The sequence below is a fragment of the Gobio gobio genome, assembly GCF_949357685.1.
Source record: "Gobio gobio genome assembly, chromosome: 1".
Classification (NCBI taxonomy): Eukaryota; Metazoa; Chordata; class Actinopteri; order Cypriniformes; family Gobionidae; genus Gobio; species Gobio gobio.
The window spans coordinates 9,030,255-9,102,343 of NC_137097.1; the positions used below are offsets into that span (position 1 = coordinate 9,030,255).

General features: G+C 38.7%; 2 protein-coding genes across 2 annotated transcripts; both read right to left on the bottom strand.

Moving 5' to 3' along the window:
* Window positions 1-34,841: 34,841 nt before the first annotated feature.
* LOC307137752 (uncharacterized protein) lies at window positions 34,842-35,739 on the bottom strand. The gene is made up of 4 exons (XM_079835639.1): window positions 35,611-35,739; window positions 35,207-35,326; window positions 35,081-35,128; window positions 34,842-34,996 (listed from the first exon to the last, which is right to left on the bottom strand). The coding sequence occupies exons 1-4, from the start codon at window positions 35,719-35,721 to the stop codon at window positions 34,886-34,888; spliced, it is 390 nt and encodes a 129-aa protein (XP_079691765.1). The 5' UTR covers window positions 35,722-35,739; the 3' UTR covers window positions 34,842-34,885.
* A 221-nt stretch (window positions 35,740-35,960) lies between these two features.
* Window positions 35,961-39,653, bottom strand: LOC307135536 (HMG domain-containing protein 3-like; the record flags this gene model as incomplete). The annotated part of the gene is made up of 7 exons (XM_079832072.1): window positions 38,539-39,653; window positions 38,211-38,350; window positions 37,738-37,942; window positions 37,556-37,660; window positions 37,144-37,337; window positions 36,782-36,923; window positions 35,961-36,631 (listed from the first exon to the last, which is right to left on the bottom strand). Exons 1-7 carry the CDS (start codon window positions 39,572-39,574, stop codon window positions 35,961-35,963), a joined length of 2,493 nt encoding a protein of 830 aa, XP_079688198.1. The 5' UTR covers window positions 39,575-39,653.
* Between the last annotated feature and the right edge of the window lie 32,436 nt (window positions 39,654-72,089).

Consider the following 72,089-nt stretch of genomic DNA (forward strand, 5'->3'; position numbering starts at 1 on the left):
CCGAGGAACTTGAAGCTGTAAACTGAATGTAGGCTACGAGGCAAGCTGGCTGTTTAAATAACAGCACTGAAATAAAAATGCGCTGTTTATCTTTTAATCGGTTTAGGGCCATTCACACATAATGCGTTTGTGCGGTTAAAAACGCGATGCTGGTATAGAGTTTTTTAAAAATGTTTTTTAAAAATGTTTTCTTTCTTTCTTTCTATCTTTTTAAAATGAGTGCTGCGTTTATAAAGCTGCGTCATGCACGAACTCTGCAAAAGTATGGAAGAGATGCGAGCGCAACGGTCTTGTGCGGGTCGCCAGGATGATTTTAAAAAAGGAGTTACATTAGAATTAGGGCCTAGCCTACATTAAAAATAAAAAAGAATCATTTTGTTTTCATTAAATCAGTCTAGGCATATAAAAGGAATAAATTCGCGAAATATATTTGACTTAAATAATTAACAGATTAACAAAAAGAAAGAAAAACTGCAACAGTGCTGTTGAGTTTGGTTCATTATCGTGAGGCGCGGCGCGGCGTGGCGCTCCTCAAACAAGTTCACGGAAAGGAAACGACAAGCAAAGCACATCTTGCTTTCTTTATTTTACAATAGCACAATGTAAATAAACACTTTGCAGTTTTGAACGATGTTCTACTCTTATTATCTGTATGACCAAAATGACGGAGTAGGCTATTTTATGTTTTCACATTTTTGCGCATGTGAAGAGGATGATTTTTCCATCAGTATTGGGACACAAGTGAACAAAGCCTATAATAAATAATCGTGAGCGCTGGTTACTTTCAGGCCTAGTCCACACGTACACGGGTATTTTTATAACCAGAGTTTTTCCTCCTCCGTTTTAAAAAACAATCGCGTCCACACAAGCACAGTTTTAAAAAAATCTCCGTCCACATGAAAACGCAAAACCGCGCTATGATTGGCTGCTTGATTTCCACATGGGTGCCATCCACGGCACCGATGCACTGAGGGATGCCATAGGCTCAGTGAAACCCTTCTACAAGTTTACTTTGGAATCAGTGACACTGACAGGTAACTGTAGGGGCAGGGCTCAAGTGGACTGAAGCTTCACACACTTGCCTTACTATGTTGTATTTTTGTATTCTGGCGCCTCTGTTCTGCAATACAATGAGATAACTGCGCATGTATCTGTATGTAATAAGCGCTGTTAGCAGAGTTATTAAAAGTTACGTCCGCCATTGCATAGACTCCACTCATGTATAAACAAAAGCGATAACGCCGCACAATCTGATGTCAAACAAAGGAGAGAACGGCGCACATTTCGACTTAACAAGCCGAAATCTCCGGTTTCACCGTCTACACGACAACGCTGTAACCGGAGTTTCTAAAAAACTTCACCCTGGCCGGAGTTTTCAAAAAAGTCCGGTTTCAGTAACCGGATACTGCTTTTGCGTGTGGACGAACAGCCAAACCGCGTAGAAAAAGCTGCGGTTTTGAAAATACCCGTGTTAGTGTGGACAGGGCCTCAGATTCTCATTAATTTCGTTTTGGTTTTATATATATACTTATATTTTTTAATTATTGATCTGTTCTGAATACAGTTAAATTTAAAGGATGTTGTAACGCATTGTGTCCAGAGGAAAATCGGGATAGCTCACTTAATTATTGTATTGTATTATAGTTATTGTAGACATGAAGGCGATGGACATTTTACAGCTCCACTTTATTCCCCGTGAAACTCGCGTAACAGTCCGTCACAAACGCTAGCATTACTTAATCAACAAAACAACTTGATTTGAGCAACAGAAAATAACCCGCATACATGGGAGTGCTGGAGGCGCAGTGCGCACACACAGCGCAGGCAGTTCAACAGGGAGCGTGCAGCTCTTAAAGGGGCCACACCATATTCCTACTCGTTACAATTTGTTGTGGAATGAGGGGAAATAAAATAACCTATAGCAATGTTTGTAGTGTTTATAATGTTTGTAGTACATTATAACATTCCGCTTTATTTACCGGTATTATTTCTGAATGCAATCAAATGTGACTTATACATGACTTACCAGTTTTTTGTTGTTGTTGTTGTTGTTGTTTTTTTCAACCAAACGATTATTTGGTTAAAATTCTTGTTGGTTGGTTAACCAGTTAATTAGCCTCCCATATATAGGTCTAGCTATCAAATTAGTGCAGAATGTTGCGAATATGCATCAATAATCAAAAGCGTTTGTGTGGAAAAGTGCTGAGATGATTTTTTTGTGCCATCTAGAGAATAGAGTCAAATTACCAATTGTATACAAGTAGGCTTTTCTTATGCTTGGCTTGACTTGTTTGAATGTAAATGGCTGTAGGCCTATAGTATATGGGTCGCGGAAAAAAAATGCCCACCCGGGATATCTGCCAGCCCACCCTTCTATAGGTGCTTAGAACCGGGCCTGATTTAGAATATGTTGTGGGGCTTTTAGAACATCTCCCATATCAGCATTACAGGTGGAGGTAGGAGAGATGACAATTAATATACGTAAATTAAAATTAATAATGAATTATTGGATTAATATTAAAGGGCAATCAGAGAACCATCCAGTCAAGGAAATTCTAAAAGAGTGCTGGGAATATGGAAATGATAATATCAATAGTTTTGGCTGGATAGCAAATAAAGAGGCTATTAATATGGGTATTAATGAAATACTAGTTAGTCCCTCTATTGTAATGTCAAATATTCCCCCTTGGCTGCTACCTATACCTCAAGTCGATTTTTATATTCAACATAAAATTAAAAATTAAAAGTCTATACCGAAGGAAGTTGTTGTTCAGCAGTATTTGGATCAAGCATACTCCTCAATGCTCCATATATACACAGATGGGTCAAAGGATCCTACATCAGGACATACAGCTGCAGCGGTATCTATTCAGAAATTCAAAGTTGAAATTCAGAAAAGAACAAATAACTTTGCTTCTGTTTTTGCTACAGAACTTATAGCAATTTTATTGGCAATTCATTGGGTGGAGGAAGTTAAGCCGATAAGGGCAGTTATCAGGATCCACCTGCTCCACATCCATCACACTCAACACTGGTGTACCACAGGGCTGTGTGCTAAGTCCGTTTCTCTACTCCCTCTTCACCGCCGACTGCAAGCCTGTGTATGGAACTAATTCCATCGTCAAGTTTGCGGACGACACTACGGTGATTGGTCTCATCAGCAACAACGATGAGACTGCCTACAGGGAGGAGATCCAGCACCTGGCCACATGGTGCGCTGATAATAACCTGCTCCTCAACACCACCAAAACGAAGGAGCTCATCGTGGACTTCAGGAAGGAGTCAAGAGGCACACACGACACCATCCACATCAATGGAATGGCTGTTGAACGTGTCTCCAGTTTCAAGTTCCTGGGGATCCACATCTCGGCGGACATGTCGTGGACGACCAACACCTCCAGCCTGGTCAAGAAGGCTCACCAGCGCCTCTTCTTCCTGAGGACACTGAGGAAGAATCAGCTCTCCTCGGCCATCCTGGTGAACTTCTACCGCTGCGCAATAGAAAGCATCCTGACCAACTGTGTGGCAGTGTGGTATGGGAGCTGCTCTGTTGCGGAGCGCAAGGCACTGCAGCGGGTGGTGAAAACTGCCCAGCGCATCACAGGGACTCCACTGCCTGCCATCGAACACATCCAGAGGAAACGCTGCCTGCATCGAGCTCGCAGCATCCTCAAGGACTCCTCTCACCCAGCCCACAGACTGTTTTCTCTCCTGCCCTCCGGCAGGCGTTTCAGGATCCTCCGGACCAGGACCAGCAGACTAAAGAACAGTTTTTTCCCCAGAGCTGTCTCTTTATTGAACTCAAACCCCCGTTGATCCACTTCCCTCATAAACTGATAACTCTCCTACCTCACATCTGCCTTCACTTTGTTATTTGCACTACTGACTGTTTATTACAGTAACAACTGTTTACTTATGCATTCTGCACCACCATACCGTAACTGGATAATGCTCATCTGCACTGCCGACTGTATTTACAGTAACAATGTTTACATTTGCATTTTGCACCGTACTTCTAACTGGAATATGCAACCACTTTCCACTGCACTTTTACACTTTCTTTCGGATAGCTCTGTCCATAATTTATTGTACTAACTTAATCCACTGCTATATTCCTCATATTAGCCTAACATATTATTGTATACCTCTAACTGTAAATTCTGTTCAAGTAATAACCGTCTGTATATTTATTCATAGTACATAGTCACCTGTAAATTCTGTTTATAGTAATAGCCATCTGTATATTTATTCATAGTACATACTCACCTGTAAATTCTGTTTATAGTAATAGCCATCTGTATATTTATTCACTGTATATATTCATCTGTAAATTCAGTTCTACTTATAGTAATAACCATCTCTCTACTTATACATATTTATATATATTCAGAACATTTTTATGTCCTGCACTTACGCAACCATTGTATATATCCTGCACTTGCTGCTATTGCACTTCTGGTTAGACCTAAACTGCATTTCGTTGCCTTGTACTTGTACTTGTGTAATGACAATAAAGTTGAATCTAATCTAATCTAATCTAATTTGTTCAGACTCTCTGTCAACTTTAAATAGTTTAGTAAGTGGACAGTCAACAACAAGACAAGAATTAACATATGAGATACTTATAAATCTATCTAGAATACAGAAAACGGGTATAGTCTTAGTGTTCATATGGGTACCTGCACATGTGGGAGTACAAGGTAATGAAATGGTTGACAAATTGGCCAAACAGGCATTACAGCATGGGAATGTTGATTTGCAAATCCCACTTGGTAAAGTAGAAATAAAAGGAATAATTAAAGAACACATTCATAAAAAGTGGCAAGTAATGTGGGACAGGGAAAAGAAGGGTAGACATCTATATAAAATTCAAAAACAAGTTGGTAAAGGGAGAGAAAGTTTTAATAGCAGGAAAGAAGACATAATTATTTCAAGTCTCCGTATAGGACATTCTGGGTTAAATCATTCATTGTTTACAATAGGGAAACATCAAACTGGATTATGTACATCATGTAGTGAAGCAGAGACAATTGAGCATGTACTTTTACATTGTGTAGGATTTGTAAGGGAAAGAGAAGTGTTTTTTAAGAAATTAAAAGATACAGGTTTAGTCAATTTCAATTTATCAAATATTTTAAGTTGTGCCTCAGGACAATCAAATATACAGAGAGAAATGCTTAGGTATCTAAGGATAACAGGATTGGATAGGAGAATTTAAATCACATTTTTGATTTAATCTTTTTTTTTCTTTTTTTTCTCCGCATTGATGCTTCACACTCCAGTCCAGTTGGTGGCGGTAATACACCATAGGTTGGCTTGTCAACCGCCATTAAACCCTACAAGAATAAGAAGTATTTTCCCTTTCTTTATTTTTATATCTGCATTTCTGTGTTTTTGTTTGACTGTTTTTATTAATTTGTAAAACTGCAAAAAGTTAAGAAAGCACTATGTAAGTGATGTCATATATATATATATATATATATATATATATATATATATATATATATATATATATATATATATATATATATATATATATATAAATAAATATAATATATATAGATGTTATTACTATAAACAGAATTTACAGGTGAATAAAATATACAGATGGCTATTTCTATAAACAGAATTTACAGGTGAATATGTACTATGAATATAATATACAGATGGCTATTACTATAAACAGAATTTTACAGATATAGGTATACAATAATATGTTAGGCTGAGGTGAGGAATATAGAAGTGGATTAAGGTAGTGCAATAAATTATGGACAGAGTTATCCGAAAAAAAAAGTGTAAAGTGCAGTGGAAGTGATTGCATATTGCAGTTAGAAGTACGGTGCAAAATGCAAATGTAAACAGTTGGTACTGTGAATATAGTCGGCAGTGCAAATGAGCATAATCCAGTTAAGGTATGGTAGTGCAAGATGCATAAGTAAACAGTTTTTCCAGTAGTGCAAATAACAAGTGAAGGCAGATGTGAGGTAGGAGAGTTGGCAGTATATGAGGGGAGTGGATCAAAGGGGGTTTGAGTTCAGCAAAGAGACAGCTCTGGGGGAAAAACTGTTCTTTAGTCTGCTGGTCCGGAGGATCCTGAAACGCCTGCCGGAGGGCAGGAGAGAAAACAGTCTGTGGGCTGGGTGAGAGGAGTCCTTGAGGATGCTGCGAGCTCGATGCAGGCAGCGTTTCATCTGGATGTGCTCGATGGCAGGTAGTGGAGTCCCTGTGATGCGCTGGGCAGTTTTCACCACCCGCTGCAGTGCCTTGCGCTCCGCAACAGAGCAGCTCCCATACCACACTGCCACACAGTTGGTCAGGATGCTTTCTATTGCGCAGCGGTAGAAGTTCACCAGGATAGCCGAGGAGAGCTGATTCTTCCTCAGTGTCCTCAGGAAGAAGAGGCGCTGGTGAGCCTTCTTGACCAGGCTGGAGGTGTTGGTTGTAGTGTTAATTTCGTCACCTATTTTTAATTTAGTCTTAGTCTTAGTATTGTGCTAAATGTCTTTGTTAGTTTTAGTCATATTTAGTCATTCACATATCTTTTTTTGTTAGTCAAGTTTTAGTCGACTAAAAGTCTCGTCATTTTAGTCTAGTTTTAGTCAAAAGAAAATTCAAGGTATCTTAGTCCAGTTTTAGTCAAAAAAATTGTAGTCTTTTTTTTTTTTAATAACACATTACTGATGAACATTTCAGTAAAAAAAAGTTTCACACACCTCAAACATTGGTTAAATGTCATAATTACCTGACAAAATACACTTGTTGAATGATTTTTGTTGAATGCAAATGTTAAACGCGTCTGGTTTTCAATTTCTGATTTAGGAGACACATTCACAAATTAGATTAACCTGTTCTGAAGAGTATTTTATTTTACCAACACAATTCAAAAACTGGGGCCCAACAGACTCCGACTGACAACTTAAGTTACAAAGGTTTTTAAAACGTTTTGGTTGCCTTGTGCCTCATGTTTCTGTTCAAACCAGAAATAAAATAAATATACTCAGAAAAACTGAAAAGAATAGGCCTACTTTACTGTGGGCCTAAAATACAACCTATTTATAGTCTAGGTTAATCTTGGGAAATGACAAATAAGCTTTAACAAGGCTCAACAATGAACAGTTCTGTTGTTACTACAGCTGCTGAAACTTCCACTTTAGGAATGAATTAAACAATCAAGTTTAAAGATTTGGAACAGAAAGCAAAAAACCATTGAAGGTTATTTAAAGTAAATATATATATATATATATATATATATATATATATATATATATATATATATATATATATATATATATATATATATATATATATAACCAAACTTTAACCAGAGCAGTATGCAGTTATCACTAGACTTTGTTAAGTTTTAGAAAAGCACTTCTTTCTAATGTAAGTCTTGCTCTGTTGCGGCGGCCACCTGAAAGGTCTCCAGTTAAACTAAAGACCCGCTCTGCAAACGCTTTGGAAGCTGGCATTGCCAGAAGGTCTAATGCCAGGGGTTTCAGCAGTGGATACATTGTGGAGCTTTGAGAAGACCAGAAATCAATGCCGGATTCTTCTGGGTTTGCATGGGACAGGGATTCTTTGAATTTTTGGACCTCTTGTCTGATGGAGGACTTGGAGGTCTTTGGCTTTGATGATGGCCGATGGGCACTAAAAAACCTGAATCTAGGCCGCTTTTGCAGAGGCGCCTCTGAGACCTCTGCATTTCCAATGTCCTCATCCTCTGTCCCCTCTTCCTGGTGTGGTACACTGCGAGTGATGTACTCTTCAGCTTTACTGAGGAGATTCTGTATGTCAGCATTATCATTGTCGATCAGGGTCTCTGCTGACACACTAGCGTCAACAAAACGAGCAGCTGCAGCAAGAGGAGAAAAGTTGCTTGCCGACACATCCAGAAAACATCTGAAGCGTAAATCCATGTTTGCAGACATCTTCTGTGCCAGTGTAGCTACATCCCTGTAGCTTCTGGCATGAGTAAGGGAGAAGTCTGAAAGGTGGTTCCTCAAATCCAGTATGGCAGGGACAACCAGGGAGAAACAACACGTGTCACTTTCAAGCACCTTTGTGTGTTCTGCAAAAGGAAGGAGCAAAGCTTTGAGGATGGCAACCTTCTGCCATTCACTGGGCAGCAGGCAGTCCCAGCCCATGGTGTCAGACACCGATGTCACGTGGTCCTTTACTTCGAGTAAACGAGACAACATCAAAAAAGAACTGGACCATCTGGTCCACATTGTTCCAGCAACCGTTCTGTGGCAACAGATGATTTGCGAAACTGTCTCACCAGATGCCGGACCTTGTCCAGTAGACGTTTGATTGCTTGTTCCTTCTTGACCATGTTTTCGACAAGCTGAAGGGTATGGACCACACACGGGGTCCTCTCCAAGGTTCCATATCTGATAGAAAGTTTAACACAAAACAACAATTATTTTCATTAAATCCTACAATAAATATTAATCTATACAATAGCATTTTATCACTACATAAAATCAATTAAACATTTATTTCAGATTCTTTTTAGATTAAAAAAAAAAATCTATTACAGTGAACAAGCTCTCTATAATAATAAACACCATTCACAGACAGACCTTTTGTCTCCCTCTTCCTCTTCCTCTTCATCACCATCCTTGGAATCGTTCTCATCAGAACTGGTGTCCTCTTCTTCAACGCGAAATGCAGAAACCATGTTGCTTCCATTATCAGTTATTATCATGATAATTTTTTCCTTTGGGATCCCCCAATCTTCTGTGCATTCCTCCACAAGTGTGACAATAGAATTAGCAGTGTGTGGGTGAACCATTTGCTTTAGGTTTAGTAGTATGTGTTCAGCTTTACTGTCCTGAACATTTAAATAGCAAGCACTGACAGCCAGGAAGGAGGCTGTGAGCCCCTTTTTAGTCCATATGTCAATGCCAAGGGTTACTTTGAGGGCCATAGCCAGTCTGTTTTTGAATTTGACCTTTTCAGCTAGGTACAGTTGGTCCACTAGATTTGTAATTTTGGTCTTTTTTGGCACAGTCAGTCTTTTATCTAATTTCTCCATCATGTTGATGAATTCCTCATCTTCTACTGTCCGTGGAGGGTGGGCTGTCCGAGCTACCCATTTAGCTATAGCCTCCTGTTTAATGCGTTGTTCCTGGGAGTCTGGCTTGTACTTGATGTGAGAAAAGAATGCACCTGACATAGATGGCTTCTCCTCTTTCCTGGCTGGTTGCTTGACCACATCTGGAATCTATTTTAAGAATAAATACAATGAGGCCTCATTAAATGCAATAATATCAGGAACACAAGTGTTATAGTGGAAATAAATAACTTATTGAAAAGCCTAAGATCAAAACTGTAGATGTGTGTGTGTGTGTGTGTGTGTGTGTGTGTGTGTGTGTGTGTGTGTGTGTGTGTATATATATATATATATATATATATATATATATATATATATAAATATATAATATATACACACACACACATATATATACATATATTATAAAGTAAATTACCAACTGAATGCAAGTTATACACGGTATTTCACACACCATTATTGATGATATTTGGAGCAATATTACATGTAATTGTTTAATTTGATTCCCTTACATATACATGCGCCTAGTGCTAGACGGTGGACTTGCGCTCAGGATTTATTTTTATTATTATAATTTTTTTTGAACGGCGTGTGGACAAATTCTTTCTACGCACACACAATTTTATTTCTTGATAACAGATAACAGTGTGCTAACACAGTTGCCATGAAAAACAGAGCGTTACCATGGACACCGGACTAACTGTAGAGACGGAGCGCACTATTTTCTTTAGTGGAAACAATACAATCTTTTTAAATCAATAAACTCCTTTTTAAATCAATATTTTTTTGTCAAATTATTGATTTATTTGGTAGGTAGCAATGTAATAAGCGGGATCCGCTTCGCGTCGGGGTCTTAAATCAGCCTATCGGGTTGTATTAGCTACAACCGCCATCTCTATGGCTCTGGCTACAACCGCCTCGCTTTACATTATCCCTTAAAACATAATATAACATTAAAAATAAAACTTTTTAAATAGCCAACTCAAAGTGTTTATTACAAATAAATGTTAATGAACAAACATGCATTCACAGCACCCCCACTTTCCACACCCATGTGATGTGAAGACCCACACATGCATGTGGCAAAATAAGTTAAAATATAGCTATATAACCTGCTTAATGTGCCAAAACACCACAGCTAACTGAATAATTTACAGCATAGATGCCTAAAATCAGCATTAGCTTATGATACGTTAATTTAGGTTAACTTACCTGAATGTGTGGGTGGTTAGCCTTTAGATGTCGTTTAAGGTTGGTGGTGTTTTTCCCCGAAATTCTTTGTCCGCAGAGTTTCCCGTCAGTTATGATGACACATTCTGACTTTTTGTCAGTATCATTGTACTTAAAATGCGACCAAATATCGAGCCTCTTCCTTCGACCTAACATGTCGTCGTCGCTCGTCACTCATGTTCACTGTGGGTGTTGTGTGTTCAGCAGTTTCGTGTTGCAGCCACAGGCTGGCAGCAACAGGAGTAGGACGCCTGTAACTTGAGCAACAGAGCGAAGCCGCGAACTCATTTGTAATATTTTAAAGGCATAACAGCTGATGAAAAAGCAGAGACGATTGTAGACGAAAATGAAGAGAGATTTTATCTTAGTATTTATTTTATGCAAAACATTTTCGTCTCGTCTTTTTTCGTAAACAATAATACATGTTAATTTAGTCTTAGTCAGCGTTTTTGGACAGTCCTGCAGTCTCGTCATCGTCTCGTCTTAGTCATGAAAAAAAGGTCGTTGACGAACATATTTCGTCTAGTCTCGTCTGACGAAATTAACACTAGTTGGTTGTCCACGTCATGTCCGCCGAGATGTGGATCCCCAGGAACTTGAAACCGGAGACATGCTCAACAGCCATTCCATTGATGTGGATGTGTCGTGTGTGCCTCTTAACTCTTTCCTGAAGTCCACGATGAACTCCTTCGTTTTGGTGGTGTTGAGGAGCAGGTTATTATCAGCGCACCATGTGGCCAGGTGCTGGATCTCCTCCCTATAGGCAGTCTCATCGTTGTTGCTGATGAGCCCAATCACCGTAGTGTCGTCCGCAAACTTGACGATGGAATTAGATCCATACACAGGCTTGCAGTCGGTGGTGAAGAGGGAGTAGAGAAACGGACTTAGCACACAGCCCTGTGGTACACCAGTGTTGAGTGTGATGGACGTGGAGCAGGTGGATCCTGATCGAACATTCTGGGGTCTGTCAGTTAGGAAGTCCAAAATCCAGTTACACATTGAGGTGTTGATGCCCAGGTCTCCAAGCTTGGCTATTAACTTGATTGGGATGACAGTGTTGAATGCTGAGCTGAAGTCAACAAACAGCATGCGTGCATAAGTGTTATTGTCCAGATGGGTGAGCACAGAGTACAGTGCCATGGAAACTGCATCCTCTGTGCTCCTATTGCTGCGAAGAGTCCAATGTGGATGGTAGAGAGTCTTTTAGGTGTTCCAGGACCAGCTGCTCAAAGCACCTTATAACGATGGGTGTGAGTGCTACAGGGCGGTAGTCATTAGGGCACCTCGGGCTAGAGTGTTTCGGCACTGGCACAATGGAAGTGCGTTTAAATCAAGTTGGTACAGGTGCTTGGGCAAGAGACAGGTTGAAAATGTCTGTAAAAACCCCAGCAAGTTGCTCCGCACATGCCCTGAGAACACGTCCAGGGATGTTGTCTGGTCCAGCAGCCTTGTGTGCGCTGATCCGGCTCAGTGCCTTGCAGACATCTGTGGAGGAGAGTGTGATTGGTGGGTCAGCTGAGGGTTTGAGCTTGGTGGAAGTTTCTCTGTTGTCTCTTTCAAAGCGAGCATAAAAGTAGTTTAGCTCGTTTAGGAAGTTGACATCAGTGGCTGCGGGGTCGGAGTGGGTGGGTTTGTAGTCACTGATGGCCTGAATGCCCTGCCACATGCGTCGAGGGTCAGAGTTGGAAAAGTGTCCCTCTATCTTTAGCTTGTAGCAGTGCTTGGCCTTTTTGATGCCCCTCTTCAGGTTTGCTCTGGATGTGCTGTAGGCTTGTGCATCTCCTGATCTGAAGGCAGTGTTGCGTGACTTCAACAGGAGTTGCACTTTCTTGTTCATCCAAGGCTTCTGATTTGGGTATGTGGTGATCTGTTTCTGGGTTGTAACACTGTCATTTGTGGTATTGATATGATCCAATACAGAGGAGGTGTAGGAGTCAATGTCCGTGTGAGCGCCACTGGTGGCTTGAGAAGCAAACATACTCCAGTCTGTGTGTAGAAACCTTTCCTGGAGTGTGGAATCTGCCCCCACAGGCCACACCTTGATGGTCTTCACTGATGGCTTCACACGGTTGATGACGGGTGCATATTTCGGGGTGAGAAACAAAGAGAGGTGATCTGACTGTCCCAGGTGGGAGAGGGGTGTTGCAATGTAAGCTCCAGCCATGTTTGTGTAAACATGGTCTAAGGTTTTGTTTCCTCTGGTGTGGCAGGAAACATGCTGGTGAAACTTGGGTAGCACTGACTTTAAGTTTGAGTGATTAAAGTCACCTGCAACAATAAACGCAGCTTCCGGGTGATCAGTCTGTTGTTTACTGATGGCTGCATGAAGTTCTTTCATAGCAAGCTTGGCATCAGCATCCGGGGGAATATAGGGTGCAGTGATAATGGTGGAAGTGAACTCCCACGGTAGATAAAACGGTCTACATTTAACCATCAGAAACTCAAGGTTAGCTGAACAATGACTCCCAACAATAGCAGAGTTTGTGCACCAAGCTTTGTTAATGTAAATGCACAATCCACCACCTCTGGTCTTACCGGAGCCATGTAACGTTCTATCCGCCCGGAGTGTATGACGTCCCGCTAGCTCAATAGCGGTGTCTGGTATTCCGCTGTTTAACCAGGTTTCCGTGAAGATTAGTACGTTACAGTTCAAAAGTTTCTTGCTGTGTGTGATGCTGAGTCGAATCTCCTCCATTTTGTTCACTAGTGACCGTACATTGGCAAGGAAAATGCTGGGTAAAGAGAGCCGGTGTGGTGTTAGCCTTAGCTTAGCTCTTAGTCCTCCACGCTTCCCCCGCCTTTGTTTATGATCTCGACGCCGCCTGCGAGCACTTCCGCCTGGCCGGGTAGAGTGCATAGCCTCGGGTGTCCTAGCGATCTCAGGAAGTCGAAGATTGTCCATTAAACTGTCGGAAATTCGCAAACCAATATCCAAAATCTCACTACGGGTGTACGATGTAAAGGCACAACTGTTCTGCATGAACAGACCTGAGATGAGCAAGAAAATTACCACAAAATTGCAGAATCTGGAGAGACCCCGAGCCTCGCGATGTACTCGTGCCGCCATCTTGGATGTTTAGACATTTACTGTAAATACAAAATCTTATCCACAGCAACTTTTTTTTTTTTGCAGATACTGCCATAAAACAGCATGAGAAGGCAGAAGTCCAGGTCTGAAGGCCAGGCCATGAATTCTAATCTGACAGAACTGAGGTCCCAAAATAAAAAGGGTATGCACATGATGTCACAGTTGGCAGAGTCACTGCAGTTTCACCCACTATATTAACCAGAGTTGGGCACGTTACTTTAAAAAAAGTAATTAGTTATAGTTACTTCTTACAAATAGTAACTGAGTTAGTAACTGAGTTAAATCATTAAAAAAATAACTAATTACCAGGGAAAGTAATTACTGCGTTACTTTTTTTTTTTTTTCAAATGTTCAAATATGTCAAATAACTTGGATGCCCCCAATATTAAATATGTTAATTGAAGGAATTGGACACTAAATAGAATAAATTATTATTATAAAACATTGCACATTAATGTAGGCTACACTATTGCTGTGGGACAATGGGAGAGACACGTATCAAATTCAATACATTATTGTAAATATTATCTGTAGACCTACTATAGTGTAAATATTGTGTAAATATTATCAGTACTTTACTATTCCTTTGGTTGTGGAGCTCACGTTATCACATGGTAGCCACTAATGTTGTGGCTGTGATGATGTGAGGCTTCATTAGATTAGAATTACTGACCACCGATGTGGAGAGACTCTTTCTTCCTGGGCATAAGTTGCACATTACATAAACATTCTTACCTTTCACATTCACATTTATGCATTTAGCAGACGCTTTTATCCAAAGCGACTTACAACTTGGGGGTACATGAAGCGATTAGTCATGAAGAGTCGAGAAGCGCAATAAGAGCCTGAAATACTGAGACCGTGTACATTTCACCTCAACGAGGGTAGAGTAGCGCTTATACTTCCAGTTTGTGAAAGCTACCTTTGAAGTCGTTGGACTTGCCATCGCTCTGACTCCTCCTGGTCGTGTGTGACTTTGCATATATGCGTGTGTGTGTGTGAGAACTCAACCTATCAACCTCAACCTTATCTCCCACCCATCAATCATCATCAGTTATGTGTACCACCCCACCCACCCCCCAACACTCATGGCATGGCATGCACACACGCCCGCCCGTACACACACACACACACACACACGTTGCAGGTCCGACTGACAGAGAGCCTGTTCAGGTTTAAAACGCTTCGGTGAGCTCAATTATAGTAACGCCGCATTTTTTTCTCAGTAACACTAACGGCGTTGTAACAGAAGAAACAGTCATTCGTTTGATTACTCATTACTGAAAAAAATAATTCCGTTAGTAACGCCGTTTATCTAAAACGCCGTTATTCCCATCACTGATATTAACAAATGTTAAATATTAATATAAGCATATATATTGCACATTAATGTGAAAAATATTAAAAAGGGGCCAACATCAATTATATTTAAATATATTTTTAATTTGAATTTCAAAATATATTTACATACATGTAAAACATATATTTTATTCTAATTAGAGACATTTAAATATATGAAAATCTTTTTATTAATAATATATTTAAATCTATGTGACTTCTGTATGGGTCGGGAAGATCTCAGGATCTTTGCTCTCTGGCCTCGCTCTGCATGTGACCTTCTCCACTGACCGTTCAGATCAGCTATTATTGGTCAAATAAGCACAGACATAAAAAGATACAGGAGAACTGAGAGCTCTTTAATTATATTAATGATGGAACTGAGAGAATACAGGACAGTCTCGGACTCGGTAAGCGACCTATACGAAACACTTCTATAAAGACACAACAATATTACACATAACTCCTGGATAATACTTTATATAAACTTAGCACACTTCTAATATACTTCATGCCCTTTAAATCAAGTCTTTTTAGGGACAGTACACCCAAAACTGTTCACTGACTTCCAATATAAGGACAAAAAAATCCACAGAAGAAAGTTATTCAGCTTTTGATTGACATGAATGTCAACTATCTTAATTTTTGAGTGAATTATCTTTTTAATAGTGTGAATAGTGATTATTTGATCAAAAGAGTATGAAAAATGTACATGCATTATGAACCGCAGCTGACTAGCAGGAATATGACATTAAATTATTGAAAGCGGTCGTTTCCAGAGAATCCTGCAGACGGTTTGGCCTGTTTTACTGCGGGGGAACTTTGTTCCTACAGCATTTCCCCATGACTGCAATGCAGACGCTCTTTATGAAGGCAAAAGTTTGCTCTGGATTATAACCCTCCTCTCCATCGTATGATGAATTACTGCTGCCACAGAAAGCCAGCAGAAGCATCAGCGCTAAGTGTGCTAAGGAATGACATTGAGTTGATTTATTCAGCGCAGCTCTATTTCAGCTGTTTAAACTGAACTGCAGGCGGTCTGTGAATGAGACGCAGGCTTCTGCACTGAAACACAGCAGGCAAACGTGCCACTACTGTCTCGTGAGTGTTCGTCCCGGCTGTGTGTCGAATTCTGACGTCTGTCAGTTCTACAACAGCAGTGAACAGACTTCATTAAACCACCAACATCAGGCCTCATGAACAAGTACAAGATACAGTCAGCCAGAGGGTTCAGAAACATGAGGCATGCAGAAAAATAGAAAACTTTAACAGATGAGAAACTGTGGAGGAACTCAGGAAAAATCGCTACAATAACATTCAGGACTACAAAGGGGAGAATGAGAAACGTGTAAGTCAGCAGCACCAGGAACAAACTGCCCAAAATTAATTTGCGCTTTAGAGGAGTAAGAGATATTGCGCGTGAAAGACCGCGACAAGTGCCAACAAAACACAGAATGATTATCGGGTAGGGGATCAAACAGGCGATCGATCGGTACAGACAGCTGAACAGCCAATCAGAGTCTATGAATGCAAAGATCAGAGGAACAAACCAGATGATCACAGAAATAACACAGCAGACTTTCAGTGAATGATGAGATTTGTACCAGATAGGATGAGAAACCAGAAGATATCGTTCAACAGCAACACATGCCATAAAATACAGACCCACAATCAAACTATACCAATATGCTTTAGCCAGTTCATCTAACCATCCAAACCATGTCATCATTAATGTACAAATGATCTGAATGAGATCTGAAAGAATCAAATGAATAACAAAAACTGGAGCAGAGCGATGAGATTTGATGAGAAAACACAACGCAAACAGAGTTAAGATCATGATTGGAATCTCAACGACTGAAATGATCCAGACAAATATTGATCGTGCAAACACAAGTTTCCTGAAAAGTTCTAATTGCTCAGGTGTCCATCCACTTTGATTATTTCCTCCAGTTGATCCGTTGATGCTGGCGTCTTGTTCTGCCATTGTCTCACGGGATCTTGAATGGCAACACTAAATAACAAACCAGTCATTAGTTAAAAACTAAAACATTCCTATTGTAAAAAGATATTTGTCTTTAATAAACACTACAGGGAAAATATGTATGGCATAATGTGTTTGCTGTGTGAGTGTTGAAATGTGGTTTCCTCAGTTTGCTTTATATTTTCTTTAGAGGAGATCTGTGTAATGTTAAAAAGGATTCAAATACATTACATGTGTAACCCAAGGGAACAATTGCTGCAACTGTGTTAGCATCATGCTAGTGTAATGGAGGTCAGCTAGTAGTCGCTGTGCGAGTAAAACTCACTCGCTCAGACGCTCTAGTGACTGATGCTAGTGGTTGCATCCTTTAGCCTCCTTGTTAGAGCGTCCGAATCTCATGTCGGTGGACCCGGATTTGAGTCCTACTTGGAGTAGGCGATTCAAAAAGGGAATCTTGATAACATGCTAATCAAGTTAACATTTGCTAAAAACATGCTAGCAACATGGTAATCATGTTAGCATTATATTAGCAACATGCTAATTGTGTTAGCATCATGTAGCAAAATGCTTATCATGTTAGCATCTTGTTAAAAACATACTAGCAAAATGCTAATCGTGTTACCATGCAGACAGTGTAGGGGGCAGTGGAGTTGTGCCCTGCAAGCACCACACGTTTTCTTCAGGAAATGTCCATTCTAGTTAGTTGTGCTTGCCTGTGAAGTAGCCCTGAGTCGCACTGCAGTGATGCCAACTCCCCTCTTCGATTGATTGGCTAGAGGTGGAGCTGTCAATCCAGAACTTTTGGACCAATGATGACGCTTGAGCCCGCCTTAATTTACATAAAACTCGAACTGTAAGATTTGGATAAACAAGAGCAGAACATGGGAAGAAGAGAGAAGAGAAAAACAGCACAAGCATACAAAAAAATGTAGTAATAAAAGTAATAAGAGTAATAAAACCAAGGAAAACATATTTTTAAGAACACGTTACATAAGTTTAAGTTTATAATTTTATATTTCTGCATTTTATGATTTGTGCTTATAATAATTATATTTGTATTATTATTATTTTTACAATTTTGTGCAATATATTTTACTTGTGTTTTTACATTTTGAAATCACGTTTATTGTTTTTTGACCCGTGACCACATTACTTTTGGTGGAAATTTGACCCCATAGGGGGCGCTACACATGTAAAAGATTAGCTTGAAGTTTGAAAATCCTGCATTTGAACAATATCACACAAGAAAGAATGCTGTTATCCTGAAAATTCAGCATAACTGCAAGCGTACAGTGGTTTATTAAACAAGGAATAAATACTGAAGAACTTACGTTACTGACGGTAGTTTGTGTGTTTCGTCTGCAGGTCAAAGCAGAAGGTTTGTGGAGCGGCTCACAGACTGACAGATGTTTCACACATTTACACAGATGTGTTGGAAGAGCTCTTCATTCACTGCATACACTGTAAAAACACATTTTAAAGCTTCTGGATCTGATGTAGGTTTACAGACAAAAACTATTTTGATCCACTAACTATTTAATCGTGTGAAACTGTGATGACCTGGAAAGAACACAATTAACTAACAATGGTAGTCTGAGTGAAAAACCAGTCTAACTTTCAAAACTGGTTCAGCTCAACTACGACGACTGTAAATGGAAAAAAGCTTTCATTTTAAAGTTCACTCAACGTTTGTTCAAACCCAAACCCACGAATGATTGACGAGAGAAAGCACAAATGCTTTGATCTTCCTAAAATATTGATTCTCTGCTGTTTCTCAAGTCTGTTTTCTGTAAGAAATGGAAATCTGTGGTTTTTCCATTGGCTGCCGCTGAACTGAAATCACACACAATGTTAATTAAAGGAAACTAGTTTAAGTACAAATGATCACATGACACCAGAGGCTGAAATACAAAGATAGTTGCCAATATAAACTCACGGATGAGATGATCTCATGATCTTACCTGGAATCATAATAATCATCAAACTATAAGACAGATGATGATGTTTATGAGCCGATCATATCATTATCAAATGAATCTCAAGAACATAAAATCAACTCCTTTTTCATTTCTTCTACACTGTCCCTCATAAACAAGCGAGTCAACAAGCTGAACAACATGTGCTGAGGTTTGCCTGAAGGCTGAACACAATGACACAATAATTCACAGCAGAGACGACATGATCTTACCGGGAATCAGACTGAAGACGCTGCTCCTCAGAAGATGATGGTGTTTATGAGCTGCTCAGCGCTCTTTTATAGCCTGAATTAACTCCAGAAACATCGAGCAAAGATGCATTAAACATCATTTAGACTTAATGCAACCGCATCAGCAATTAGCAAACAAAACCAAACATCCAAACAGAAAACACTTAAAGAGCCTCAAGTTTCATAGAAAGGAAAATATGAACAGCCAGAAATACAGTGATATGATACTGAGATCATACTGTATGTTTGTCAGTTTATGATTATGATTATGAAGTGAGAGCAAAATAAAGACAAAATGGCTACATGTTTATTTGGAGGGGAAACAGGGTGGACAGGACATAACAGGGTGGACATCACGGCAATGAACAACAGGATATCACACCACAAATCAACTAATTTACCCTGCCACCCCCTGAAGAAGAAAGAAACATGATGGTCTAATCTCACATTAAACAGTAAAAGTAACAGCAATTTACTGTTACTACTTACTACAACTCATTACTGAATAGACCAGCAACCCATGAGTTTTTCTAGGAAACTCCACACTGTCTTCTCTAGCTGGACGGACCTATTGTTTAAAGGTTGTGGCTGTTTTATCAGGCACAGAATCTGCTCATCCCTGTACCAGCTAATGTCCTCTCGTGCCAGAAGAACTTGTTGGTCCCATTCTGATGCATGCATTTCACCCTCACATCTTCTTCATCCTCCTGGATGATTCCTAGGTAGGGTTCACCATCGTAGTTGACAATGCACCACTGCCCAATATTGTCTTTCCTGATGACCTCAGGCCGTGATGGTTGCATTTTTTTATGCATTTGGCAGACGCTTTTATCCAAAAAAAATCCAAAAGCAACTTACAGTGTCCTTATTACAGGGACAATCCCCCTGGAGCAACATGGAGTAAAGTGCCTTGCTCAAGGACACACTGGTGGTGACCGCTGGAATCGAATCAGCAACCTTCTGCATATCAGTTCCATGGTTTAACCCACTGGACCACCATCTCACTTTCTGTGTGCATTCAGCAGGTAATCTACTGCACTTCTTTCTTGTAAATGTCAACAGCCCACCATCAGATTTTTGACCTCGCTTCTTTGAAAAGCCCAGTGTTGCCTGTGCAGCCCTCTGCAGCCTGTATTTCTTTATAATTTTTCCAATTGTTGTTTTTGCAATAATATGCTTCTCTCTTTCCTTCTTGGTATGTTTGTATTTATTTCTGATGTCTTCAATTATTGACTCCTGCAACAACAATCTTCTCCTTATGGTGTTGTTAATTGTTTGATGGCACAGCAGGGCATGCACTGTAGAATGAGGTGATTTTTTCTCTCCTCCCAACCGCTGGTACCTCTTCTTGCATCTTTCTTTTTTTTCTCTTTTCCTTCTCCAGCAAGGCCTTTAGTTGTTCAATCTCCTTCTGAAGCCTCCTCCTTCCCTGTCTGACATTTCTCCGTCCAACAACATATTGCCTAATACACAAGAAGCATATTGTCACAATTTACAATCACTACAACAGATAAATGGTTCTGTATACAACAATTAATAGGATAGAAGGCTAATTATCACATAAAAGTTGACCCTTATACCCATTATTGTAAGATCTCATTTGTTATACTATCCCTTTTTAGGCTCCAAAATGTTTGTCATTGTATTTTATTATTTTAAGTCTCTAGTTTTAGAGAGCATATTTCTTTCTCTGGGGGACTGTCTGGACTTTGAGGAGGAGTGGTCATTGAAATCAGATGTTATCCTGGCTCTGGTACAATCCCTCTGCTTTCTCTTCCTTTCTCGCCATTTTTTTCTCTGTGCTCTCTTCTCTCTTTCACTGAGTTCTAACACTTTCTTTTTTATTCCTTCCTCTCTGTCCTTTCTGGGTCTGCATCACGACGTTCCCTGTAGTGTCGCTGATTTTCTGCAGCAGACAGATACATGCATACTATTTAAGCTACTACTTCTTGAGAAATTCCTTACAAATTGATTATAAATACAAATAAATGCTATAGAACACTTATTTATCTAGGTATTATGTCCACTCTGGTACAATATGTTCACCCTGTTACTGTGCAAAACAGTAACAATGAACAGTAACTAATGAATCTAATCTAATCTAATCTAATCTAATCTAACAGGAGGGACATTTTATGCTAAAGTTAGCCATTGCTACTTATGTGATGAACAACAAGCAGTGATCGCTGAGGAAGATTTTTAACATGTTTATTAACCATATTTTCAAAATTACAATCAATTATCTGTTTCCACTATAAATATGCATAACAGGGTGGACATGTTATGCTTTACCACATCAATGAATCATTGTAATACATTGAAAAAAGAGTAAATTAAGGAGAGAGACTTACTTTGATTCTTGTGGATAGTTTGCCGGCAAAAGGTATTCTACTTCCTGAGAGTCATGTGATTAGAGGAGCAGTCAAGGGGTGTGTTCAGATGGATTTTCCATCAGAGTAACAGGGGGGGCATTCAGTTCAGGGACACAACATATCTTACAGACTTTAAGCATTAAATGTTTTAATAACAAAAAATATATATTGGTGAGGAATATTATAAATAAGAATATATTATAAATAAGAATATATAACAATATTGAAAAATTTGGAATTGGTTTGCTTTTTATTACTTATATTTTTATTACTTATATACAGTTAAGTGGTTTAACCCACTGGACCACCATCTCTACATGTACAAAACTGACGCGAGAGGCAACGCGGCAACACAAATTCCCAACGTTAAACTGATCACGCCTTATATTTCTGACGCACTTCAAGTAGCTCGGTGGGGGGAGATTGATGAGGCGGACCGGGAAGATGCAAGGGACTTGGTTACGCTTTATTTGGTAATATTTCGAATGAACAATAATCAGTAATACATTTTGGCGCCCATATGGATGAGTGGCGCCCCTAGCATTTGCCTATTCCGCCTATGCCACGAGCCGGCCCTGATCGTGAAGCTGTTGTGTATCCGCGGCTTAAGCCAATCCAAATGTATTGACACAGTGCTAGAAGTATTGAGCGCTCCATGAACCATGTGACCGCAACGCAGCCATGAGATGAAAGCATGTCGCCTCTGTTATGCCACATTAGCGCCAAAACGCTATTTATTGTTTGAATTTCGCATTAAAACTTAAAAAAATGTAAAAGCAGGTTTGGCAATTTGGCGTGAGATTAAGTTGGGCAGAGTGAGACCGTGAGACTGAGCCTGAAAGTGTGTGTCTCAGAGTTGGCAACCCTGTGTTTGTATAATAACTATGAATATTCAAATGAATACGTAAACTACTCCATCGCAGAGCTGTTTAAAAACTCTTCCAACGGCGAGAACATGTTCGCTCCCTTTGGATTGGAATCACACTTAAGATGGCGGAATACCCTCTGAAGTTCAGGTTCAGATGATGCGACGCGCAAAGACAGTTGGGTGATTTTCACTCTCCCCTTCCTGTGAAGTGATGTATCGATGTTCCCTTCTTCCCTACGCTGTTCGCAGTGAACATGTTCGCTCCCTTTGGATTGGAATCACACATAAGATGGCGGAATACTCACTGAAGTCCACTTCGCAGTCCACTTACGGTCGAATGGAACGCACCCCTAGTGTTTGTTCATGCTGCTCCTTGTCTGATCATTTTCTTCTTGTCTGATTAGTTTAGGAAGTACTCCCCTTGTCTTGTTTGTCCGGTTCAGCCTTGCGCCTAAGTTTGGTCAGTGTCCTGCATTTGCTGCAAGAGAACCTTCACGGTCCTCTTTTTCTGGCTGTGAAACCCTCCTAAGCTCTGCCTCCACCTCAACGGGTGTTCAGATCTCTCACCTCTTCAAGACAGGATTTTCTCTGCTTACTACTGAGTTTGCTTCTCCAGTTCTGTGTGCCTTGACGACAGACTGCCTTGTTTATTTTCTCATTAAAGACTGTAGTATCCTGTCAACCTCTGCTCTTGGATCCATTCTTTATATGCATGACACAGACACTGATGTTTGTGAAGCACCACATCGATCCATCTGTAAACTTGAGTTAGTTTGATTCTGCACTGGCTTTAATAATGTTCTGCCTCTGATTATAATTATTGACACTTGATGTAGTGATGAATGTAAGGTATACTGACTGTATCCACACAAGAAATGGGAGATTTACAGATCATTACAACAATGTTAAATGATGTGTGTTAATATTGGTGGAAACCTAATTCATGTTCAAACACTAGACCTGACTTTCACAGTACGGCACACTTGACGAATAATCAAACAGCATCTTAGCATAATGACAGTAAATCATGACAGGAATGGACACTTTCATTATCATGTTGATAGTGAACACAAAAGCCATGAAGGATTGAACTTGCAGCACTTCTCTCTCAAAATGGCTTTGGTTTCTGCCATTAGATTATTTTCCTAAATTTTCAAAAGCTTGATACCAAGAGATTCAGTAGCGATTGCACATTTCCTAATTTCCCATCAGCATTCATTCATTATGCATGTCACACACCACCTCTAATATAACACAAATGTTTACCGTTTCCTACTGAAAGCATCTGCACAATATCTGTGACTGCCTGTGAGCATGAACGTAATCGTTGTTTGATTTTGGTCATATGAATATAGAATGTTTCCAGTAACATGCTAAGCAGGTGTAGTGATTAGCTCCATATAAAATGCTAAATATAACATTTGAACATCATTGAACATCACTGAAATCCACATTATATCGCGATCGGAAGTAAATACAAACACCCGCTGGCTGTTTAAAGGGAGTTTGGAGTTAAAGTGTAATATTAATCTTTTAGATTGTGTTATGTAGCTTGATGCTAACTGTAGCAGCTCTAATGCACCTGTCACGCCAGGAGCTATATTTTATTTCACATAAGGGTACCAAAAGCATGCTTTCTCTTGTTTGTCTGTTTGCTAATAAGACTTTAGATGGTAGGTTTTAATGAAAAATGGGATGAATGTGGGGTTGAAGGTCAATCCAGAATCTGAATGGGTTATAATAGCTCAATTCCCAAATAAAAGAAGGATAATGAGGATTAAATCATTCATGACAGACGTGTGAAAAGTTCACTGAATGAAAACAATAGACTATGATTTAAGCAGTTGAAAGATTAGTAAGTATGCAAGACAAGTATGTGTTTTATAGATAAGATGCTATCACAATAACATAACATCCTATCTTAGCATTTGCTAAAAACTTTAAATTGTGTTAAAGACCGTCTGTAATGAAATAAACCAAATAATAGAATTTCTAGCAACAGCACACATCAATACAACAGAAAAAACATACAAATTGACAACTGTTCTTCTCTGGTTTTTCATGTAGGTTTAAACTAGATTTTCAGGTACAGAAATAGCAATCAAATATAATATCAGTGCATAGTCTTCACTGTATAAATATAGATTAACTTAAATTATATTAAAGTTATTCAGTCAAGAGCAGTGAGTTATTTTTACCATAGACTGTATAAAAGGACAAAATGCTTCCCTGCCATTGACGATACTTTCCGGAATTCTGTTTTCTCACTGTTATACTGTAGGGGGCGCTATGACACATCTCCTGAACGAGTACAGAATCTGATCAAAACAGAGAGAGATGCGGGAACTCTCTCATCTATGTGCACTTGAATATTTAAATAGGCAAGGTATTAAAATAAAAGCCAGGAGTCAGGACAGCTTTGTGTCTCCGAGCACAGTGCTGTCTGTCTGTGAGCGGGGCGGAGTAACGTAGTCCTGGTGTGGAGGAACTGGACTGGCCTGCACAGAGTCCTGATCTCAACCCGATAGAACACCTTTGGGATGAATTAGAGCAGAGCGGAGCAGGCCTTCTCGTCCAACATCACAAATGCGCTTCAAGAAGAATGGTCAAAAATTCCCATAAACACACTCTTAAACCTTGTGGAAAGCCTGAGGAAAGGTGTGCTCACAAGAACGCAAGAAAGCCTTAGACATTAGCTTGGTATGTTGACTCAAGCACGTGAGAGTTCGGAGTGGCATGAGCATCCAAACTATAAAACTTTATGAATGTGTGCAGAGAGGACCAACCTGCTGCATCACAAACACTTCTGTTACGGCCCCCATGACAAACAAACAGTTGCTCGGACTTACGCCTCTGGCTCGTGCGGTGGACGTTGGCCATGAGTGTGCCCTTGCGTTCAGACCCGGGACTCAGAAAGAAGTAGAGGGGACATTGCGCTGTCTGAAAAGAGGCAAAGAGGTCCATTTCTGCTACGTAAAATCTGGCCAAGATCTGATTTATTACTTCTGGGTGGAGTTTCCATTCTCCCATCTGTAATTTCTGTCTGGACAGTAAATCCACTCCCGATTTGGTATTTGTTCAAAGGTTACATGTAATTTATAGGATGGTTTGTATTTATTTGTGAAATATGTGATCATATTTACATATACGGCAGAGAGTTCTTCAGGGGCAAGGGCTCAAATGTAGAAGAAATATATATAATATACATACTATTTTATGTATTTGCAAGAAGTCTCTTATGCTCATCAAGACTGCATTTATTTAATTAAAAAAAAACAGTAGCCTAATATTGTGAAATATTATCACATGATGTTCTTTTTAACTTTTTATTAATCAAAGTATCTTGAAAAGAGTATCATAGCAGGTTATAAAAATATTAAGCAGCACAACTGTTTCCAACATTGACATTAAATCATAATTTCAGAATGATTTGTGGAGGATCATGTGACACTGAAGACTGGAGTAATGATGATAAATCAGCTTTGATCACAGGAATACATTATATTTATAGTATATTAAAATAGAAAACCATTATTTTAATATTATTTCACTATATTGCTGTTTTGATCAAATAAATGCAGGCTTGATGTGCATAAGAGACTCATAATGCTGCATAATTATCACAAATGGTAATATAATAAAGTCCTTTCACGTCACCATTTCGCCAGCCTACACTTAACATAATAGGCCTGTAGGAGCCGTGGCAACCCTTTTAAGCCGTGGGCTTCATTAACTTTGATAGTTTCATCCAATAGTAAACGGTGGATCATTATAACTTACATAAACACAAGTGCGTTTAACACTACTGACTATTAATGCCACATTTGGTGCTGCATGGTTTTGTGCAGTGCTGTTTGTTGTCAGTTCACATCCATTTTGTCATGCAATTTGATCTATAAAATGAGACAATCCGTAGTTCGTCTGTCCATGTAATTTTCACCGATTTATGTCATGTCAATATTACAGCTCCACTTCACATTGCCCAGTGGAGTTTGAACTTGTTCTGCCAGATCACAATTGGCTGGTGTATTATACATGATGAACGGACATTGATGAATTATGTAATATAAAAAAATAAAAAATTATATATATATATACATATGGCTGCTCGCTAAAGAAGCATGCTTTGGAGAAGTTTGTGAGTATCAGTGGTTTTATGTACACAGGCATCAGACGCTCCAAACACGATTGCTTGTTCTGACAGAGGAACTGTGTGTTTATTAATGGATCCGTATAGCTGTCCTTTGGCATCTCCCTGTGGTCTTGTTTGGTATGGCAGGTTGACTTGTGTCTGTTTAAGTTACTATAACTGAGCAGAGTAAGTACTTTTAAGTTGTAAAGAATGTCTGCAAATTGTGTTTGCAAAATATAACATTGAAGGTTATAATAACATGCAGTTGAAAAGTAATAACACCAGAATACAGATGTTTTTGTGAATAAGAAAGGTAGTGGTGGGGTTGTTTGCTGTATGGTTTCGGAGAGGAGGGGGTCCTTGGAGTGTCGAAACTAGACTTTTATACGTGGGTTGGCCAACAATACTTTAGGGGTCCACTGACCGTGAAAGAATATTATGTGCAATACTTATTTGTGGTCATTGTTTTGAACAACGTAACATCGTATTCTAATAAACGAGCTACCAAAAGTGTAGATACCAGTGAAATTTCACAATTCTCGTTTACAGCTGATGAAAAACTATTAATATTAAAACATTATTGAATACAAGAGAACAGTCATTGTATCTAATATATTTTACTAAATATATACTTGCCCTTTTGCCCTTTGGTGTTTTTTATGTGTGCTGAAAATAGAGGAAGTGAAAGAGGAGAATATGGATGCAGTCATGGTTAGGGGAAAGAGGCCAGTTTTGCAAATGGAGCTTGAGGTATTGTATTGCATAGGTGTAGATTACGCGGAGAGACATATCCCCCGCATTTTTAATAAAACATAAATCTGTCTGCCACACTTTTACCGGGTCTCACCGATCCTAGTCGACCCGCAAATAGCGGGATTGGAACCGGCGTCACCTGTGCGGTAGGTGGACACTTTAACAAGGACACTAAAGACAGCAACCATTAACATCAGTCGATAGCGCGCCTCTTGAGGTCAGGGGAGAGGAGGTTTACTTGCACCGCTCTTACTGGCCTACGTCTGTTACACAGGAAAGTGTGTTTACCAATGTGAATAAATCAAAGACACAAAATAATCTATGCATGAGCTGTCATTTTATTCGTATCCAAAAATGAGGCGATCTGAGCACTATGGAGCGCAAACACTCTCGTGCAACACTAATTCATACTCGATGCCCTCTCACAGTCCAAAACGGATTTGTAGAAATCATTCTAATATGATGATGCTCAAGAAACATTTATGACTATAATCATTGTTGAAAACAGTTGTGCTGCTTACAAAAGTTGTGGAAACCGTGATGCATTTTATTTTTCAGGATTCTTTAATGAATAGAAAGTTCAATGAACATCATTTATTACATTTATTCAAGCATTTATTATCTTTTGTAATATTATAAATGTCACTTGTGATCAATTTCATGCATGTTTGATGAATAAAAGTATTAATGTGTCGCTTTTTTAATCTTTCCACAAATGTTGGAATAGTATCATGATTTCCACAAAAATGAAGCAGCACGAAAGATTCAAATCATCATATTAGAATGATTTCTGAAGCATCATGTGACACTGAAGGTCTTTCTTAGAGACAGGGTTCCCACTCTAAGTCAAATGTAGGAATGGGTACCAAAACCTGGTATTAAATGAGTCCCGGTGCTAAATTATGAAAGACCGCAGTATTGATAAGCTCCAACGCTATCAAAATCCTTCTATCCCTTGCCATTTAGAGTCTGAAACACATTTGAATTATTCAAAGTGCATCACTTTTACACAGGGATGATACTTTGCTCTCTTTCCAACATCAGCAAACAGTTTAAAACTCAATTGCAGGGTGAAGAGAAGCGGAAATGGAAAAGGAAATGTATGCCAGATGAGAGTCAAGAAGATGAAACTGAAGTGAATGCTGCAACTGTATTGAGAAACCAGGTCTTTTTTGTTGCAATGGACAACATAATCAGTGATTTAGGTAGGTAATGGAGGCCAGCTAGTAGTCGCTGTGTGAGTAAACCTCACTCCTCTGATCTCAAGAGACGCTCTAGTGACTGACGCTGGAGGTTGCAGCCTTTAGCCTCCTTGTTAGAGCATCCGACTCTCATGCCGGCGGACCTGGGTTCGGGAAAAATATTTTTGTCTGGATCATGTATGCAAGATTTATTCAAATGAATCTAAATGGAGGACTATACTACAGCGTGCTTTTTCTTATCCCTCAGACCATTCACATTTAGAAAGCCTATTCTAAGCTACTCCATGAAATAGAAAGAACACCAGAAAAAAGCCATACAAATCCATAATATTTATTTAGCCTTTCCTCAATTTTTTTTTTCTTTCATTTATATTACTTTTACCCTCTTATATACTTCTTGAGTTTGTACCGTTTCAGTTGCGATAACACTGCAACAAACGTATCTATGTCAGGGAAGAAATCTCCTATTTCTACCCTTTTCCCTTGAGTCTCGTCCAAAAAAGCATTTATCTGTTCCACAGAATACAAATCATCATCAACTTTACAGAGATCTGACAAATCCGACAAACTCTCATTGTCCTTCATCATCCTGACTTTGCGTCATTATATCAGAAATCCTCCTCTAAATTAGTGCTCTGCACACCACTGCCATGTTGGCCTACATGACTAACTACAGGTTGCTGTTTAACAACTTGGCTTTTCAATATCAACATAGTTTAAATTACTCACAACGCTCTCACTCACCTCCAATCCATTGTCCTTACTCGTCTCAACAACAGGATCTCTGTCCAAACCTGCTTTTCATCTTCAGGTTTCCTATTCACGTCCACATCCTTGCGCAACAATGGTTTATCCGTTTCAACCATAATCCTAGACAACCCTCCCCTACCTCTGGATCAAGGTGTGCACTCCCAGATAGCATATAATCATTGAAACAACGTTGAGTCAATGTTGATGCGTCAACGCCAATTACATTGAATTAACGTTACAAAGTGATGTTGCTTTAGCATCACTCTTGCACCCTCAGTTAATGTTGAAGCAATACTGGGATTTCAACCAGTTTGCAGTAGCCATTGATTGCCATAGTAGGAAAAAATACTACGGATGTCAATAGCTGCCATCAACCGTCTGGTTACCAACATTCATTAAAATATATTCTTTTGTGTTCAGCAGGAGAAAGACATTTATACAGGTTTGGAACAACTTGAGGGTGAGAAAATGTCAATTTTCATTTTGGAGTGAACTATCCCTTTAAAGCTGCAGATTTACCTTATGTAGACCTCAATCTCTTTAAATATCACAAAATAGCCATGTCAGTCACTTTCTCAATAAACACAAGGCGGTTTTTTTTTAATCATTTATGTTTCAGTGGAAACAGGCTTAACTGAATGGAGATCAGCTATATTACCTAAATGTAATAGTGATTCAGGAATATGAATAATTACCTGACTGGTAATTAAGGGAGCAGGAGATAAGGCACAGGTCAGGTGATTATGCTGTCGACAATAACTCAATGTATAATCAATGTCAGCATTATCAGGAGGGTGCCTCTCATTTTTTAAATTGTCCATCTTCATCTCCCTTCACTCCTACTAAAGGAGGAATGTGCTCTGCAAGCACTGATGGATGAAGACATGGGCTGTGTGCAGGGTGACATTCCTGCTCATGTTCATGACTCTTGCACTTCAAGAAATCTCTTAAATGATGTCAGAACTTTATTCAGGAATTTCCTAATAAACTTTACTAGAGCCAGATGCATTTTTTAAAAATGTAGAAGAATGTTTCTAATTTGTAATGTTTTCTCCCCCATTTTAAATCACCCGGGAGTTATGGACTTTGAGGTTCTTGACCACACCACAGAGCATAGCTTTTTCCCCAATTGGCTTTGGCTGAACATGCTCTTTTTTCTAACCCTTTTCTAACAATTTGACATCATTTTGATCTCTAATTAGAATAGTGACATTATCTGCATAAGAAGAAAGTTTTATAGGTTGCTGAAAAACCGATGCATTGACATTCAACCCTTTTAACTCTCTTCTCAGTCTGCACAAAAGAGGCTCAATTGCTAAACTATAAAGAAGGCCAGACAGAGAACAACCTTGCCTAATTCCCCTCTTTACTTTTATCGGAAAACAACCCCAAGTTACTTGATTGTAACCCAGTTAACTATGAAACTTTATGAATGTGTGCGGAGAGGACCATCCCGCTGCATCTCAAACAAGTTGTAAGGGGGCACCCCTTGGCAAAGCAGTAAAGTGACCCCCTGAGCCCTTAAGCCTGTTGGTGAAGCTTGGCTGAGCACCTCATAGAAAAAGCGGAATGAGATACTGCGCTGCTTAGCGCATTGGGAAAATCTGCTTCGCACCCACGATAGTCGAAAAAGTCGATGTCGAAGGAACAAAGAGAGGGTATGAAGAGGTATATGGTTTTCTCCATGACTTTGATAGTTTGTCATGGAGGACCCTGAAAAAGGGGAGAGACTGATGTTGTGGTCCCTCCCCCTGCCAATGGACAGAAACCTTTTAACATCTTAAAAAGAAAAATGTGATCAACCCTAAAAAACCTTTCCCTGATAAAAGGACAAAAAACAAAAACAACATTAGTGCCATTTATAACAGCGAAGTCTATAACATCCCGCACTAAATGTAGATTATCAGAAATACATAATTTTTTATACAATAAGACTGGTCTTTGTGGACCATGTCATGCATTACACCATTCAATCTATTTGCTAGAACTTTAGAGAAAATGTTATAGTAGGAGCACAAAATTGCCACCGGCCTCCAGTTCTTCAAAAGTGTCAAATCTCCTTTTTTGGGAAGTACACGCTGGGAAGTAAAACTGCACGCTGACAACTTGTAGGAAGGGTTCCTTAATTTAGACAGTTTTGAACTTTCTCAAAATTAAGTTCAGTTTCTAGAGAACGTTATATAAGGAACCTTTAGATGATGCAACAGTTAATTTCTGCATTTTCAGCAGAATATAATTCAGAATAAAAAACAACAGCAGCTTATTGTCTTTTAAGCAGAAAATTGTTTTTTCTTGCCCTGCTTTACGCTCCAAACTTAAAAAGAAAGTTGTAGGGCCCTCCAAATCTCTTATTGTGGTGAACCTACTCCTCACAAGCACTCCTTTGGCTCAGTTTTTTTTCCCACCTTTCAATCTATTGTATTTTTTAAAAGGAATGAGATGGCTAACAAAAAGTTCCTATATTCACCTTTCCAACCTCCCATTAATTGTTCCATGTGCTCAGGAAGGAAGGACAGGTAAATACATTACTCAAATGAAGTTTACTGATGAAGGTTTCTCAATACAAACAATACGAGGAGGTACACAAACATAACAAGAGGAACTTAGGCCCTGTCCACATTAACACGGGTATTTTCAAAACCGCAGCTTTTTCTACACGGTTTGGCTGTTCCTCCACACGCAAACGCAGTATCCGGTTACTGAAACCGGACTTTTTTGTACAATGCCAAAACAAAGCCAAAAATGGCTATTTTTGCTTATAACTTTTGAACTGTTTGTCCAAAATTCATGTCTTCCGCACCATGCTTTGAAGGTACTCAAAAAGTTTTGGGGCAGTGCCACCTTGTGGTCAGAGGTTATAACAAAATTTACAAACATGCTAATAACTTTTGATTAAATTAGCCTAGTTTAATGAAACTGGTCATAATACAGTCATTGGCTCATGCCGAGAACATAGATACTAATTTTGCCATATTTGGTCAAACATCCTGTCCTCAATGTTCTTATTTGATCAAAACCTACTTTTTCAAACTCATCCTAGACTGTTTGTCCAATTTCCACCAAAATCGAATCGTATCATCTTCAGACTGTGTCAACAAAAAGTTAGGAATTTTGCATCAATAGATGAAACCGTTTTTGTAAACCGCAGTGACGAAGTTGAGCCATGATGCCAAAGTGACTCTTGAGGCTGTATCTCTGCAATGCTTTGACATATTGGCATCAAACTTTGCATGTGTCATTGTTCCCTTATTCTGACCACACCACATCCATTTCGTAACTGTGCCACCTATTGGTCAAAAGTGATAAACCATTAACTTATATTATCAGTGACTCTATATATGATATTTCAGCCATTTTGCCAAAGCTTCTTAAACTGTATAATTGTTAATTGTTGCAGTTGGTCTGACACTCTCAGACTACAATGCATTTTCAGCCTTTTGCCTAAAATCATCTTAAAACGTGATTAATTTCTCATTGCTGCAGTTGATCTGACACTGCCAGCCATTTTGGCATGTCTTGTCTTCTTCTTTGCGCTTGGCCCCGGTATTGCTGCTTGCAGCTATATTTATTATTCATCTTCTTCTTCTTCTTCTTCTTCTTCCGCCACGAAGTCTATGGCAGCCCATAGAACCGTATGGTAAAAAGTTGTGAAATTTGGCACACTAATAGAGGACAGTCTGAAATGTCCCCGTAGCAAATTTGGAGTCTCAAACTCAATCCCTCTAGCGCCACCATCAGTCCAAAATTTGACTCATGTTTATGCTAATAACTTTTGAACCATAAGGGCTAGAAACAAAAATTTTTTTCCCTCTGATTCCTTGGCTCAAGTCGATTCGATTGCACCCTATGACGTCATTTTCCGTCATAAAAATTTTCCCGCCATTTTGAATTTTCCGAAAAACCTACTTTTACGAACTCGTCCTAGACGGTTCATCCGATTTGCACGAAAATTGAACCAGATCATCTTCAGACCATGCTGACAAAAAATCTTGCAAATCAAGTTGATTCGTCAAATCATTTGCGATAAACGCGCAAACAAATTTTACGTAGCGGTTGCAAAAACACACTTAAGGCAATATCTCCGCAACGCTTTATCGTATTCAAACCAAACTTGGTACATGTCATCACAAGCATGACTTGAGGCAACAAGCAGCGTTTCGGTGCAGCGCCACCTACTGGTCCGGAGATACGAAAAATTGCTATTTTTGCTTATAACTTCTGAACTGTTTGTCCAAAAATCATAAAAGTGGTCTCGTTACATTCAGGACGGCATGCCGAGTCGTCTGATATTCAATTTTACCATATCGGCCATTTTGGCTGTCGGCCATTTTGAATTTTGTCAAAAATTGCTATATTTTACAAATACATTAGTATATTGTTACTAAACTCGGTATGTGACTTCCATGCTATGCCCTGAAGGTACTCAAAAAGTTTTAAGGCAGTGCCACCTTGTGGTCAAAAGATATAACAAACTTGACAAAAATGCTAATAACTTTTGATTAAATTAGCCTAGTATATTGAAACTGGTCATAATAGAGTCATTGGCTCATGCCGATTCAATTGCAACCTATGATGTCATTTTCGGTCAAGATAATTTCCCCGCCATTTTTAATTTTCCAAAAAACCTACTTTTGCGAACTCGTCCTAGACGGTTTGTCCGATTTGCACAGAAATTGAACCATATCATCTTCAGACCATGCTGACAAAAAATCTTGCAAATCAAGTTGATTTGTCAAATCGTTTTCGATAAACGCGCACACAAATTTTGAGTAGCGGTTGCAAAAACACTCATAAGCCTATATCTCCACAACGCTTTATCGTATTCAATCCAATCTTGGTATATGTCCTCACAAGCATGACCTGAAGCAACATGCAGCGTTTCGACGCAGCGCCACCTACTGGTTCGGAGATACAAAAAATGGTTATTTTTGCTTATAACTTTTGAACTGTTTGTCCAAAAATCATGTCTTCCGCACCATGCTTTGAAGGTACTCAAAACGTTTTGGGGCAGTGCCACCTTGTGGTCAGAGGTTATAACAAAATTTACAAACATGCTAATAACTTTTGCTTAAATTAGCCTAGTTTAATGAAACTGGTCATAATACAGTCATTGGCTCATGCCGAGAACATAGATACTAATTTTGCCATATTTGGTCAAACATCCTGTCCTCAATGTTCTTATTTGATCAAAACCTACTTTTTCAAACTCATCCTAGACTGTTTGTCCAATTTCCACCAAAATCGAATCGTATCATCTTCAGACTGTGTCAACAAAAAGTTAGGGATTTTGCATCAATATATGAAACCGTTTTTGTAAACCGCAGCGACGAAGTTGAGCCTTTATGCCAAAATTACTCTTGAGGCTGTATCTCTGCAATGCTTTGACATATTGGCATCAAACTTTGCATGTGTCATTGTTCCCTTATTTTGACCACACCACATCAATTTCGTATCTGTGCCACCTATTGGTCAAAAGTGATAAACCATTAACTTACATTATCAGTGACTCAATATATGATATTTCAGCCATTTTGCCTAATCTTCTTAAACTGTATAATTGTTAATTGTTGCAGTTGGTCTGACACTCTCAGACTACAATGCATTTTCAGCCTTTTGCTTAAAATCATCTTAAAACGTGATTAATTGCTCATTGCTCCAGTTGATCTGACACTGCCAGCCATTTTGGCATGTCTTGTCTTCTTCTTTGCGCTTGGCCCCGGTATTGCTGCTTGCAGCTATATTTATATTTATTTTTATTAAATTTGAAAAGACATTTGAGGCTCCCTTTTTCATTTTCTCCATGTTGTACGACCTTAAAGTGTTGTCATCTTGTTGTGTGTTGCAAGTTTATTTTGAAAAGCGTTGTATAAGATATAAGGGTTATCACTATTAGTTGAATGTATTATGGGTACTTACTGGAAGACAGAGGAAAGGGTCACAGGATGAGGGCAAGAGCCACGTTGGTGGAATATGGAGATCCACAATGTAAACATCTTTCCCCTGTAGAAGATCTCTATCAGTAATTACAGTAATTGTAATTCAAATGAATTTGTCACAAATATCTGTATAAAATGACAGACACACCTGATACTGCAACATTTCCATGATAAGCCTAAAGCAAGCATTTCCCACCTGGAAAAACAACACTTTTAAACCGCATTCCAGAAAAAGTACAATTACTTCAAAAATAAAACTAAAAATGTTCCCCACCATTGAATCCATTTCCCTTCTTAGTCCCAGGGATACAAAGTTCTCTCTTGTGAGGCACGTCTGACCATCTTTTACAATGATTTCATTCATTGGTCTGTCCTCATCCAGTACATAATTCACCTACACATATTACAAAGAAATGCAAGCTGTGTCAAACAAAAAAACACTCCAGGCCAGGGATTAAAGCAAGATAATATTTGTGAGCCTGAAAAGTTATCCTGCAGGAAATGTGAAAATGTAATGATTTTTACATTAATTTAAAACGGCTCTATGCCTGAAATCAGGCATGGTGCCTGATAACTTTAAGCTCTGAAACTTAAAGAAATGCAACAATACAAAAGAAAAAGACAATACAATAACATAAATGTGAAAAGAAATTGTGATAAAATAATGCAACCACATACCAAATGCTCTTGAAGGGGATGATGCACTCCTAGTGTCCATGAGGCGCGACAGGGTCTAAGGTTTGATGTCATAGTCAGAGCCTCGCACTGCTCCCCACAGTGGTCTGCCATGTCCACATCTGTAGGGACATTCACATGCACTGCAAGACAATGACAGTTCTAAGCATTGACGGTGATAAGATGTTTAAAAAATATTTTATTTTGGATTATGTAGGCAAACAAACATTTAAACAATGTTATCCTTCTGTGATGTTTTGTTGAACGGTAGTTGCCAAGATGCAGGCATTTTTTTATGTATCTTTGTTAATTTAAGTGCTAGTTGTTCTAAAACAGATCTTAATGTAAATGCGTCAAAATAAGGAAATTAAAGTATAACTACCCAAAGTGGCTTTTCCATGTGCGTCAAGGGTGACATCTCCATGAGAAACTTGTTTAAAATCCTCCATTGTCTGCTGGTTGACTTTCTCATTGTGGTGATGTAAAATGTTACGCATAAGGAAGATGTGGCTTGCTGGGGAGAGAGAGTTCATGAAGTAGTTGTTCTTTCGCATGCCAGAAAACAGCTGCTCCACTGTTTGGGAGTTGACCCACCCACATAGCTCAGGCACAAGTCCAATTAATCTCAGAGCATCCTTTTCATCTCTTGTGTTGTACTGATGAAAAGTGTCGTACAGTGCATAGTGTTCTGAAGAACCAGTTGCAGGATGGCCATTAAGATCAGGTGGGTGTTTTTTTAACTGCAACCATGGCAGATTCCTTTTAAGTTCCCCTCTCTTGGCAGATGCAATATTCTCTGCGGTAGCTGCAACCACTCTTCCTTCATATGGACTGAAGGGCAGTCTCTCTGGTTCCCGAAGGTTAGTATGAGTTACTAATCCCCGAGCAAAATCATAGATAACAACGTTTGGAAAATGTTGGAAGGAAAGCAACATATCTGCATAATCGCGTGGGCTTTCAGCTCTTATGTTGAATTTTACTGAGTTCACAATGCCACAAGGACACATGATCACTGCCCAGCCACCTTGAAATGGAAATACACACGATTAGCTTGACCATTAACCTAGCTATCTTCAGGTACACGTACAGACACATAGTGACATGTTTACAACAATTAAATATTCTCTTATGTCATTACATAAATAATAGAACTACATATATGTAGGACACTTACCAGATGCTCCCCAAACTTTTTGGAACACTTTGTCATAAGTGCTTCTTGTTTTCATCTCCTCCCTCAAACGGAGGAGAAGATCCATTTTGGAGCCCTTTGAGTCAACGCCACATTCTTTAACAAGTTTTCTCAAGGCATCAACCTGTGTAAAAGTAGATGCAACAACAGCCAATAATTAAAAAGCAGGGTACATCACTGCAATCTTCCATGTGTTTTTTGCATTTAGTAAATAGTCAAATCTGGAGCGGTTTCAAAAACATCCAGCAGAGTAGACATCCAGTACAACAATGTACTTAATGTCTATAAATAATAATAAAAAGTTCAGTGCATTGCTAATACATTTACATAATTTCAAAATTCACCTTTAAGTTCATTAGTTCACTTGACAGCCGTTCTTCTGAAATGTCTATGTCTGCCTGTTCTACAACAGACTTCTTTGCTGCGAGTTTGGCATACTCAGTGTTGAGTACTTTTTTGCTGGCTCTGGTGAGAGGCCCAATCCATGGTGCCCATTTCACATAGGAAGGTGAAACTTTACATGGATTCTCACGGTTACCTTTGTAGTTTAAAAACAAAAGCTCTCTTAAATGTTATTGCATTTAATACAATTTATGGCAGTTAAAATTATATGCACAATCATCCATGGGACTAGAAAAGCATGCACATACATAGTTACAGGCAATTGTAGACAGATAGATACATCTTTTGGAAAACTTTTTAAAATATGGCTGCAGAATACTCCCTTTTACAGAAAAATGTCTATCTATAACTTACTTTGTAAAAAGCCTCTGCAAACAATTTCTTGGTCAACAGATTGCCAGAAATCTTCAATGTCAACGTGACCATCAAACTGTGGCGGGGGTTCTTCAATATCACTCACTGTAAGACATTTTGCTCAAAATCAGTTATTTGGCAGTACTAATCATGACTCATGTTAAGAGAAGAGAGACCACTACCTGGCATGCTAAAAACTCCCTTCTTGTGCAAGTCCATTATCACTACAGGTGGATGGACTCCACAGTGCACACATGAAAAATTATAATTGTGTTCTGTCAACGCCTCAAAGTGAAGATAACCATGAAGAATGGAGTCATGGTTCGGATACTTTTTTTGGTTTGTCTGTTCCAAGATGTCCAAGGCCCTGCCAACTGCAGTGTGATTCTGTAATAACATTTGAAATTAGATCACGCCAGATTACAAGTCATGTTTGCCTTTCTCTTGACATTATGTGAGTTTACAAAACAGGATTTTCAGGGAGACACTTTAAGAGCAAGTGCTTATATATGCTTATATAGACTTCAAACTATCCAAATTCCTACATAACTGAATTAAAATAATTATGAAAATAGTACATGAGAAAAACATGCAAGTCATGTGTTTATTAAAATAGGATGGGTGCATTAAAAAGTTGCATGAATGCAAAAGTGACCTGTACAGACTGTCTCAAGAACAGGCAAAGATGCAGTGTTAATATTGTGTGGTCATCGAAATTGTGCAGCCCCTCAGCCCATTCCTGGTATCGGTAAAAATGTCCACATACACCACACCTTTTACAGTATGTGTTCACATCTACAAGGAAGAAAAATAATACTGTATTAGTCATGGGATAACTGTAAGTTTTAATTTGAATTAACAATTTAACTGTATGTAACTGGCCTGTACTTATGAAATAAACTTGCTATCTTAAAGTAAAACTTTAATTAGACTAGGCCTTGTAAATATTAAGAAACAATAATGTATTCCTAAATAACACACACCTTCCAGTATGCCAGTAAACGTGACAATCTTTGCTCTTTGTGTAATAAAGATTGGATCCGAAAGAGGGATCTTCCCTGGGCATACAATGCAAAAGGTCTCAATTGGAATGAGGTGCTTTGGCAGAGTCTCCATGTTCTGTGGTGAACGAACATCTTTTGGCAGGACTGCTGGCAATTTCTTGTTGTTCAGCAAGTAAAGGACCATTGCATTCAAAGCTTTTTTGTCAGGTGGATAGAGAATAATTTCCTCAGTACTGTGTACATCTTGAGGACCAGATTCTACAAAGGTGTCAAACACATCACTGTCTGTACTTCTAACTTTTAAGAAAAGTTCAGGTCGAGTCTGGTTCAAGTGCCATTTTGCAATGGACTTATGAGGACATGAATTCCTTGGCTTAGAGCATGGGCAGTGCCAAGTATTTCTTTTTTTGTCGAAACAAACAGTTACTCTACCTAACCGAGAATAATATGAGGTGCATGTTTCCAGGACTGACACACATATTTTTGATGTTCCATTCCCTAATGAGACTTCTTTACTCAGTGGGCAGCTCTCAGACTCCGCTTTTTGCTTTCTAGCAAGACACATTTTCTTTGTATTTTCAGAAATCCACTTTCTTCCTACCATATCTGACAGAACTTCTTCCTTGAGTGTAATGTCTGGTTCGGATGAAATAGGACAGTATGATATAGACTTCACGTGGATGCACTGAAACCCCATTAAGCCACTTCTTCTGGAAAATTCAGAAGCCCGTTTGCATTGCTCCAGCTCACAGCTCACATGATGGTTGTTACCCCAAGTGCATTTCTGCACATGTATAGGGTTACTAAATCCAGAAAAAGTTCTTCCGACAGCGAAAATGCCATTTTTACGGTCAATGCATTGGGATGGAAGATGGTGATTTGCCGTTACATCGACATTTACTGATGAGTGACGTCTTTCAATGTGTTTTTTGATATTTTTCTTATTCACAATCAAATTACAAAACAAGCATGTCGTTTTTTTGGGCCTTGACTTGAGTATTTTTGGGTTACTCATACAGGTGGTTTGGGCTGGAGTTGATGAGATAGGTGTGTCTTCACTGTCAGAAAGTGTAATGACTGTTGGATAGCATGCACGGACGCTGGAAGGTTCACTGACACTGGAGGTTGCACGGACGCTGGAGGGTTCACAGATGCCGGAGGCTGCACGGACGCTGGAGGGTTCACAGATGCCGGAGGCTGCACGGACGCTGGAGGGTTCACAGATGCCGGAGGCTGCACGGACGCTGGAGGGTTCACAGATGCCGGAGGCTGCACAGACGCTGGAGGGTTCACAGATGCCGGAGGCTGCACGGACGCTGGAGGGTTCACAGATGCCGGAGGCTGCACAGACGCTGGAGGGTTCACAGATGCCGGAGGCTGCACGGACGCTGGAGGGTTCACAGATGCCGGAGGCTGCACGGACGCTGGAAGGTTCACTGACACTGGAGGCTGCACGGACGCTGGAGGGTTCACAGATGCCGGAGGCTGCACAGACGCTGGAGGGTTCACAGATGCCGGAGGCTGCACGGACGCTGGAGGGTTCACAGATGCCGGAGGCTGCACAGACGCTGGAGGGTTCACAGATGCCGGAGGCTGCACGGACGCTGGAAGGTTCACTGACACTGGAGGGTGCACAGACGCTGGAGGGTGCAGAGACACAGGGAGCTATTGACACATCAACTAACCCACATTTCTGCACATGGATCAAAAACAAATTTTGCCGAGTAATAATCCTTGCACAATAGCAGCAGTGATAATGATGACTTCTGCAACATCCACTGTGGCATCTGTATATTTTATACCCTATAAACAAATAGAAATACAGATTTACAAACTACTCATACATACCTTACAATGGCAAAATTAAAACTGTGAACAAATTAACATTGGAATTAAATGCTTAACATTACAATTGTCCAGTGGACAATTTGAAATATTTATTTAAACTGACAGATACCTCCATGTTTAACAGCTGTCTTCTCGTGTGTTTGCATATGTGCCACAACATATGCATACTCTCCCATTTTGCTGCAGAACTGGCATTTGTAGTTTGGGGCTTCAAAAATTTGATTTTTTAAAATACCTTCCCTACAAACTGTTGGGTGAAGCTGGAAGAAAATAAATTAAGAATTACATTTTTTACACACATAATTTGATTCTTCATTCATTCTTGTAAACATGCACTAGTAATCAAAACAAAGAGTCTTGCATTATTCTGAATGCAGATGTGTGGGAGATATGTGGGGGAAAATAAATAACGTTACATGTTACAGATTGGGCTCCCAAGTTACCCTAATGTTTACCCTTAACTTTAATTAATACCGCACGTTAAACCTCAGTTCAAACAACCACTAATATTATTTTTTTAACGTAAAGCTAACGTTACGACAAATTTAGTGATTCATTGCGCTAGCAAGCTTCTGTTCTGCCCGCCAAGTTAACGTTATGCTGCCTTCACGTGCTATCAGAAATGTGATATTTACAACTTCTGAAATCGTGATCACGAGCTCATAGCATTCAAGTTTCGAAATGGGAGGGTGTTCATGTACATTGTTATACCAAGGAAACTCTATTTGTGTATTTACGACAATTCTGAGAGCACGAGAAGGCAACATTATTATTCCGCCAGTAAAATATTGCTTAACAACGCTAAGCGAGGACGGTTGAGTTTTAATAGATTATGAACTCCAGAAACAATACCAAACTGTGTTACTACTGTATGAAAATGACTTATACAATTCAATTTAAACGGTTATCTCTGGAAAATATTCTTACCGTTGTCTCCATGGTTGTCTCTAATCGAGTTGCCATCTTGCCAACAAAATCTCGTTCTGACTTCTCGTGTGATTCGGTGTGATTTGGACAACTTCAAGTTACGCCCCCTTCAAGTTACGCCCCCTTCAAGTTACGCCCCTGTCTTGCAGACCGCAGACAGACCCATCTCGAAAATCTGGCCGTTTTTAAGACGTTTTAAGGCCTTAAATTAAAAAAATTAAATTTTAGACATTTTAAGACTTTTTAAGACCCCGCGGGAACCCTGATTATAAATTCTTTAAAAAAAAATCAACAGTAAATACAATAGAGTGTGATAAATTCTGATAAATGTGGTCTTCATGAATTTAAAAAGCTTGCAGGGTTATGTTTTCATGAGTCATTTCAGTGGCTGTTTTAGATTATGTTCGACTTTCTCCGTAGTGTTTATTCTGAATATAATTCAAATGGGTTTCATATTTTATCACCAGCGTCATCATAGGAATGGCTTGTGCTAGTCTAAACAGTTTTGGAGCGTGCTGGTGGCTATTGGGCTTCAGTCACAGTCATTTTGCTGGTGAACGCGCCCACGGTCATTCGCATGCCACTCACACACAATTAAACTATTGGGCTTCAGTCACAGTCATTTTGCGCAGACCATTAATCCATTCAGTTCGTACAGTTTATAAAAAGCTCAGAATGCACGATAGTCTGCGTCTATGTCTCGGTGTGGCCGCTGAGAGTATCGGCAACATATGAGAAGTGCTGGTACACAAGAAAAAGTGAGGGTACGTAACGTTACCGATTAAAAGATCTACTGCGTGCATACCAGCCCATTTCAAGCACTTCTTCCAATAAAGTTGTGTGAGTTTGACATCTCACAACATTAAAAATGGTTCAAGATCAAATTAAATATGCATATCTTACCTTGACAGTTTCGAGTGTAGTAGGACGTTATGAAGTGGCTGCGGCTGGCTTGCCGACGGCAACCGTTGTGGGGGGTTTTTTCAAATGAGAAGGCGCGGGAAGGCACGACGTCGATCGCATGACGCAATGACTGCACTAGGCAAGTGATTTTAGATTATTAAAAAAAATAATTTTAATGAAGTGCGTGAATATATATATATATGTGTGTGTGTGTGTGTGTATATATATATATATATATATATAAAATAGGGTTAGGCTGTTACCTATAATAGTATTAAAAAACAAAACCAACTGCAAACAATAAAACTTTACAATTCTTAATATAGCCCAAATGTGGCCCACATGGGACCCTCAAATAAACAATAATGGGCAACCTAACTGGGCCCCACAACTTTATCCAAGATGGGCCCCACAACTTCAGCCCATCAAAGTGCCCACTCTGAGCCCATGCCCAGATGACGCCTATATAGCCCAGATAAAACCCACGTGGGGCCCACATGGACATGTTGGATGGGTTGTGGCACTCAATTAACTATTTTCCAAATATTTAAATTTTCAAGTAACATTTACCAACCAAAAAAAAGTGAAACTTTGTTGTCAAGTGTATGTGTGAAATTAGTTTGTTTTGATTGACAGGACGCACAGATTTGCTCACATTGCAGTGTAGGGGGTGGAACAAAATTAAGGTTCAAAATATGTGCCCAAGTCTTTGCACAAGATACAAAAAGTCAGTCTTTATTTATATTATTCCTTATTATCTATTAACCCCTAGGAGTCTGAGCTGTTTTGGGGCCTGTCACAGACACGTCAGGTTCCACCCTCCACCAATCACAGCGCACTCCATCCCCAGAGTACTGATCACTATCACCTGCACCTCATCATGGCACTCATCACCAGCACTACAAGACTCACACGCACACAGCACTCCACGTCCGGTCTCGTTCGCATATACGTCTACCTATGCTTACCTCAAGGACTCTCCTATCGATACTACCTGTCTCCAGCGTGTCTCCTTCCTTCCTTCCTTCCTTCCTTCCTTCCTTCCTTCCTTCCTTCCTTCCTTCCTTCCTTCCTTCCTTCCTTCCTTCCTTCCTTCCTTCCTTCCTTCCTTCCTTCCTTCCTTCCTTCCTTCCTTCCTTCCTTCCTTCCTTCCTTCCTTCCTTCCTTCCTTCCTTCCTTCCTTCCTTCCTTCCTTCCTTCCTTCCTTCCTTCCTTCCTTCCTTCCTTCCTTCCTTCCTTCCTTCCTTCCTTCCTTCCTTCCTTCCTTCCTTCCTTCCTTCCTTCCTTCCTTCCTTCCTTCCTTCCTTCCTTCCTTCCTTCCTTCCTTCCTTCCTTCCTTCCTTCCTTCCTTCCTTCCTTCCTTCCTTCCTTCCTTCCTTCCTTCCTTCCTTCCTTCCTTCCTTCCTTCCTTCCTTCCTTCCTTCCTTCCTTCCTTCCTTCCTTCCTTCCTTCCTTCCTTCCTTCCTTCCTTCCTTGGTGTGTTCCTGTCCGTCCCTCTGTCCTCCAGCGATCTCCAGTCTCCAGAAACCTCCAGGCCCCAACGTCATTCCACCTTCAAGACAAAAGACAGTAACTCTCTCTCTCATATCACCATCCTATCTACCATCAACCGGTTTACTCACCTGCTCCACTTCCCATGCTCTACTGTGGTCAAATAAACTACCATACCTGTTAACATCTGTGTCTGCCTCCTGTCTACTTGTAACAGGGCCCTTGAGAAGTTTTGACATGCTCTGACATTTGTGCTTTTTTCAGTTGCTTATAAAAACATTAATGGCAAAAGTGTAATTATATTGTATTCAACACAAACTGGGCTACCATAATATTTAAGCAACATGTATGTGTTTATGCATGGTTTTTGAAAAAACAAAAAAAAATTGTTTTAAAATGAAGGCCTCAAAACACACAATAGATACAGTCATGGCCAAAAGTGTTGGCACCCCTGGTAAATATGACCAAAGATGGCTGTAAAAAAAAAAAAAAAACGGCATTGTTTATCCTTTTGATCTATCATAAAAATGTTTTTGCAAAAATCTTACCTTTCCTTGAAGTAAAAGAATTGGAAGTGGGGGGTAAATCACATTACGAAATAAATGCTTTTCTCCAGAACACGTCAGCCATAATTATTGGCACCCTTTTATTAAATACTTTTTGTAACCTCCTTTTCCCAAGATAACAGCTCTGAGTCTTCTCCTATAATGCCTGATGAGTTTGGAGAACACCTGACAAGAGATATCAGAGCCCATTCCTCCATTCACAATCTCTCCAGATCCTTCAGATTCCCAGCTCCATGTTGGTGCTTCTTCTCTTCAGTTCACCGACTCATTTTCTATAAGGTTCATGTCAGAGAACAGGGATGACTATGGCAGAAGCTTCATTTTGTGCTTAGTGACACATTTTTGTGTTGATTTTGATGTTTGTTCTGGGTCCTTGTCCTGAGGGAAGATTCAGCTACGGCCCATTATAAGATTTCTAGCAAAGGCCATCAGGTTTAGATTTTTTATCTGTTGGTATTTGCTAAAATCCATGAAACCATGTATCTGAACAAGATGTCCAGGACCTCCAGCAAAAACATAGGCCCACAACATTAAAGATCCAGCTTTATTTTTAACTGTGGGCATGGGGTACTTTTTATCCCTGTTTACACCAAACCCCTCTGGTGTGTTTGCTGCTAAAAAGCTCTTTTTATAGTTTCATCTGACACAAGAACCAGGTCACGTTTTAATTTCCAGTCGTGTCTGACAACTGAAAATGATGACATTTGTTTTTGGATGAGCGATTTTTCTTTAATCTCTCCCAAACAACATGTGGTGATATAGGGGTTGTTTGATTTTTTTTTTTTTTAAATGCGTTCTGACCCCAAGACTCAACTAATCTCTGCAATTCTCCATCTGTCACACGTCCTATTCCAGGCAGAATCACAACATCTTTAGTTGATTGGAACTTCTTAATTATTGTCCTGATGGTGGAAATGGGGATTTTCAATACTTTAGCTATTTTCTTACAGCCACTTTCTCTTTTGTGAAGCTCAACAATCTTTTGCTGCACATCAGAACTATATTCTGTGGTTTTACTCATTGTGATGAATGATTAAGGGAATTTGGCCTTTGTGTTTCCTCATATTTATACTCTTTTGAAACAGGGGGTCATGGCTGGACAATTTCATGTTCCTAGTCACCCTGGTGTGCTAAAAATATAAATATTAATGGGAATATACTTCAGAGATAATTTACTCATAAACAATTCTAGGGGTGCCAATAATAGTGATACGGGTAACACAAGGGAGTAACGCACAGAATTGTAGCATTTGTGACAAGTATATCGCTTGTGTGTTCTGAAGACACTGGTAATTAATTTGTAATGAACTTATAACACAAATAAAGTATACTTATAACACAAATAAGATATACTTATAACACAAATAAAGTATACTTATAACACAAAATATACTTATAGTACAAATAAAGCACATTTAACATCACTAATCAAGCATGTAATTAGTCACTATACTTAAAGCATACTAAGTATACTTAAAGTTGTTCCAATTTAGCACTTATTTAAAACTAAAATATACTTGGTACAAAATTAGTTGTTTCAAAATAGCACACTTCGGCCCGGTTTCACAGACAGGGCTTAGACTAAGCCAGGATTAGGCCTTAGTTCAATTAGGACATTTAAGTAACTTTTATAAACGTGCCCAAGAAAAAAACATTGCTGGTGTGCATCTTGAGACAAAACAATGCCACTGACATATTTTAAGATTTGTCAGTGCAAGATTCTTTCAGTTAAAACAGCTCAAACATGCATTTTAGTCTAGGATTAGCTTAAGCATTGTCTGTGAAACCGGGGGTTCAAGTTAGCTAGTCATTAACACACTTCAAGTATACTGATAATTAGTCTTGCTGCAAGTATACTTAGCATACTTTTTTTCACTAGGGTTAATTCAGTGTTAATGCATGAATAATGTGCCGCACGTCAAAATAAATGCTTCTTTCAGTAGAAGGTGAAATGAAAGTAGCGATTTAAATTTTGGGGTGGCACCCAGTGTGGCCACTCAGATGCCCTGGACACCCCTCTGGCTCCACCACTGTTCAGTGTTGAAGGTCGGTCATGTGCCGGGCGGTTCATAACGTTGGGTGCATTTACAGGAGAACTAAATGACAATGCAATAAATATGCCTTGCTATGTAATTTTTATTATGGGAGAATTTTACTTCACTACTTTGAAAAGCATAGTATCTAGCTTTTTACTCCACTACATTTCTGAAAAAACACCATCCTTGTTATTTTAAAGTGAAGAAATCGAGACCTGCCCCAAGACTCAATAGCAATGTCTGATTTTCATGAATAAATCATTGTCATGAGTCGATTCTTTTAATGAACCATATTTAAATGCCTGTGTGTGTGTGTGTGTGTGTGTGTGTGTGTGTGTGTGTGTGTGTGTGTGTGTGTGTGTGTGTGTGTGTGTGTGTGTGTGTGTGTGTGTGTGTGTGTGTGTCAGCCAAAAAAGGTATAAATAACCGACAAGTTACTCAAAGTAAAAATTTTATGATTTATTTATTTAATGATAATTATAAAAGTGATTTATATTTTGCAATATTTAATGTAGCCTAAATAATAATAGCAACATTTTTAATAAATACATTTCTTCCAAACGCTCTTCACTGTTAGTAGTTGCAAGGTAAATTGTGGATGTGCTAGAGTGTGTGTATTGGCGTTTTCCAATTTACCTTGTCGTGTATTTACATGCTCGCGGCTGTTTTCAGCTGATTCACCACAGAACCTGTAATGTTCCCAAATCACACGACTGTGTTGAATGCAGATTGTTTCAAAGCAGCTTCAAAGTGCTAACAGGAAAATGATGCAACAGAACTTGATTCGGCTGTACAGCCGCTCTGGAGAAAACACTAGCCGCGTTTCCATTACTCTTCAAATTGCGCAAATTGAAGTTGCGAAATGTAAATACGCCCAATGGAAGCGCGTCAATTTCGCGAAAACTCCCATATATCACAAAAAAGTTTTTACGCTCACATGAGGTGGGTTTTCAGGCATTCCGAAAAAGGCAATTTTCGCAAAACTGCAATGGAAACGGTTTTGTTTTTGAAATGTTTTTTTTGCATTTACAGCTCACCTGCTATGGTGACGCATTGCTGCCACATAAGGCCAACATATTTATTTCCACTCAATTATGTCATATTACTGAGATGTCAGTAATATAGTTGAATATTTAGTGTCCCCAAACTGAGCAAGCCAAAGGCGACCGTGGCAAGGAACCAAAACTCCATCAATGACAGAATGGAGAAAAAAACCTTGGGAGAAACCAGGCTCCGTCAGGGTGCCAGTTCTCCTCTGGTCAATTAACAAGCAGTGTATTATTATTATTCTGGCAACTTTACAGGTCAGAGGTCATATTAGATCGAATATTTGTCCAGTTTGATTGAAATTCACGCCAGAGACGTATTTGTTGAGGATATTGTGTCAATGTGCCGTCACAGAGAGTCTTTGTCTCACATTTATATCATGATATAGTTAATCAATAATCACATGATTGACGAGCGCAATATCGGTGTATGAGCGGGATAAGACCTTTTGCGACCTGCTGTGTGACTAAATTTAGCTAGAGGTCGCAGTGATGCTATTGCTCAAATAATAAGCACTGCTATTTCTGTTGCACAAGACGGACGTGAAATGAAACAACACTACTTGTTTAAGCTGCACAGCGCAGACCATTTATCAGCTCGGACATTAATAGGCAGCGGAGCGCGACCTCAGAACAGGTTTAAACGCGGACTGGTCTCGATCAAAGAGCTGGGATATCCAGTAAGAAGCTTTCAAATTCAGTGCATAATTCTCCGTTATAAACCAAGAACTAGCGGAGATGAAAGCTGACTATGCCCTGTCGATTCAACCTGCTCAATCGGCCAAAAAACACCAGACGAGGTTCGATTAGTGCAGATGATGCGGATCATGCCGCAAATACTAAGCTGACTAACGCTCAACGACGGCCCAACTTTGGCCGACCGTTCGCTGTGTGTGCCAGGGCCCTTAAATTAAGCTGAAGGGCCCTGACTCTCTGCTGAATGATTTGAGCTGTTTTTCCTCACCACAGCCAATTTGAAGCATCTGAAGAAGGGATAAATGTGAGGAAAAGCTCATGACAGCACTGATTTGACTTTCACAAAAGTGATTTCTGTCATCGTCTGCCTTACCTCTCAAGTCATACTACCTGACTCCTGAGTTACTCTGGACATTTGTTCTGCTGAAACCAGTCATGCTGCAGGATCTCCTCCATAGTCGCTCTCTCGGCTGGTTCATGAGCCAGACACCGTGAGATCAAATCCTGGAATTCTGTAAGGTTTCACAAGAGCGCTGGTTATTCACGTATGCACTGAATGTCCAGAAACTAACGTTGTCATGTATCGGTTCTGAAATATGTAGCATGTGTTATGTACAGGATTGTGCTGATACTCAATGTGTTTTTGGTAAGTTCTCTCACCTGCGGATACTCTGGAGTCAAACCTCAGACGGCCATGTTCATTTCTTAAGGGCTGACATCTGCACACCGTTCTGTACATCATAATGCCCAGAGACCAGACTGTTGTCGGCTCCGCCTCATATTCAAAGTCCGCAAAGTATTCAGGTGGGCAGGCAAATCCTGTTCATTAAAAAAAGATATTCAAGTTAAGCAAATATCCATTTCCACAAATCACATCTCATTAGGGCTATGGTAACACAAAAGGCCAACTCACCTATAAATTGACCCTTATAGACACTTTTGACGATTTCTCCGCAGCCAAAGTCTATCAGTTGGACTTGGTTTGTCTCTGTGTTGATCACAAAGTTGTCTAACTTGATGTCACGGTGGAAGACGCCTCTGTCAAGACAGTGCTTGGCTCCGAGCACCGCTTGGTACATCAGAGTACGTGCCTGCGATTCACTCAGCGTTTCTCTCAAGACGAATCTGAACAAGTCTCTGCAGGGTTGTGAATACTCCAGGATGAGGATGAACCGATCTTCCTCCTCAAACCAGTCCAGCATGTGCAGGATGTAGGGGCTTAGAGGAGGCCGATTCAGCAGCAGGTTAAGAGCCACTTCTGCAAACAGTGGCTCAGAAACCCCAGGCTGGAGAAAAGAGGTCAACAAACCATTAGCTGACTTATCATTTAAGATATTTTAAATATATGCATTATGTGCAACTTACAACATCGATATAGCGGTCTGAATACCGTCCTGTTTCACGCTTAGTGATGAATTTGATGGCGACCTGTAAAAGAAAAAGAAGTTATTAAGTGCACTTGATGAAAGCACTGATCTATACGGTTCAGTTGATGAACACAGCAAGAGTGATTGTACCTGCTGGCCATCAGATTTACGGATGCCTTTGCGCACAGTGCCAAAGTATCCTTGTCCAATATCCTCTTCCACTTCATAAAGTTCGGAAAATGGAACTGCAAAAATGCAAACATGTTAATATATGAGATTCATAGACCTGGAGTCTAAATATGCAGGATAATCTTTACAATCATATTTCTTTCAGGAAAATAATGGATTCATTAACATGACACATTATATTGGGAATGCCGGATGAAGGATTAGACATAAGGCATGAGTTTAAATACACAGGCTTACTAAGAAAAACTAGACTAGAACTAGACAAGAGGTGAAATACTCACGGGTAGATGGTCCCGGGAAAGAGACGGTTCTTGGATCTTCGCTTCGCTCTGAATCGGCACCTGGAGATTCTGGAAATGCTAAAGGAGCTGGAAAAAGATCAGTCAGATCCAGCAAAGCCGGTGGCTCAAAGAAGGATGGATCCAGCTGAAGATCAGTCGTATCCTGTGAAGCCGGTGGCTCAAAGAAGGATGGATCCAGCTGAAGATCAGGCGTATCCTGTGAAGCCGGCGGCTCAAAGAAGGATGGGTCCAGCTGAAGATCAGGCGTATCCTGTGAAGCCGGTGGCTCAGGTACAGATGGACCCGGCTGCGGATCGGCTGAATCCGTGTGGGGCTGTGGATGAAGTGGAGCCGTCTTCTTGCGCTTTATGAGTTGCACTGCTGCACTTTTTACAGTCCGACACATTTTTCCGAAGAATGTACTGCTGTCTTTCTTCTTAATTTTTGTTTGCTTTTCTAAAAACCCCAAAACAGAAACAGAACAGTTAGAATTTGTCTCCAGATATTATAAATCAAATACTGAGGCTAGATCCCAAGACACAAAAGAACAGGAATAAAATGACAGTAGACCCACCTTCAGCTGGATTTGCGTCACAGTTTGTGGGCTTGATGCTGGACGGGCCCGGCTTTGGATCAGTTTTATCCTGTTGAGCCGCTGACCTGAGGTGGGACGGGCCCGGCTGTGGATCAGCTGGATCTGTGTCAGACGGTGGCTGTAAAGGGACTTCTTCTTTCCCTCGACTTTTTATAGCCAGCCACGAGTTTCTGAAGAATTGAGAAAGGCGACTCTTCTTGCTTTTCGATTGTGTTTCTAAAATAATAATATAAAAGGATTTCTAGTTACTACATTTACTTTAATTAATTAAACATTTGACATTCAACACGAATGCCACAGCAAAAGTAACTTCATAGAATGAACATCTAATTAAATTAAAAGATAAATGTGACCCGTGCTGGCAAAATGAGCACATTTTTAAAAATGAGATTTTCTTAATTTCACATTCTCTATTAAAAAAAATCTACTCTTATTGAATTGCTATTTGGAGCATTGGGGTCTCTAGACGAGGGCTTAATGAACTCATTTTTGTTAAAACCTCAAAATTGATCAATATTTCAATATTTTTCACTTTTTGTGAATGAGTGCCTTTTTGTGAATGAGCCTTAAAATGAGTTATATATATATATATATATATATATATATATATATATATATATATATATATATATATATATATATATATATATATATATATATATATATATATATATATATATATTTCCTGTGTTTAAAAACCTTATGTGTGAAAATATGAATCTGAGCTATATTCACCTGTTGAGCTGTTCTCCATAGCTGCTACAGTAGGAGACAGTGCTCTAGTGTTCATGGTGAAAGCAGATGTCCAGAGTTTGGCTGCTGATCGTGTGAAAGTCTTTTATACTGGCACAGCTCAGAATGTAAGCTCTGAACCTGTGGAATGTAAGATAAAGCTTGACATTAAAGTAGCTTGAGACATCTTCTCTAGACAAATATTGCTGTTCTCTATAAAATCCTTCGTTCTCGCTGGCAGTTCTCTCATGAGCTTGTTCACACTGAAGCAATAGCACTGATGTTCACTCCAAGTGTAGATCGTGTCAAGCACACTGTGATGTCATAGAATGTTAGCCTCGGAATGTAGAATGTTGCTCTTTGATATTTGGGTTTAAAAAATGCTTATTCATAAACAAGTGACATTCCTTGTTTATATGGCAAGCCGTTTTAGCTTAAATTGTTCCAGCTTTACTCGTCGTAATTGCATTTTTACTAGTAATTCCAATTAGAGAGCTCTACAAATACATTTTTACTAGTCATATGTCTCCATTGACTTCCATTCATTTTTAATTACAGAGCTCTACAATTCAATTGTTACTAGTAAAAATGCAATAACAGAGCACTCTATTTGAAATAGTTACTAGTAAGCATTCAATTGTAGAGCTCTTTAAATATTATCTTTCAAAATATTGCTATATAGCTATCCAAGTTGTCTAATTGGGCTTTTATTTTGAAGTGTAGGATTTGCTGAGGGAAATGTGTGTAATCGCAAATCTGGGGTCCGTTCTTCGTCGCTAACTCAGTTAGCCGGATTTGATTGTTGACGATTTGGCATGATCTTGGATTGTTTGGTTCTTCGAAGCTCATCCTGGACTTGCTGTCATAGTAACAGGTCCGTGAGCTTAAACCTGCTCGCGAGCAGTTTATTTCATGTAAACAGGATTAGATTGCATCTAAAATCTGTCCCAGCCACTGCTACTTTATTACTAGAGTTCATTACTGAACCAGGGGCAATAATAATAATTTTAAATAATAAAATATACAAATTTTATATTGTATATGTATATGAGAATGTATGTAATATTATAATGTTGTGTATAATACTATAGACAGCCACTTGATTGAGCGATTTATTTGTGATGGAATAATTACTTTATAATTTTATTGGAGGTTTACACACATGTTGTACAGTTAATCTGAGCCGTGCATTAATTTAAGTGATGACGGATATTATGGGATGGCTTGATGCAGCACAGGAGATGCAGAGAATTTGATCTTGACCCTTAAAGGGGTCATATAATGCATTTTTTTTTACAAGTTAATATGATTCTTTAGTGTCTAAATGAAAAGTTTGTAGTATACTTTAATTAAAAATTCTCATTAGTATTGTAAGAAAACACTCATTTTACCTGGTCAAAAACAGCTCTGTTTTCAGCAAGCCATTGTATACGTAGATTCCTCATTCGAGCGATCCACGCCATGATCCACGCAGGCACTAATGATGATTCTATGTATATATATCTATGACCCGGCCGGAATTTTGAATTTACTCACAGGAAGTGATGGCAGTCTGCAGAGCTCAAGCGTTCGTCTGATATGAGGTGATATATTTGCATAAATACCGTTGGGTTTCTCTCAGAAACCGATCGTTTCGTGTCTTAAGACATCAATGTGTTGTCACGAGCCGCGGGGTTTAATTTGAAGTTGTCTGTCCATGTTTTTTTTACTCTAATAGAATTAGACCCCATTGACAAGCATTATATGAGTGACACACAGCAACGGTTGGAGTTAAAAATCTTCATTTGTGTTCTACTGAAGAAACGAAGACACCTACATCTTGGATGCCTTAGGGGTAAGCAGAAAAACATCACATTTTCGTTTTTGGGTGAACTATCCCTTTAATGCAAATGCAATCTTATTAGTAAATGTTACCAAAAATTCTATTGCCTAAAAAAATAAAAATAATATACCTAAATAATGCAAACAAGTTATTGAACAGTATTACTCAGGCTGCATAATAAAGAATCAGAATGCAAGTGCCGTGCATTAAATAGCCTCCGTGCGGACAATAAGGAAATGGTTTTAATCAAACCGTATTGTTGATGGAAATGATACGAGAACAATAAAAGTGCTAGTTATTAAAAATAAGGCTTCTGTGTTTTTGAATAAAATATGTTTAATATTACAGTAATAGTAAACATCTTTAATATTAGTGTAGTCTATTAGGAATAATGTTTCTATTTGAGAGCGCGCGCTGAAGCTGGAGAGAATGAACGAACAACCGTGAACTGAAGCGTTTAGAAGGTTAATTAACAACTAAACGCATCATATATGAGAACAATCAGATATTTATACAAAATAAATATAATATTACAACTTATATTAGCACAAAATCACGCATTGGTGAAGACCTATAACTCCTGTGGATGCTCTTCCCCTGTTTGAGAGCGCGCGTTGAAACTGAAGATGTCCACCGGTACAGTGAAGCACTGCGGGTTATTGACTTAACGAAACGCATCCTATATGACATTAATCAGATGTTTATACTACAAAAACGTAATATTATGACTAGGGATGCACCGAATCCAGATTTTTGGGGTTCGGCCGAATACCGAATCCACTGGTTAAGATTCGGCCGAATCCGAAACCGAATACCGAATCCTACTCCCGTCCGCAGTCCATTATCACAGTAAACACATTAATGAAGTTAACAACGTCCACAGCAGTGTGCTATTGACCAGTTTTGGTCAAGTTTACTAAAGGAAACATTGTCGTGTATGTTCTTCTCGCCGCTATTTCATGATGGTTTATAGAAAAATTACCCCGAGTCGTCCTCTGTCGTTTCAAAGAACAACCCAACGGAGAGCAGTAGACGCGCGCTAGGGTTGTGCCGACATCAAGATGGAGCGCCACCATCGTGATGCCACGCCCCTGTTGCGAGTCTGCGACACACACTAATCCACTTCTATAGTATTAGTTAAACTATAAACTTAGCAGGAATTGCTCTGTAAATTAAATTGAGAATGTAACTAATGCATATGCGATTTTAAATACTGTAGTCTATGCCAGATAGCCTATATAGCCTACACTTTGAAATCATTTGAGGCTGAAACATCCATAAGCATGCTTGTTTATTTTAGCACTTCCGTCAGTGAAACAACACAGCCTATAAAACAAAAACGATTTTCAGTAAATAATGGTTACCTCAAGAATATATGAAAATTAAATATTAGTTAGAAAAATATTTGATTCATACTATTTCCCCGCAAAGATGCGTCATATAGCCTACCGCTCTGCGCTTTGAGAGGAATGGGACACTGAATATAGCCTACACCTTCTCGAATATCTTCGTCTTCATATGTTCTACTGATGTTGCAAAGCAACACTTGTTCTGAGGAAGGTCTGAAGAGCGGATTTTATCTTCCACAGGGTCAAGACATTTAGGCAATGTGATTATTCACTGCCAGAGAAAACGAAACTAAAATCACCGCCGTGTGTGTGAAATGCGCTATTCAAATAAACCAAACTTGACGTGCCTTAACAAGTTTAATAACAAGAACAAACTGTGTTAAATAAAATTTGAAGTAAAAAGGTATTCGTCCTACAGTGTTTTTTATACTTTCCCACAGTAAAGGATGTGAATAGTTATAATAGACTTAATTATAAGCAAACGAAAGGAAGAAACGTTTATAATCCCCTGCGAATGGGTGCGACGCGAGTGAAGAGTTGGGAAAAGAAACGAGATGTCCATGTCCATTGGGATAAAATGGACTAGGCCTATTGTTAAAATTCACGGAAAATCGAGTGACCATATCCAGATAGCAAAACCGAATGAAAAAGAGCTCTCTGACCATTATTTCCTTTCTAGGCTAAACAAAGCTTTGTGCTTCACTCCTGTGGTTATATTCACGTGAAACAGCATTCACATACAAAACACTGGGTTAGTAAAATAACGAAGTTATTTTTTTTTTTAAAGTAGAAAATAGTATTTATGTAAAGAGATATAGCCTATTAAAATAAAAAGAGCTCAACTCTTAAGTGGAAGGAACCTATTTTTTCCCCCTCACGTGCAACCTAGCGGATGAATCATTATTTGGGTTAATAAAAATAACGAAATTATGGTTTTAAGAGAATAGTATGCTATATACGTAAAGATATATAGTATATTATCTACCTATTTACCTAATTCCGGTTCTTCAAAGCTAACGGATTCAGTGTATTTTCGTTTTGTCATCTTAATTTGGTAATTATTGAAGTATATATATTTTATTTATTTTATTTATATTTTATCTGATCTATAGATCTATAGGCTGTTTGCACGGTAAAATAAAATACTTTTTGGCTGCTGTCTGTAGATTCCTTCATGCACAACTCGTATTCTCTCGGATGTTTCATATGCAAATGTTTTAACAGCGGCTGTTGTTTAGGGTCCTTGTCATCACGAGACAAATCGGCATTGCAAATTGAACGCGTAGCTCAACTTGAATCGCCTTCTTTTGACTTAAAGTATAATGCCACATTTTCTGTTCATGAGTTCCATTTTCACTTTCAACAGCGGCGTCATTAAGTTCGACCAGCGGGGCGCACATAGTGCAAGCCTAGGGTTCGGGTTCGGTGGAAATAAATTCTGAGGTTCGGCAGAAACCGAACCCAGTCAAAAAGCCCAATATTCGGCCGAATCCGAACCCGAACCCTGGATTCGGTGCATCCCTAATTATGACTTACATGTGCTTAAAATGACGCGAATACACAAGCAAACTTGACTGTGCTGGTCAGAATGCGTTGTGGACGCTTCCCACAACAGCGCACTGAAACACAACAACTAAACCCAGAGAATTCACAACGTTTATAACAAAAATATTCTCATTACAGTGTTATGTACAGGACAGTCCCAGTAGTTATTAATACTGTGCATTTCTGTTTGAAATGCGCGCGCTGAAGCTAAAGACCGGTACAATGAAGTGCTTTACTGCATCGTTAGTTAACTCAACCAAACGCATCCTATATGAGATTATATACACAGAATAATAAATATAATATTACAACTTACAATGGCACAAAAGGCTGTGAATGCACAAGCGAACTTGACTGTGCTTGTCATGAAGGTGTAACTCCGTGGGCGCATTCTTCCCTCAACAAACGCGCTGAAACACAACGTTCTTTTACAGCCGTATTCTCATTATCATTTTATGTAGATAATATTAAATATAGATAGTAGATATATATTTAAAAACTGATTCGTAATCCTTAATGGTTTTGAGTAGTTTTGTTGTTTTTAATTGTAAACTTAAATTGCCCATGATAAAATTGCACACTGGGCATTGTTCAAGCTGGGCAAACAATTGTTCATTGTTTGTGGTGAAAACACTTTAAATAATTAATTGATGGTTTCTATTGTTTCATGGTTGCCTTGTGTATTAATTTCCATGTGTTTCTGTGCAATTTTTCTACTTAGAGAAAAGGAAAAGGGACTGTGACTTTCTTGATGCACTGAGGGACATGGAGGATGCTAACCGTCCTGCAGCATGGACAAGAACAGCGTGACCAATATATGCAGCTGTTACTTGAGAGCCAGGCCGAGGAGAGATGAGGAGGCAAGAGTTGGCATTCCACCAGTCAGAAGCGGAAGAAAGCAGACGGCAGCAGAGGTACTTTCAGACCGGGTTTCTGTCTGTTCTTGGACAGTTTGTCCAGTCGTTCAAGAAGTAGCCACAATGACCAGCCGCTTGAATGAAGCATTTGCACTACCACATTTGTACTTCATATATTGCACAGCTCTTGGACAGGTTACTGGAAAATACACTTTTTTTTAATATATATATATATATATATATATATATATATATATATATATATATATATATATATATATATATATATATATATATATATATATATATATATATATATATATATATATATATATATTGTTGTTTTCACATTTTATATTTTCATTTTATTGTTCTAATAATTTATTTGTCTTTGCGCACTTTTATTTAATTTATTTTCATTTTGTAAGAGCTAATCTGTTTAAAATAAAGTCAAATGTGTAAAATGTCACTGTGTCTTTTCATTTCCATGGTAATTTTAGCACTGACGGTAAAGTTTGAAGTGCCGGTTAGAAGTTAACCTTCAACACAAGCTATATTGTAAAGATGTAAACAACATGTAGAGACAAATACTGCTTGTTACCACATTCTAATTATATTAATATAGTGTAGGAAGCAAATAAAAGGGCTGCTGCTCGCAAGTCTTTCTGAATATGCACATAAACATATCTAGAAAACCCAAATATTATATTTTTTAAATGTATAACTATGTGAATGTAGTATAATAACTTATAACCACAACTTAAGTGAAGCCATAAGTGTGGTCCTGCTTCATTTCAAACTTGAGGAAGAAATCTCTAAAATTATACATTTAATGAAGCATATTGTAATACTAGTCATGTAATTATTTTATTTTTTTTAATGCTAAGAGATGTTATTGTGATAAGCATCTTATCTATAAAATAATTGCAGTCTAGTACCTAATCTTTCAACCGCTTAATTCAGTCTATTGTTTTCATTCAATTAACTTTTCACACATCTGTCATGAATGACTGAAACCTCATTATCCTTTTATAGAAAATCTTTTGTTTTGGAATTGAGCTATTACAACACATTCAGATTCTGGATTGCCCATCATCCCATTTTGCATTAAAATGGTCAAACCAGGTAAAAGTGTACGTTTAAATAAGCAGTGTTGGTAATGTGTTTAACAACCTGATAAGTCACTTATGACGTTTTATATTTATGGCAAAGCCTTGTAAAAAGAACAATGCTAAAAAATACAACTTGGCTTTAGCTTCCTTATATACAAATGTGTAATATTTATGTATTTTTATACATTTCTATCATATAAACAGTCAGTCTACAATTCTGAGTCTGATACCTTGGTTGTGTGTGTTGTCACAAGGACACATTAGCAGCAATCATTTTTAAAAGCATGTAATTCATGCTCTCTCTGCCCAAATGGGGGGTGACTGTTAACAGAATAATGTAAAACCAAAGCGTGATGCAGCAGTAAACTTTTTTTTATTAAAATCAAAAGGTACACTTTAAACAATGTACAACAGGTGTATACAGCATAGAAAATGTCCATTGCAGCCTCTAAAGGTTATTTTTCCCATTAAAAAACAAACAAAACAAAAAACACTCATCTCTATTCTTGTGCCACTGAAGTTTACTACATTGTAGTCAAAAACGTCATTAGACCTGTACATGCGTCGAGACCCTCAGCTTCTACAGTGGATGACAGAGCTCCGTCAGGCTGGTTTAAAGTACTCGTAACCCATTCTTCTCTGAACTCGTCACCATTCATTTCGCAGAGGTTATGCAGAACACAACATGCTATCACCAGGGACTTGACCTTGGGTGTACTGCAGTCATTTCGTTTTAGCAATGCCCTCCATCTGCCCTTCAGTCTGCCAAAAGCATTCTCAACCACCACCCTGGCTCTGCTTGTTTTCTGATTGTACACAAGTTGTTGGGGTGTCAGTCGTCCGTTGTCAGTGAAAGGTTTCATCAGCCAGCTCTTCAAAGGATAGGCTGCGTCACCAAGGACATAGTACCCCACATCATGTCCACAAATGTTCTGTGTTACATCTGGTAGTAACAAACCCCTGTCCACAAGGTCCCACAAGCCTGACAAACGCAGCACTCTGGCATCATGCAGGCTCCCTGGCGCTCCAACAAAAATATTCCAAAAGAAACCCCTTCCATCCACAACAGCCTGCAGGATGATCGAATGCCAGCCCTTTCGGTTGAAGTACTCTTTGTAGTGCTCCTCTGGTCCAAGAATGGGGATGTGTGACCCATCAATTGCACCTACGCACTGTGGCAACCCCCATCTGCGCTCAAAATATGTCGCCATTTCCTTCAGCTTTTCAGTGTTTGGTAACTGAATAACTTCTTGCATGAGTACCTTCTCAACAGATGAGCAGAAATCGTGTACACAGTGACACACAGTAGCAATTCCAACTCCAAATAAATGAGAGATGCTTCTGTACTCTGAGTTGGTTGCAAGTTTCCACAGTGCAATGGCAATTCTTTTTTGAATTGCCATTGCAATTGTCGGTAGTTTGTATCATGTCTCTCCAGTTGAGGTTGCAAGCGACGACAGAGATACAGAAAAGTATCCTTAGACATCCGGAAATTCTTTATCCACTGTGCTTCGGTGAAAGTTGGAACCACGCTGTCCCACCAAATAACATTATTCACAACTCTGGTTTATTTTGATGTATTAGTTTCTTACCAGTCGTGCTCTTTCTGTCCGATGGCGAGCGTTCGTCTCAGCCATCTCACGGTCAATGTCCGTAATAGCTGATAATAACATACGTTGTCTAATTTTAAATCTAGCTTTACGAGCTTTCAGAATACGCTTTAGTGTCAGTGCTCGTCTCTTTTCTGCTGTTTTGTTAATTACCTCTGTAGTAAACCAATACATAACCAGCAAAAACAGCACTGCTTGCATTTCCTCTGTTATTGTTGCAGACAGTATCGCGCGAAAGTGATTACTGTCCGTCTGTGAATGGGAGGAGCAGTCGCGCGCATTCCCACGTCACCGGACTAATTTGCCTAATCTTCCCGGTACTTTAGACCGAGGTGGAAACGCAGACAGTAGCAGAATTGGGGGAGAAAAAGTAGAAATGGTACAAATAGTTCCGGGTAATTTTGGTGGAAACGCGGCTTAAGTCTGCACTCCTGCGTTTGTTATTTTTATTTTTTATTTAATCTGTTTAAATTGATAGAAACCGTTCAATGTTTTACTTTTTTTTACAAGCAATGTGAAATAATTAATTGTAACATTGTAGTGCTTTATTTAACTTTAATGAAGGAAATTTTGTGTGACTAAAACGCATTCACACCAGTAACAAAAAAGTCTAATTTCTCTTCCTCTATCGTGAATCAGTTCATCATAAACACGAGTTCAGTCTCTGGCGAGTAGAGATGGAGAAACTGAACTTTTTGAATCTCAGAGTCAATTGAATCAAATACTTTGATTCACCTGTACTAATAAGCCATCAAATACTGAGCCTTTAATGGCCTAAATACAGCCTAATCAGCGCTCAAGTGCACACATAAAGAGTCTTCAAACAAAGATTGACTGTGTTGTGTAAAAACACTGTCTAAACATTAAAATAATTATTGATAATGTTTTATGTGTTTTCGGCTGCAGAGATTAATTTGACGATGCTGATTGATCATCTCTACAGTGGACACACATATGCACATTTCATACCGATTACATAATCTGAGAATATTGTTTTCCACTTGACTTGTTAGAATGACAATGGACGTAGTGTAAGCATTTTAAACGGAGAGAGGTGCTACACTTTCTTCATAAGTTCAATACAGAAGGTGGACTGGCGGAAGATAGATATTTTACTTCATAACGTTATATTTGTCTTATACAAATGCATTGATTTGCTTCAGAAGGCCTTTATTGATCCCCCAGATCCGTGTGGATCACCTTTATAATGGATGGATGCACTTTTATGGGCTTCAAGACAGAAACACCCATTCACTGCCATTATAAAGCTGGGAAGACCAAGGACATTTTATTAATGAAACTCCAAATGTCTGAAACTAGAATGTCATTTACACTAGGGTGACTTGAGGGTGATTCAATCATGGACTAATTTTTCATTTTTGGGTAAACTATCCCTTTTGTTTAAAAGCAAATTTACAGACCATAACATTTTATTTACCACCCATGAAAATGTTTGTGCAGAAACAGGCCGTTATGGCTTATACTTAAAAACACAAATTGTCCTTTGAGTAAAAGTAACTATTGAAACGTCTTTTGCACTTAAACATACTCCACATATTTTCAGTGCTGTATATGTGTAACTACACCAACCTAACATTCCAAGTTTAAGCAGGTATACAATATAAAAATGATACATCTGGCTCTACAACCCTACAACTATAAGCTGTAATGTTTCTTATTTCACTTGTTCTCCCGTCTTGATTCAAATAATGTCTTTGTGTTGTTTATTGCAGATTTCAGACCGATCTGCATCCGTCTACAGTGTGGACGCCGCCAGCACGCCGGTCAATGATGCGCCGGTTACTGCATATGGAGCGGGATGAGAAGTCAAAAACTGCACCATAGCAGACAGAACAGGGACTATCCCAATCTCACTGTGGGATAAACACTCATACAACTTCACCAACCCTACCCGCAAATAAGTTACAGAAGAAATTCCCCCCTTACTCTCCCGGTCGGGACAAGTGTGAGGCTGCGTGCACCGTGTGCAAACCTGGCACATGTGTTTCGGTGTCCAATGGGGGGGACACAGGTCTCAAAGCTCACATGGACACCCAAAAACATGAAAAAGCTGTGCGAGGTGAGAGTAGCTCAACAAAGCTGACGGAGTTCTTTGTGAGACCCGGGAAATCTGAGGATGCTGTGAATGCAGCAGAGGTGCATTGTCATTTCATACAGTGAAACACCACAACAGCTACAGGTCCATGGATTGCACTAGTGCATTGCTGAAAAAGGCTTTCTTAGATTCTGACACCGCCAAAAAGTTTAATTGTGCCCGCAGCAAAATATAGATGAGGAGGATGAGGAAGAAAAACAGGATAAAGAGGAAGAAAACTAAAGATATTAGTTTTTATTTGTTTTTGTAAGTTTGTGAGAGCTATTTTTTGTTCAATTTGGAGGTATTTATTTATTTATTTTTCTAATACAGTAGAGACATTATTTCTATCATTATTTCATTCATTATTTTTGAAACCTGTCACAATAAAATGTTGAGTAACCTCTAAGAAGCCTATCTGCATTTGTGTCTTTGGTTAAAGATAGTATTTTGTCATACCGAGTCAGACTAGTTTGAAGGTCTGAGCCGAGTTTGGAGTATGTGGAGTTAAAGCTCTAGGAGGAGTTAGAGTTGTAAATTTAGCGGTCAGAAAAATAATAATAATAACTAGATTAAAAAGTTTGTCGAGACAAACTTTAAGTTGGCTTGGAAAAGCCGGACCAGAAAGTTTGAAATAGTTTGAAATATTTTGAAAAAGGTTGAAAAAGTTTGATAAGTTCAAAGTTTAAAATAGTTTGATAAGTTTAAAGTTTAAAATAGTTTGAAAAGTTTAAAGTTTGAAATAGTTTGAGTTTTAGTTAGTAGATAGATAGATAGACCTCAGATTACCATGATTTGCCATGTTCTAGCATGATTTACCACAGTTTACAACGTTCTAGTATGATTTACCCCAGTTTACCCCGCTCTAGTATGATTTACCACAGTTTACAACGTTCTAGTATGATTTACCCCAGTTTACCCCGCTCTAGTATGATTTACCCCAGTTTACCCCGCTCTAGTATGATTTGCCCCAGTTTACCCCGTTCTAGTATGATTTACCACAGTTTACAACGTTCTAGTATGATTTACCCCAGTTTACCCCGCTCTAGTATGATTTACCCCAGTTTACCCCGCTCTAGTATGATTTGCCCCAGTTTACCCCGTTCTAGTATGATTTACCCCAGTTTACCCCGCTCTAGTATGATTTACCACAGTTTACCCCGCTCTAGTATGATTTACCCCAGTTTACCCCGTTCTAGTATGATTTACCCCAGTTTACCCCGTTCTAGTATGATTTACCACAGTTTACCCCGCTCTAGTATGATTTGCCACAGTTTACAACGTTCTAGTATGATTTACCCCAGTTTACCCCGCTCTAGTATGATTTACCCCAGTTTACCCCGCTCTAGTATGATTTGCCCCAGTTTACCCCGTTCTAGTATGATTTACCACAGTTTACAACGTTCTAGTATGATTTACCCCAGTTTACCCCGCTCTAGTATGATTTACCCCAGTTTACCCCGCTCTAGTATGATTTGCCCCAGTTTACCCCGTTCTAGTATGATTTACCCCAGTTTACCCCGCTCTAGTATGATTTACCCCAGTTTACCCCGCTCTAGTATGATTTACCCCAGTTTACCCCGTTCTAGTATGATTTACCACAGTTTACCCCGCTCTAGTATGATTTGCCACAGTTTACAACGTTCTAGTATGATTTACCCCAGTTTACCCCGCTCTAGTATGATTTACCCCAGTTTACCCCGCTCTAGTATGATTTGCCACAGTTTACAACGTTCTAGTATGATTTACCCCAGTTTACCCCGCTCTAGTATGATTTACCCCAGTTTACCCCGCTCTAGTATGATTTACCCCAGTTTACCCCGCTCTAGTATGATTTACCCCAGTTTACCCCGCTCTAGTATGATTTACCCCAGTTTACCCCGCTCTAGTATGATTTGCCACAGTTTACAACGTTCTAGTATGATTTGCCCCAGTTTACCCCGCTCTAGTATGATTTACCACAGTTTACAACGTTCTAGTATGATTTACCCCAGTTTACCCCGCTCTAGTATGATTTACCACAGTTTACCCCGCTCTAGTATGATTTGCCCCAGTTTACCCCGTTCTAGTATGATTTACCCCAGTTTACCCCGCTCTAGTATGATTTACCCCAGTTTACCCCGCTCTAGTATGATTTACCCCAGTTTACCCCGTTCTAGTATGATTTACCACAGTTTACCCCGCTCTAGTATGATTTGCCACAGTTTACAACGTTCTAGTATGATTTACCCCAGTTTACCCCGCTCTAGTATGATTTACCCCAGTTTACCCCGCTCTAGTATGATTTGCCACAGTTTACAACGTTCTAGTATGATTTACCCCAGTTTACCCCGCTCTAGTATGATTTACCCCAGTTTACCCCGCTCTAGTATGATTTACCCCAGTTTACCCCGCTCTAGTATGATTTACCCCAGTTTACCCCGCTCTAGTATGATTTACCCCAGTTTACCCCGCTCTAGTATGATTTGCCACAGTTTACAACGTTCTAGTATGATTTACCCCAGTTTACCCCGCTCTAGTATGATTTACCCCAGTTTACCCCGCTCTAGTATGATTTGCCCCAGTTTACCCCGCTCTAGTATGATTTACCACAGTTTACAACGTTCTAGTATGATTTACCCCAGTTTACCCCGCTCTAGTATGATTTACCCCAGTTTACCCCGCTCTAGTATGATTTACCCCAGTTTACCCCGCTCTAGTATGATTTGCCCCAGTTTACCCCGCTCTAGTATGATTTACCCCAGTTTACCCCGCTCTAGTATGATTTGCCCCAGTTTACCCCGTTCTAGTATGATTTACCCCAGTTTACCCCGTTCTACTATGATTTACCCCAGTTTACCCCGTTCTAGTATGATTTACCCCAGTTTACCCCGTTCTAGTATGATTTGCCCCAGTTTACCCCGCGCTAGTATGATTTACCCCAGTTTACCCCATGCTAGTATGATTTGCCCCAGTTTTTAGCATTTTCAGGCTTTTTATTTTTGCTTAGTTGATAAAACTACAAGCTGTAAACATTTCGGTTTTTGACCTGCCATAAGATGGCACTGTTTTCAACATTCCTGATGCTTCGAATCTTTTCCTGAAACAATCAGAGAACAGCTCATTTGACATTTTTCGTAATTTACGCAATATTATTCAAATTGAAAATCTAAAACCCTGTAAAAACAAACAAACTGTAATGTAATGGGGTGAATGCAAAGAAGCACACAACAAGATATTCAAACAAACAATCTTTAATAATATGTAATTACTTGGAACATTTAGAAATAGAAAACAATCAGAACTTAAGAAAACAAAACCTAATCAAAATAAAAGTCAATGATGATGACAAACACATTTTAAGCCTTAGTGTTTTCAGCATCCAGGGATTCTGCGACTTCTGCAGCCTCGATAAGGTCCACGGATTCTGCATCCTCGGCTGTATCAAGGGATTTTGCGGCCTCAGTTGTATCCATGGCCTCAAGTTTCAGCACACGATGATGGATATGCTGGACTTTTATTGTAATTGGCAGCTGCTTTATACTGCCATGGTAAAAATGGCTTGGTACAGCATAGTCTTCCAGTTCACTGTCCAACATGATGAGCATATTATCATCCTCGGACACTCCAATGACTGTCAGCACTGCTTCAAGGATCTGGCGCTCTACGATCTGGCGAAAAAATAAATAAAAAACATCCACACTTAGGGTTAAGGTTAGTGTTACAATTAGATTATTATAAACAGTAAAAATGTATCGATTACGATTCACAAGATTTCAATGCTTGCATTTTTATTAATGACTGTTTACTTGTCTTTGATAACCTTTGAAATTTATATTTGTTTACCTTGACAGTCGTCAAATTTGCCTCCTCCATTAGGCCGAATTTTTGCCCTTAGGTGGCTGACCTCCACCTTATCCCCGACGTACAGGTCCATCAACGCCTCTTCTCTCCATAAAGTCACCTCCAGAAGTTTTGTTCCAGACCTCAAAGAAAGGTCCAGGAGGGGATACTGGGCCCAAGTCATCCTGGCCACTTGCAGCTGGAAAATAACAGCCCAGTGTCACAGATGAGAGTTTCTCAGTCCTGGTCCAGGTATCCCCAACACTGAATATTTTCTATGTATTCCCAATCAAGGTTAATTCACCTAAATGTGTATCGCAAATAAGAGTGTTAGGGTACTCTAGGACTGTGATTGAGAAGTATAATAGCTTACATTTACCTAGGTTAAGTAAACCAGGATAATGTACTAGATATTCAATTGTGCTTTTAAATTCACTCACTTTCTCAATATCAGGTACCCAGGGCTTTGGAAGATCTCCTGTTCTTCCCCGGTTACAAATGGGGAAGGAGGACAGAGGACCTCTTTAGCAGCTCTCTCTGCCTCCTCGGTTATGGCCACTGGGGAGGTTTTAAATTTCCTGCTTGACTGGTTTAAGAAAATACACTGCCGGCCATATTGTTTTGAGAGGGTGAAATTTTTGATGATGTACGACCCACCCTCTTCAAACTCCGGGTCACTTCCATTTTTTATTGAGGTGTACCACGTCTGTCCATCAGTAAGGGCTGACAGTGTGGTCACCTTAAAGGCCCCAACATCAATGTCACAAAATGTAAAGCCTTTTGGCTCCTGCGGCAACCCACACACTTGACCTTTAGCGGTGCTTGTTGACTGTAGGGGGTTGCCATCCTAAGAATAATACAAAACAAAAAGGGTATGGTTATAACTGTCATAATATTTTCAATGACTTTCTAAAACATGAAAATATCATATACATGACCTGTATATATAGTCTACTTATAACATATTATTACTCATTTGCTATTACTATATTTCTATTACTGTACTTTATTGCATAATATCTTTTTTGTTTTCTTTATATTGTCATTTAATTTGTGTAATTATCTTTGTTTTACTTCATATTTCACAGGAATTTATTTATTCATGTTGTTTTATTTATAGTTTAGATTTATTTATTGAAAGTCAATGATAAAAATGTTAATGAAGTAAAGTTTTACCTCAGAAAATGAACTCAACTTTAGCCTTTTTTATTTAGTGTAATAAATATTTTAACTTGTAATTTATTTTACTTCATATTAAAAAAGCTTTGCACAGCTTTTTTTTCTGTGTGTGAGCTCGCTTTGATTAATATTTTTATTGTCTTCTAAGGTAAACTAAAGTGTCTAATAAAACACTTTGTTGTCAGAAAAAAATATCCTGTCAGGGAGCAATTCTGTAAACTTTTCAAATCCTGACAGAAATTTTTTTTCTGAGGTAAATCTTTACTGCACAGGAAATTTTAATCAACAACTTTCAATTTATAAATCAATTACATGAAATAAATGTCTTGTGTAGTAAAATTTTACCTCAGAAAATGAACTTTCCTGTCAGGAAGTGGAAAAGGCATTGGAAATGTCTTAATATTTAATGTATTTAAAAAAAAATTTGTATATAATGTAAAACGTTTCTACACAGTGTTTCAAATACATCAATAATACATGTATATCTTATGTCTCACCTTTAAAATACAGCAGGGGAACAATAGCGCCTCCTCTGGCTGTCTGGGAGCGGTGGAAGATTGCTGCGCACTGACGTGGACTGGCCGTGCGCGGTCTTTTAAAGACTCCTGCAGCGCGCGGGTTTTCAACACAATGAATTTAACTGAATTTTTTTTATTTTATTTGTGCATGTTATAATATGGTGATTTTAACTTATAATTAATTGTGTTATGATGTATTTTTTTAAACTTGTAATTAATGTTATAAGTATTGACAATGAAATTGTGCTGTCATACTTATGTAGTGTTTTATATTAAATTTCGTATTTTTTTCTGGTGAATAAATTAATTGTGATTATTTACTCTTTGTTATTATGTTATTATGGGGTATTATGTATAACAATTTTCTATCCATACAGAGGGGGCATACTTTAAATGTGTTGAAATGAATAAGGCATCTTTGAGTAAACTTCGAGTATCATTTGAGTATCTCATTGCCAGGCCGAGAGTTGTGGTTATCGGTAATAAAAATATGGTCACCCTAACTATGGTAGTCAAACTCATACAGGTTTGGAACAATGTGAGGGTGAGTAAATGAAGACAGAATTTTCATTTTTGCGTGAACTATCCCTTTAAAGGGCCAGACCTAATATTCTGTGTGATTAATGTCAATCAAACAACAAAAGAAAATAGAAAATCACCCCATGTTTGACTGAATAACTTTAATATATTTATTAAGAGTCCGTGTATGGTTAATTTACAGAGTGACTATACAGACTGTGCATTTTTGTTTTTACATTTGATTATTTAATTTCTTTATTGAATGCTACTGTTAATTAGAGCTACTGTAGCTGAAAATAAAGCACTGTTTTTGTCATATTGATTGTACTTTACATTTCGTTTGTACTTATTTAAAAAAACAAAGATAAAATAAAATTAAATATCTATATTGTAATTATAATATTACATTAAAAAATATTAAATTACTCATATGATATAAGATTTCGGTCATCCCAACCTGTTCAGAATAGTGGTTAGTGTTAACATGATTGATAATAATGTGATTGTTGCAAATATCTTGAAGTCATAATTTTGGTATCGTGACAACACTATTCTATATAAAAAGTATTTGCTGATATTCTCTTTTTTTTGTTATATTGGTTTACAAATTTGAAACTGCAGCGCTCACTCACACAGACACGGCACAACACAGACTTCAGATTTCATTGACTTTAAGTCTTTATGAGCTTTAATATTCACAGACACTAGTCCGTATCGATATCTGATTCATTGTACAGCCCTACTTATGATTTAATCATCCAAAAATCTGCTTAATACAGTAAATTACCCTTGACATTGAAGACTTGACTTTTGATTTCATTACAATTCTGTGAAATATTACATTTTGTATTTGGACTGAACCTTTTAGCAATAATAGTTGGTATTTAAGAAATTACATTTACATGTATAACATTTTATTGCTCCTTTTACTTTTCATTCTTGAAATATATATATATATATATATATATATATTTTTTTTTTTTTTTTTTTTTTTTTACACATTTTAGAGTCAGATTAACTTTATTTGTCCACATTTTTAATAATATTGTCAAAACACTGACTCTCATGTGTTTAAATTCGGACACATGTATGAACTTTGCTTTATTAACTCATACACTCTTTTAACATGTTTTTTTTTTTTATCACATCTGTCACTGTTTTAAGTTTAATATATATTATCCGGTAAAAAAATATTAAACAGACAGACATTTCTCTGCACTTCTGTGATTGTAGACAGCTGAGTGTGAACGGGACTTTTATTTTGGTGCGGTGATGTGACGTCATAAGGCTGCGCCGCGCTCCTGCATCTGTTGGGATTCGGCTGATGAAAGGTTTGTTTTAAGAATTTAATCTGTTTAAATCTATAGAAACCGTTCAATGATTAACATTTTTTTTTACAAGCAATGTGAAAATAGATTATTCACTATTGAATGCAACGTTGTAAAGCTTTAACTAACTTCAATGAAGGATATTTTGTGTGAGTAAGTCTCATTCACACCAGTAACAGAAAAGCTTCGTCTCATTTCTCTCCCTCTATCGTGAATCAGTTCATCATAAACACGAGTTCAGTCTCTGGTGAGTAATGATGGAGAAACTGATACTTTTCGAATCTCCGAATCAATTGAATCAAATACTTTGCAAAATGATTCAGTGATTCGATTCATGACTCGTGTTGCTCAAACAGTGTAAATGAACGAGAACATAAACACTAACATGTGTCATGACAACTTTAACAAACTGCTAAACTGCTCATATTTAATTAATTAAATATGAAATGTAGATCATAAATGCCATGGTGTGTAAGTATACTAATCTGTATCTGTAATCCATTAACTCTCTCTCTGACTCTCTTACCTGAACTGATTGAGACACTCTCAGAGATTTAGTTTTGATTTATTTTCCTTTCTGTTAATTATTCTCATCTTAAACAGGACAAACACAAAGATAAACTTTGGGTGGAGTGACTGAGATCCACGTGACATATAATTATGGCGTTTATTAAAGAGGAGAGAGAAGACGTGAAGATTGAAGAAACATTGAGAGTGAAAGATGAAGAAACTGAGAAACAAACAGAGAAAGAGGAGAGTGAAGACATGAAGATTGAGAAAACATTGAGAGTGAAACATGAAGAAACTGAGGAACAAACAGAGAAAGAGGAGAGAGAAGACGTGAAGATTGAAGAAACATTGAGAGTGAAACATGAAGAAACTGAAGAACAAACAGAGAAAGAGGAGAGTGAAGACATGAAGATTGAGAAAACATTGAGAGTGAAACATGAAGAAACTGAGGAACAAACAGAGAAAGAGGAGAGTGAAGACGTGAAGATTGAAGAAACTGAGGAACAAACAGGTTGGTTTCATTCTCAAAGCTGAACTCACTCATTTGACCCACAGAAGTATAATCATACAGCGACTTAATCCTGAAGTAGCCTAAACAGAACAATTATTTTGTGTAACATTAAGCCCAATATCTACTAGCTCTAAACATTTTAACATCCCTGAACATAAATAGCAGTGAATAAACATTAAATCAAGCAATAAATAATTCAGGGCAGTAGGACTGCTGCCACTAACCTCTACAGTAGCGCTGAGGGGTGAGGGGGGGATTTTTATCATAAAATTACTATTGTTTTGCATTGATTAGTACAGTTACTAATAATATTATGACCTGGTTTCACAGACAGGGTTTAAACTAAGCCAGGATTTGGCCTTAGTTTAATTAGGACATTTAAGTAGCTTTTATAAATATGTTTTAGAAAATATATATATTAATGATGTGCATCTTGAGACAAAACAATGTCCATATTCGGACTTTACTAGTTTTCCAGGGAGACACTGGAGAAATTCGTACTTTGTGATTTTAATCCCATCCAAATCTGCCAAGTCTGTTTTCTCACTCAACCTCCAGGGTAAGTTATCTACTGTTTTTCAGCAAATTCAGTGGTCCTCTTGAGCAATCTATTCCCGTCCGAATGCATATGTCTGTGATTGCTGATGTTGTATTATCCTAACACTTCTCCTCATGTTTTTTGACCTACCTGAGCTACCGTTTGCACACCAATCTTCATCCTTTCATTTAGTTTAATAATAATAATATTACAAATGTTTTTTTTTAGCGCCTTTCAAGAACCCATGGTCGCTTCACAAAGTAGTACAATAGTACAATTAATTGACAAAGTAACAGTCAGCCTGCTTATTATTACAATCAAACAAGCAGATGGAGACAGCAAATGACTACAGATAATAAACATAAGTTGAGAGCTACGGATGGAGCGCAAGCTCAATACAGAGAAAGGTGGTAAAGAGTGCAGTGTGTCTGTGAAGGAGAGCTGTGAGGGCACGGATGACGGCACAAAGTCTCCATTAATTCACACATGCAGTATAAGCTAATGTTTATTTTAAAGCACTGAATCACTATTGAATCACAATTAATTTGATTCTAAACATTTTTGATCGATTAATGACTGAAATCAACAATTCACAATTCATCAATCGATGCATCAAGAAAAGTGTGTGAATCGTTACACCCCTAAAATGAGGCTGTCAGGTTTTTTTTTTTTTTTTTAATCTGTTGGTATTTGATATGATTTATCTTTATTATTATTTATATTAAAGGGCCCTGAACTGGTCAATTTATGACGTTTGTGTAGTTTTTACATTCAAAAACAATGAATAAGTAAAAGGCTATTTTCTGCCCTGGTTTTGAGGCTCTCTCTCTCTCCTGGAACGCTTGGTTTTGATGGGCGTGCTGCATTGAAGACCTGGAAGTAAATGCCCACAGCTATGATTGGATTACAGTTTTGCATATTATAATGAGCTTTGGCTCCCCAATCAGTACATCTGGAATTGTTTTGAAAACGTGTGGAGAAACGGCAAACTGAATGATTCGCCCAGTGTTAACAAAATATCTTTATCAAAAAAACACAATGATTTATCTCTCATCCACCCGCAATTTATTGGAATGTTATTTTTTATTGGCCCGCCCGATTGGTGGATATAACCGCGAACCGCATCACTAACACACACACAAACACACACACACACACACAAACTTCACTGCAGACAAATTAGCATGTTCAAAACTTCCTCGATTGTATTTTTTCTTCAAATAAGTCAAGAGAATGAACAATGCACATCAAGAAAGGACTGTTATTTCACTATTTAAGAAGCCCATCGGGCAGGCCGGGGATACATTTCGAGTCAGTGGGTGGGCCTACAGAATTAGGCATTCGTCTTCTGTTGAGGTGGCGTTTCACTGCACTCTGATGTCACAGGGAGGCACATTCACAGATCAATCATTTAATGAGCGAGCTGTCAATAAAAGCTTTTCTTTGACTAACAAGGAAGTTTTCAGCTCCTAAACTTATAGGATATTCTTATATTACCATGACCTTTTATATATCAAAAGGTCAAGGGAAAGTTGAGC

What these genes read in the sequence shown, in the direction of transcription:
- LOC307137752 (XM_079835639.1), bottom strand. Translation starts at nt 35,721, where the DNA reads ATGGCAGACCACTGTGGGGAGCAGTGCGAGGCTCTGACTATGACATCA. An exon ending in ATCCCCTTCAAGAGCATTTG is followed by an intron (nt 35,327 to 35,610) that starts GTATGTGGTTGC and finishes TAATATGTGTAG; the next exon opens with GTGAATTATGTACTGGATGA. An exon ending in TGGAAATGTTGCAGTATCAG is followed by an intron (nt 34,997 to 35,080) that starts GTGTGTCTGTCA and finishes GATCTTCTACAG; the next exon opens with GGGAAAGATGTTTACATTGT.